The sequence below is a fragment of the Populus trichocarpa genome, chromosome 5 (assembly GCF_000002775.5).
Source record: "Populus trichocarpa isolate Nisqually-1 chromosome 5, P.trichocarpa_v4.1, whole genome shotgun sequence".
Taxonomy (NCBI): Eukaryota; Viridiplantae; Streptophyta; class Magnoliopsida; order Malpighiales; family Salicaceae; genus Populus; species Populus trichocarpa.
In genome coordinates this window covers 17839157-17907458 of record NC_037289.2, presented here as the reverse complement: position 1 = coordinate 17907458, position 68302 = coordinate 17839157, and the positions used below count along the sequence as shown (strand labels likewise).

Here is a 68302-nt window from a genome sequence, read left to right as displayed (position 1 = left end):
AAAATTAATCAAATATGATATATATTAAATGATATTTTTTAAAATTATTAATATAATGATATATTAGATGATAGCACATTAGATGATATTTTTTTTCAAATATTAAGGTTGTAATATATTGAATCGATTCGGATTAATATATCAAATCTATAATCCAGGTCATAAGGCCATGATGATCTTATAGAAAACAAATCAAAATAAATTATAAAAGCTAATTTATAATTAATTTAATATTGAAAAAAGAAATTAAAAAAAGGACAAACACTACCCGAGTCAACCAGGTTAACCTTCTAAATTCACAACTCGGGTCATGAGATCGGGATAACCTCATTGAAAGTAAATCGAAAAAAATTATGAAGCTCAATTTCTAACTAACTCTAAAGGATGAAATAAAAAAATCAATTAAAAAAAGAAAAAAAAACCCAACTCAACCCCAACTAACTTGTTAAACCTGTAACCTGGGTCATGAAACCGGGATAACTTCATAAAAAGAATGAAACTTCATTTCCAACAGATTCAATGTTTGATGTTGGTGGATCACGAAACGAAACATCAATTTGTCAATCATGAATTGATGTCGATGACGAGACAGAGTCTTAGTAAACATGTTAACCATCTGAAACTTAATGGAAATATAAGGGAGAGTAATCACATGTTGATCAAATGCTTTACAAATAGAATGAAAATCTACTTTAATGTGTTTTGATCTCTCATGAAAAATTAGATTAACATAAATTTGAATAACACTAGTGTTATCAGCATGAAAGAGAGTAGGATTTAGATAAAAAAACATCAACTTCACCAAACATATCCCTAACCCAAACAATCTCAGAGCAAACAAATGATATAGTATAATATTCAAAATTGATTAAGGACTTAGAGACTCGATCCTACTTCTTACTCTTTCAAGAAATAAAAGCTTACCAAGAAATATATATCAACTAGCAACTAAACGATGAGTATAAGGACAACCAACCCAATCTTCATCACTAAAACCCATCAACTAGTAGCAAAAACTCATGACTAGGAGTATCACTGAGATAATAAAGAATACATTATACAAACGACCACTTGAGAATGACAATAAGCATCCATAAACTAGCTAACCTTACTATATAGCAAAAGAAATATCAAGCAAAGTAATTGTCATATAATTTAAACTCTTTATTGGCTGTATATATTAGAAAGGATCGTATAATAGCATGCCATCATTTTTTTATAGCTTCAAGTTAACTTCTTTTGGTATAAGAATCGAGTTGCTGGAATGAAGATCAATTAAGGTGAAAAGCTTTTGAGTATACTTATGTTGATGCTGGAGGGTGCTAATTAGACAACGATGCTTAAGACCAAAAACATATTGCATGAGACTAAGATATTTCATATGAATTGAATTGTTAAGATGTGCTTATATTTGCTCAATCAACTAAAAGTTAGATTCTATAATAACAATATCATCCACATATACAAGAAGCATAACAAGACCATTAGTATTCATTTAAAGTAAGAAATAAGAATTAAATTAATTCTGAATAAAGTTAAAATCAAGAAGGGTAGAACAAAACTTTTCAAACCAAGTGTATTGTTCATACTTCAATCCATAATCCATATGGAGACTACTTCAAGTGATAAATCTTAAAATAAGAACGAGTGAACAAGCTACGTGGAGGAGTCATATATTTATTCTTTGAGATTTCCATACAGAAATGCATTCTTCACATCCATCTATTTGAGTGACCACCATTTCATGACAGTAAAAGCTATAATAGTGTGAACAATAATCATCTTATCCACAAATGTAAATGTCTCCTTATAATCAAGTCTATATTCATATCAATTCTCAAGAGCCATCAAACGGGCTTTATACCTTACGATATAACCATCATGACATAACTTTTTGGTATAAAACTATTTGTAGATAAAAAGTTTGATGCCATCAATGCAAGAAACAATATTTTAGGTGTGATTATCCTAAAGATTTTGAAGCTCTTCTTGCATAGCTTGCTACCAACATGCTTGAGTAAAAGCCTAATAGTAAGATTAAGGTACACTAGTAGTATCAAGAGTGGCTTGAATATTTATGAGTGAATCCATACCTATTTGAAGGACATGAAATCCAAGATGACTAATAAGGTTCAACCAAGAAAGGACCAGCCATCGAGATAGGGTAAAGTTATAGAAATGGTGAAAGGTGTCTTTGATTCACAACGCTATCTTAAAACATCCAATATATTAAGACATATCATCGAAAATAGAAAGAAAAATTAAAAAGGAATAATGAGAAGCAAAAGATTGAAAGAAATGTTGATTATTAAAAAAAGATCATCATTTAAGAAATAAGAAGTTTATTAGCAACCAAATTATAACACACAAACCTTTTATGGACAATACTATATCCAAGAAAAGCACTTCGAATAGAATAAGCAACAAGTTTGTGCCATTTAATGGATAATAAGTGAACAAAACAAACATAACCAAATATACGAAGAGAGTTATACTCAGGAGCAATACCAAATAAATAAGAATATTAAGAATCAAAATTGATAACTTAAAAGGGTAGATGATGAAATAAATAAACAATCATAGATAATGTTTTTACCCAAGATCTAGAAAGTGCAAAAGAGTTAATTAATAAGGTACAAATAATATCTAAAAATTGATGGTTCTTACACTCTGCAACTCTTTTCTATTAAGGAGTTTGAGGGAAAAAATATTGGGAGAGAATAAACTTTATTCTTAGATAAGATTAAGAGTTATTGAATATATATTTCCTTTTAGAATCAGATTGTAGAGTCTTGGTACAAATAGAAAATTAATTTTCAACAAGGACAATAAAAGTATGAAAGATAGAAAACACATCATCTTTAGAACAAAGAAAACAACTATAATCATTAATAAATATCATAAAATACTGGTACTAAGCATGTGAAATAACAAGAATAAAACCTCATACATCAGTATGAATAATCTCAAAACAAGTAGAAGACTGACTGTTATGCAAAAAAAAGATAATGATTTGGTTTTACCAAGTTTGCATGATCCACAATCAGAAGACACGGTAGAACATGAAAATATTTTTTATGCCATACATGACTATTATTAACAATAGCAATGAAAATTAAAGAAACATAACTGAGAATGAATAACTGAAGAGGAAAGAGACATCCCATTTTATACCTCTTTATTATCATTTTTCCTAATGTTTGATCCTATACATGATAACCATCATGATCAAAGTGAATTTTATAATTATGATATGCCAACTAACCAAAATAAATTAAATTAATAAATAAATATGGGACCCACAAATATTATTAAAAAAAGACCCTAAAGTTTCAATATCAATAATAGGAAAAACACTGTCATTAGCTATATAAATATGCTACTTACCCTCATACTTACAAATACTATGTCAAACATCTATACTGCTTATTGAAGCTGTAGAGTCAATCAACCAAGAAAAAGTAAATAGATTCCCCTAACCTCATATGAAAAAGGTAAAGAAGGGAAAAAAAATCATATTTTGTACCATCTCGAGTGTGAAGGGAGAGAAAGAACTGCTTATAAAGTGCTTATCCAGAGAATAAACAAAAAAGGTAGCTGTGAAATTAGACAGGATAACATTAAAGAGGGCTAAAGTGTGTTGATTTTAAAGTCGCACTCTATAATCTTCAATGATATGCCCTTTTTTTTTTGTAATAATGACAGAGTTTTTTGTGTTAATACTTTGCAATATATCTAAACTCCTTGTAACTTTAATAATGAGTATATGACTTAGATCTTATTTTATCTTGTGCAGTATATGCCCCATTTACCATCTCAAATGTCATGATTTTTAGAGTGAGGCCATGCTGAGTGACTAGACATTGTTATTTACTCTTTTAATTTTATTTCTTTCTTCTTTCTTTTCTCTCAATTTTTTTTTCTCCTTCCTTCTACACTATTGTATCTAGTCAAGGCTTCTGTTTTGGTTGTTGATCTTATTTGTTGTAGGTTAGTCTAACTGTGGTGGAAAAGAAACAAGTGAATGCCATCAATGATAGTGTTGTTATTGAATGGGAAGGGAGAGAGAAGAAATGAAATATGGTTGATGATGTAGTAATTTGGCTAGTGACCTATAGCGAGGATGGTGGGTGGGATTCAACAACGAATGATGAAGATGTCGTGGTGTGGGTTGAGTTTGTATGAGAAATATAGTGTGAGGCTTTTACTTTTCTTGCTTTTTAAAAAAAAAAATTCTTGTTTTTTTCCTTCCTTTTCTCTCTCTTTGAGAACATTTTCTTCTCTCTTTAACATTATCGTTTTCTCCCCAAAAATTGTTTTGGCTCTTTTTTCAAAGTGGCTAGGTTTTTTGCACTCTTCCTTTTTTACTCAAAATTTCTTCTTTATTTATAGTCATTTTTTTTTTTGTTATTTTTACCCAATTACATAGATAGCAAGTAACCAAATTTTACTTTGGTCTCTCTTTTTATTTTTTTTCCATTTCATCCATCAATCTTCTTTTTTACAATTTACTTTTCTCATTTTTTTGTGTTTTTTTTCAAATAGATGTCAAAAAGAGAAAATATAAAAAAATCATGGAATGGGGGTGCAAATGGTTGAAAACATATATGTTTTTTTAATTTGTTTTTGTTTTTTTAAAATATTTTTGAAATAGGGGTCAAAATTGGGTTATGAAAAAATTATTCAATAGAAAGATTATATTGGCGATAATTGTTGATTGCCAACTCCATAACAATAATGAATGAAAAAAGATTATTCACCATATACAGTTTAATAGAACCTAGTAACCAAGAGATAATATGGACATTCTTGCTCTCTTAAAAAACAATCTCTCTAGGATTAGTGAGAGTAGTAGACAGCCTATCTAAGTGACTTTATACTTATTTGCCCTTCACAAACATCTTGAATTGAAACTCTTAAGTGGATTAATTCCTGACATGATAAATTTAAAGAAAAGAACTGAACTAGTGTAAAAAAAAAACTTTAATATAAAAAGACTTCAAATTATCAAGAATAGAAACTTCCAAAATACCCAATAGTATCGTTACAATGTCCAACAAAAAAAAAAAGCTCTCTACACCTAGAAATTGCCAACAATACCATATTAAGAAGGAGTCTAAAGAGAGAAACCCAAAAAAAAAATTCTCAGAACTCGACCTAAAATAAAAAAGAAAAAAGAAACACATATTTAGAGAATTAAGCATATAATTTAGAATTCCAGCTCTCATACCATGTCAAAAGGATCCAAATGCCTCTCAATTGAGGATCTCTTCTCATTAATAATTACAACATATGATCACTCTATATCATAATTTCAATTTCTCTAAATAAGGTAATTATGTACAACTATTTTCTATCAATTAAACTCTCTAAATGAAGCAATTACGTGTACAATAAATAAAATTATAGCAAGATATTACAACTAACATAAATGTCTTATATCATCTAGATTGTAGAAGCTTTTTGATTTTTCGGTTACTTTGCCTTTTCATCCTCAATTATCATATATACAATCTTAATATTTAAATTGTTTTGGCTTTCTCTTAAGAATATGTTGTTGTTTGATATGTCTTTTCATCATATTCAAGATTTCTATTACGTTGTTCAATTATTTATTGATCCTTCTTCTGGAAAAGAGTTTTTTAGAGAGACTATTTTTTATGTGCTTTTGAATTGCAAACATTGTTTTTATCTTTCTCTCACAAACCTTTGATATTTAATGCATAGCATGCACCTTTTTTCGTATTTTTAGTCTTATATTCCCTACACTTTTAACCTCTAGTTTCTTTGGGTTTTCACCCATGTCATGATTGTGCATTGAATGCATCTAACACGCCCTGCATCTTATCTTTTTTATTTTTGGGTTGCGCAACTCCTTCTATCTATTTTGCTTCTCTCATTCATAATTATGATTGATGATTCATATCAGCTTGTTGTTCATTTTAAAATCAAATAAGTCAATTTATTCAGTTTTTTATTCAACTTCCTTTTTTTTACTTTAGTAAATTATTTTCTTTTCTGTTTTTTTTAAATCAAATCAAATTTGAGTCTTTACATACTCTTAATCATCCATTATAACCCTAAGCTCTATGACATTTATATGACAATATACAATATCCCCCCCCCTCCCCCAAATCGGGCTCCAATATAATTTCAAATAATAGTTATATATAAAAATAATATTCTAAAATATAATTGTACGGTGTATTTTCTAAATATTTTTTTAACCTTAAAAAAAAAAATACTAGTCATTATTAAAGCAAAGGGCAATGCTTTGCTTTGCAAGGCATTATTCCAAACTTGTACAGGTTGGCTGTCTTGAAGAGTACTCTTTTTCATGCCATGTTGACGTCTTCAATCATTTCACTCCCTCTCCACAGAATGTACATTATTATGATTGCGCCCGTGTACGCATGTCGGCCTCTCTTTTTAGTGTTTCCGATGACTGTAAGAGTACAGCGACCACGCCTCCTCCGGGCCCATCCATTAAATTGGTGGCGCCAAAACATCAACTAGCAAATCCCGAGCCATTAAATTCTATCACTTGGCCTCACATAGTCACATAGACTGCCAGTACATTCCATGGCTTGGTGCCATGATAAATATCGTCCATTTCCGTTTTCAAGATCTCTGGGTAGTGGGAGCTATTTTTTATTATAGTAATGCAGGTGATTGACAAGCCCATACCAGGGTGCTTTGCCTCTTGTTTTTTTTAGCGGAAATCAAGAAAATCGAAATCATAAGGCAATGAGTACAAAACAAGAGTCAAGAAATATAGTAAATCTAGAATGGAAATGTGGCGAGAATCAAGATCTCATGCAGGCTACAAAACAAGGCCACAGAACAAACGCTAAAGCACGCTGTACCATATAGGACATGGGTGGACTGACCCACTAACCTTTTTGGTTCATACTTCATAGTCAGTCAGGTCTACCATTAGCTCATAGGGGAACCAACCGAGCATATCAGCTCAGTCTTCACTCTGGTGATGTCTGGTGGTGACATGCAAGTCTTTACTCCATAACAATTCCTGCCCACTTAAAAGCACGCCACGCCACAAGAATTCATTGTTGATTTAAAAAAAAAAACAAAATTGGCATTTTTTTATTTAAATTATTCGTGGAATAACACAATTAAAAAATGGCTGAAATAACATACTTTACATGTTGCAACATGCTGCGATTGATAAAACTTGATTTTTATAACTTGTTATTATTAAAAAAAAACAATATTTTTTTAAAAAATATTAAATATGTAGGAGAGAAGAAAAAAAAAGACAAAAAAATCTAAAAAACACATCAAAACTCTAATTACGACACCACTAATACATTTAAAAAGATCTTGATGAGATAAATATCATGACACTAAGAAATGTCATCATCAGTGGGTCACACTTGTTGCCAAGAACAAGTGCGTTTGTCCTTCACTTTTAGGTGACACATGTGGTTCACTCAAGTCACTATTAATGATTTTTTTTTTATGTCGTTGAGTTTGTCTTGTTAAGATATTTTTGATGGTATTGGTGAGATTGAAATCAGAACTTCAGTGTGTCCATAATCTTTTTTTTCTCTCGTCTCTTTTTTCTTCTATCTATTTTATATTTTTTTTTAAGAATGTTGCTATTTTAAATAGCTATAAGTTATAAAAGTCACATTCTTTATTGCGATATATGTTATTTTATTAATATTTTTAACTCTGTTATTTCATCACAATATATATATATATATATATATATATATATAAAGTCATAAAAACCTAGTATTCATTGTTACGCGTAAAGTCAAAAGGTGGAAAATTTGCGATGACATCTAGGGGGTAACAATGTAGCATACATCTCTCCTTCGTCTACCCTCTTTTGGCTGTTTAATGGGTAACAAAGCTTTGGTGAGATCGAATAGGAGTGCAGACTACAGAGGCTATTTTTTCCTTTGTGAACTACTTTTTTGATCCAGTTATGAGAAATATAATATTGTTTTATCAAAAAGGATTTTGAAAAATCTGGGCCTTTGAGCTACAGTAGACATTGAAGTTCATTTTCACGCGGAGCGTTGGACAAGAAAGCAGGTGTTGCAGCTCCATGAGCTAGTGGAACTGGAATCTCAAGTTATATGTTAAGAATTTGTCCTCCAAATTAGTGTTCTGGGTCCATAGATTCGATAATAATGTCACTCGAATGGTTAAACCCTCTGTAAACTATTAGGTTGGTGGGCAAGTTTGACACTGGAACCTCCGTCGTTACATATTCTCGAAACAAGAGTGCATTCTTTCCGAGAATTTGATCGCCCATCACTTGGTATGATTAAACAAAAATAAAAAGGCTACTGTTTTGCTTAGATTACACAACTTCTCGATTGGAGATGAGGAGACACCGAGACAGTGCACAAGTTCAATGTACATTTAATGCCCTGTATGGAGAGCCACGTCCAAGTTCTGCCTTACAAAATTTATTGTTCATAGTTGACCAAAGCCCCAAATTGTGCATTGCAAAATCCCACCGAAACTAAATATGTTTATCAAGAGAATCAAGTGAACAAAACAGGAAACATTACCCTAATTAATTGAATACAAGGTAGTAGCAACGAGTAAGGCCATACTAAAACCCTCTGTAGATAACAACGAAACAAGGCAAAATGGCCCTAGGATTAGATACATACAACTCGTCCAAATTAGAGTAAACCTCCATGCCAGTTGCTACTGAGTCATAATCCTCAGCATTTCCCTCCATGCTCTTCTTAACCCTGCCAGCAATCACCCTGCAAACCAGCATTGCCCTCTTTTCACTATCACCATTGCCGTCCTCTGATATTGTAGCTTTGTCATGTGCCTTTCCACTTGTCGCTGTAGTCAAAATCCCATGCCCATTGTCATCTCGAGTGGTGGATTCTTTGAAGCCATTCTTGATAATGCTACACACATTACAGTGTGGAACTGAATTGCACAAATTAGAAGAGCCATTTAGGCCTAGTGAGCATGCAAAGGTGGTGCAGTGAAACCTGAGGAGCTCATTGCCGTCTGCTATGCAACGTGGCTGTTTCTTGGGAAGCTTGGTGGCCTTGGCTTTGATGGAGTCTCTGTACTCTTCAAACTTGGAAATGGTTCTTTGGGTATTATGGACTTTGAGGATGCGATCTATTTTGCAAATGGAGGCTTGTTTCTTTAGCCAGCTTGATTGGAATATGATTTCTACTATGTTCTTGCTTGTGTCCTCTGAACTCAGTTCAGATACTGAAATTTGATTCCAAAATTAGGGAGTTAAGGATTTGAGATGGTAATGGTGCACATGCATGGATATGTGTGTGGTGGGTATTGAGAATTTTGAAATTAGTTTAAAACAATGCATTGAAATAAACGGAGCAATTAACTCATGAGCCACCAAAATATATTGGAATAATGGATGAAAAATAAGTTCCTTTTCAATAAACAATATTATGAACCACAAATACACTAGCTAATAGATAACTGAAAGTGAAAATAATGATTAAATGGTAGTTGGATGAACATGTATTAAGAGTTGAAGGAGATGGTGAGCTACCTGCATGTCTAACAGCCCGATGAAGCTCCAGATTTTCAGCTTTCATGCAAATCTCACCACATTCAGGGCACGCACAAATGCTACCCCTCAAGGAATGGTCTCTAGCAATTCCAAGAACAGGATTCACTACCATTCTACATTCATAGCAACCAGAGAATCTACTGAATGGCATTCCTCTGAAAGAACTAACATTACTGCTGGAGAAATTAGAAGATGCAGAAAGTGAAGAGTTAGTTGAGGAAACAACCCCATTGATTTCATTTAAAGGACCTTTCATGGATCTGCTTGAAACACTTTTACCAGCTGAGCCCATTGAAGCCCTTTTCCTTTGGACTTCAATGGAAGCTGTTTCAGGCCTGTGCATGACCTTTGAGTTGCTGCATATTGAGCCTGAACAGTACTTCATTTTCTTGCATTTCTTGCTTGTTTCCTCCAGCGACTGGTCTTGATGCTGGTTATGTTTTTTCTCCTTCTTTGATTGCTGCTGCTGATCTTGCTTTCGATGCTGTGGTTGCTTCTGTTGCTTTTGTTCCCGCTGCTGCTGCTGCTGTGTTTGGATATGCTTGCAGCCAAAAAGGCCTCTTACAACAAACCATGAAGGTGGTTTTTCTGTTTTCAGGGGCTGGTGGTTTTGATTCTGGTTGACTTCCATGGTGGGTTTTCTGGATATTTTTGGTTTAGCCATTGGAGGGTGATAGAATACTGAAGCTTGAGCTCTTTTGTCACATGAGGAGAAGCTTCCTTTTGTAGGAGATGTAGTTCTAGATTTTGGTGTTTATGGAGTCTCTGATATGCATGTGCAAACTATGATTTATAGTAAACTAATAGCCCTGGGCATGCCATTGTTCATGATGGGAATCTGACCGTTCATTGCATGAAAGAGATACTTGGATCAGTTGAAGAAGAAAGAAATATGGGCCCCTCATGTTAATTACTACAAGGGTTCTGTCTCTTTGTCCAGTAGGTTAGATCAGTACTTCAGCAGTATGGGAAAAGTGGATGGTCTGCACAAGAAAATCATCAATATTAAATATTGATTAACAGTTCCTGTTAGGTTATTACATCAGCAAAAACTTCCCAGTTCCCAGGTTCAAAAAAAAAAAAAAACATGGATAGAACGCCTTAGTACACTTATTAATTAAAATTTGATACGCACGAGGCACAGAATTTACACAGAGAGACACCACGCGCTCGAATTCAAAGTGAAAGTACTGTGAAGTAGTTTGGAAGGATGGTAATTATTATATTTTAAATTGTTTTTTATTTAAAAATATATTAAAATAATATTTTTTTAATAAAATTATTTTTAATTTCAATACATTAAAATAATTTAAAAACATTAAAAAATTAATTTTTTAAAAAAATTATAATTTTAAAATAAATAAATTCAACTGCATTTCAAACCTATATTTTAATAAAAATTTTGAAGTGTGGCTCAACTGACTAGTTAGCAACTAGTAAGCATTTACCTTAGATTCAATTTAAAGAGTAATATGTAATTTCTTATGAATTTTTCAAGATCAAGATATAAACATATATTTTTTTTATGAATTTTTGAATCTCAGTGTAGAGACGGCCCCATTATATCACCTTAGAATAAATAAAAAATTCATAAATTTGCATAATACTAAAAATCATGAAATTTAAAATTATTTTATTATAATACAGTAGTAGATGGTGCAGTGGCGGTCTGAAATTGTGTTCCAACAGTGTTTCTAAAAAAAATTAGAAATTTTTAATTAAAATTAATTTTTTATATTTTTGAATCGTTCTAATATGCTGATATAAAAAATAATTAAAAAATAAAAAATATATTATTTTAATTTATTTTTAAACAAAAAAACATTTTAAAAACAGCTTTGTAAATAAAATAACCAATAAAGAAACAAACGTTGCCATTCATAAATTATCCTGGTAAAATAATAGTTGTCTACTACGAGCGTGTTTGAAAGTGTGGTTGTGATTGTTTTTTAAAGTGTTTTTCATTCAAAAATATATCAAAATAATAATTTTGATATCAGTGCATCAAAATGATTTAAAAACACCAAAAAATATTAATTTAAAATAAAAAATAATTTTTGTTTAATTTTTTTCAAAAACATCTTTAAAACATAAAAATAAACAATGATAACTAAACAGTACCTTAGAGATTATAAGTAAACAATGATCCGATACAAGTGCAGATAGACGGTGTGGATGGCTCATCGAGAGCCTTAGCTTGCCTTATTGCCATCCCAAGGTGAATTTCTTGGCCTAAGTGCTGCGACGCATCATGAACAGGGCACTCACTAATTACGCCTTAATGGTCCTTCTTACGGGGAAAAGCTGACGGATTCCCTTTGCCTCAAAATCATGCGAACACCCATATGCAATGGAATAAAGTTCTTTACTTTAATAATTCGTGACTATCAAAAATCAAGATTTCACCCCTCTAGTTCTCAAAATTACCAAACTGTCACCTGTAACTTTTCATCTTCTACATGTGTCCAGGACATCTCTTAGCTCTAGCAAGTAGTAACCGTTACTGATACGAGCATGAAATCTGGGAATTACAATTCAGCCTGCTGTGTGCTAACCTTCTTGATTACTAGCCGCTAAAGCTAGGGCAACATCTGCTTTAAGTGTTATGGACTTTTTCTACCACACTTTAGACTGAAATTTACAAGTCCAACAGGTTTTTTAGTGTCAGCAAGGTCTTTAAAATCTGATTTTCAAATGAGTTTTTATAATATCACGTGGATAGTATTAAATTATTAAAAAAAAAGTTGATAAAATAACGCCTGGGGGAGCCATCCAGGGTTTGAATTTCGAATAAGCATACTCATTTGCTGCAATTAGGCTTGTTTTAAATCTATAAAAATAAAAAACAAATAAAAAGTTTAAAGCTAATGCTAACTTATCAGACAGAGATGACGATCCCGTTGTCCCACCTGAAAGCATAATGAGTGCATTCTGAGCTCATAAAACATGGAGCAATGGGCTTTCGTCAAGGTTTTTTTTTTTTTTTTTGAAGCCGTATCATATCATGAAACTATATGCATCATGCATGTTGATATTGGTATATGGATAGGGGTTAATTAAATTCATGTTAATATTTTATTTTACTTAGTCTAGAAAGTATAAAATTAATGGTAAAAATCCTAGTACCTACAAATCAATATTTCTTTCTCTTTAATCCAGGAAGTATATTAAGTCTGACCACTTGTCAAATTCACATTCGATTATATTATCAGCATATTATAGGTGTGGGCTCTTCCAAAGCATAAGTATATTAGGGTGCGTTTGTTTTCCGGAAAGTGGTTTCCGGAAAACCACTTTCCAAACTTTCCTGTGTTTATTTGCCATTACAAAAGTTGGTTAACGGAAAACACTTTTCAGTCAAATGAAAATTTGGCTTGGTTTCAAGGAAAGTGTTTTCCTTTTATTTTGGGCGGAAAACAATTTTCGAAAGTTGTGAAAAATTTAGAAACGTCATATTATTTGCTGATTATATCAAATTTGGTCCTCAAACTTTTAATTGCTATATATATATATATTGTTTTGAATATTTTTTTTTTCAATTTCATCCCTTAAAATTTAATTTTTATATTAACTTTGGTCCTCATTTTTATAATTGTTATTTGCTTTTCCCTTATCATTTTTTAATTGAAATTTTTTATCTATCAAATTTGATCCTCATTCTTTTGATTGTTACTTATTTTATTTGAAATAATTTATAAAATGTTAATTCACTACAACATTCAACAGTTTTACTGACGGAATTTTTCCGTCGGCGTAAGACACATATTCCGTCGGTAATTAATTTACCAACGAAATCACCGACGGAAATGCTCCGTCGGTGAATCTTTCATCGGTAATTTTTTGTCCGTCGGTAAATCTGTTGGTAATAAAAAAAAATTATTACCGACGGATTTACTGACGGAAAAGACGCGTCGGTAATAATATTTTTTTATTACCAACGGATTTACCGACGGAAATTTATTTAAAAACATTTTAAAAAAATTCATTTTATAAAATTATAAAATAATTAAATTAACATAAATCAACACTCTATAATATATACTAAAAATGCTTGGAAAAAAGAATAAGAAAATCAACTCAAACAAATTTGCAACAAATAAATAAAATGAAAAAATAAATTCAACTAAAAAAATTCATATGAAAAAAATGAAGTTGCAATTGCCAAAATTTAAAAATCCTATAAATAAATCAACTAAAAATTGATCTCATATGAAAACAAATCTCACAACAACATTTATACAATTATTAAGAACAAAAACAATTAAAAATAAAATAAAAAACAAATATAGTGAAAAAAATCATGAAAAAAGAAGAAAAAAGAAAAGTCTTACCTTAATGTAGTTGCAAGTGAAGCTAAAGAGAGAAAAAATAAATCATAAAGCATATTAATTAAAAAAAAAACTAAGAGGATAAAAGAAAACAGAAGAAGAAGACATACCCGAGCATGGAGGAAAAGAGAAGGAGACGAGGAGAGAAAAGAAGAGAAAGAAATAGATATTGATGTTTTTTACATATAGTAAAGAAGAAGAAGAAGAATAATAAGAAATAAGTCTGTCTCTTGTGAAATAAGGGGATTCAGGTTTTTTATTGGGGCTCGTTAGCGACGGATTTACCAATGGATAATTGAATATTAAATTTTTTTAATTATTCCATCGGTAATATTTAATTTAAATTTTCAATTTTATAAAAAGTTTTCAGAAACCGCCAACAATTACCGACGATTTTTCAATCCGTCGGTGATTTCGTCTGTAATATTTAAATGAAAATTTTAAATTAATTGAATTTTTTCAGAAAACCGCCAAATAACACCGATGACTTTTCAATCCGTCGGTGATTTTGTCCGTAAAGAACAACAATTAACAGTGCAATTGAAAAGTGAACAGTTCTGGAGCTCTCTGGAAAATACCGACGGAATTTTCCGTCGGTGATTCCCTTTGTAATTGACATGATGAACAGTGTTCACAATTTACCAATGAATTTACCGACGGAATTTATTCCGTCGGTAATTTCGTTGGTAAAAATGACACATCATTATTGTTTTTTGCTTTGTTTTAATTTTTTTTCCCAAGGTAATTCCCTAGGTATATACCGAGAGAATATTTCCGTCGGTAAAATCCCTCGAAAATTTACCGACGAAAATATTCCCTTAGTATTTCCGTTTGTATTTATCGATTTTCTGGTAGTGATTATTATTATTTTAATTTCTTCATCTTTCAATTTTTTTTCATTTTTTTATTTGATCTTTATTATTTTGATTATTATTTATTTTATTTGAGATAATTTATGAAATTATATTTTTTTCAATTTCATTCTCATTCAACTTTTTAATTTGTAAGATTTGTTCCTCATTATTTTAATAAACTTGAAAAAAATAAAACATTAATAAGTTATTTTTCACCTCATTTTCCATGACATAACCAAACACTGGAAAATGTTTTCCAACTTATTTTCCATTACACTACCAAACATAAAAAAAAAAAATTCACTTCTGGAATTCATTTTCCCAAAGAAAACTACTTTCCAGCAAACAAACGGGGCTTTAACTCATAACATATTGCTTGGCTACAATAAGAAATTCTTGCTATAACTCCATTAGGGTGTATTGGTGGTGAGAGAATGAGAGAATGAGGCAAGAATTTATGAGATTAAATTGAAGTTTCAGCTGCCATAAGAATCCCCCTTCAATTTTTAATGAGTCACCAGCTGAGTTCATGAATCTCACATCAAATTTAGATTGAAATTTTAGATTAGATTTGAGCTTTTCACGATTGCACATTGCGATGAGGTGTTTGAACTTGGTTGTTTTATACTCTCCTACAAAAACAAGTTTTCTATCAAGATAATAAACCCTCTGATATTTAAATTAATAAATTACATAAGAGAAATAATATATAACCAAGAAACTCAGAGCTTAATAGAGTATATGTTTAGAAATTGTGTGATTATATTTGGTATTGTGTTATGAACTATCTAGTTACCTTGTGACCCAAGATATTTATACATCTCGGTCACATGAAATCACCTTATGAAATGTGAAATTGCAGACACCTGCATAGGATAATGATGGGGAACAATTATGTAAGAAGGGTTGGTAGACGTAAGTGATTGGCGATAAAAGTTGACATTGTACTAATAAGGTGGGCGCCAAATTTACATAGTTATTGATTAAAAAGCTAGGCATTGCACTCATCTTTTGGAGGCCGTAATACTTTATTGTGGTGTATGTGCCAACATGAGCTTTCTAGAGATTGGCATAGGAATTGAATAGAGGCTCACAACTAAATATATACAAACACACACACACATCTTACATTATTTAATTTTTAACAAAGCAAATATTAATTGTTGAGAATTAAAAAATAAACAGTTCAAGCGTTTGGGCTTGGTGGTCCAATAAGCCTAAGCCTTTTAAAATCAGCATAAGCACGTGGGCCTGTCAGCACATGCTCGCACAGTTAGACCTTTATTTGTTTTTATTTTGAATTGGATGGACAACACAATGTCCGCTTAAATTTGCTTTGAAAAAACAAAGCATATGACACATTATTTGCATGCCCATATTTCAACCACTGTATAGGTGGCTGAAAATTGAGTTATGCAATTTTTTTTTTATCTTAAAACCTAAATTTTAACCTATTTCCACTTAAAAACACATGAAAAACACTTATAACCTCAACAAACTAATTTCTTAACTAAAAACCACCCCTAAATTGGTTTAAAAAATCAAACTAAAAGATCTCTCAACCCCGATTTGTTTTTGTTGGAAGCAAAAAAAAAAAAAAAAACCACTCCAATGATACTTCTCTTGTCAAGAGAAACAATTTGACACCAAATTTGGCTATTTTTATGAATAGAGTCAGGAAAATCAATCTCTTTAATTCTCTATTCTTTGTTATTTTCTAAAGACTCTCTCTCTCCTCTCACAAAATTAGGAATTAAAATATGAATAAAATCAAGTTTTGTACTAAATCATATAATTTTCAAACTAAAGGGATCAAAATAGAAATTGGAAAAAATCTTAAGGCTAGAAGGTGTAGGCATTGTGTTTTTTTAAATGGACTTCTATTTTACCAAACTTCTAATTTTGATCCCCTCATTTGTTTTTTCATAAACAACAAAATTGAATTCTTCTTTGAAAAATCAAGGACTAACCCAATATCATTATTTTTTTTAGACTGCGATAACCCGAGAGAAAACAATATAAAATAAATTAGCAAGCTAAATCACCAATCAACATAATGTAAAATGATGGAATTAGAAGAAAAAAAAAACCTTAATTGTCTGACTAAAAAAAATTACGGACCAAATTAGAAATTTCTTTCTTTTTAAATAAAAGGTTGTTGGTTCACTTTACTTTCAATTTTGATCCTCTCATTTCAAGTTTATCACAAACAACTACACCAAAATCTTCTTTGTAAAATCAAGAACTAAATCAATTCCAAGACTTTTTTTTTAAACTATGAAAACCCAAAAGAAAGCAATATGAAGTAAATCATCAAAGCCTGATCACCAATCAATCCAATTTGAAATGATAAGATTAAAATTAAAGTTCAATCACTAAAATAAATAAGATCTAAGGAAAAAATTAAAAACATTGTACAAATCCACCATGTTGTCATCCAAGCCACAACAAAATATTAAAAACTTTTAGATTTTTTTAATTTAATATATATAGATATTTACATTAATCGAAAAAATAAAGAGATCTTCTCTCTCTCTCTCTCTCTCTCTCTCTCTATATATATATATATATATATATATATATATATATATATATATATATATAAAACTACCTATGGACCTGTGCTATATCATGGGCCCTTTTTTTTTCAAACAAAAAATAATGCTTAAGTGCCGCAAATGCATTTCAAAGAAGGAAAACAAATCCGTGACTTAAGTCATAGATTTGACTGGATCAAATAAGTTGTTTTTATTTTAATTAGATAATAAAAAATCAGCAATGATAACATATGAACTAAATTAAAAAATAATAATCATGATAACCCGAGAAAAAATATTTTTCCAAAATGAAACAATGATGTAGCTCATTTTCTAGCCCATTAAAACTGAAAGGATAAAATTGGGTAAAAAAAGACTTAAAAAATCAACTTGGGTTCGCATGAAAATCTTATAACCCTGATAATTAGGGCTAAGCAAACCAGGGTTTTCCTGCTAAACTCATGGCTTAGGTCATAAGATCAGGATAACCGGATAAAAAAGAAAACAAAAAAAATCACAAAGCCCATTTTTAAAAAATCAGCTTGCGTTAACTTTTCCAGCCTGTAATCCGGGTTATTAGATCGAAAGCACCCTATTTGAAAAAAACAAGAAACCCAATTCTCAATCAATCAATCAAATGTTGATGGATGAAATTGAAAAAAAATTAATTATACAAAAAGATTCATGAAAAATTAGTAATTAAAAGAATAAGGATCAAAATTGAAACATAAAAAAAATTATAGAGCAATTAAAAGAATGAAGACTATAATTGAAATAAAAAGAAAATGGGAGGACACCTTTTAATTTCACCAATGAATGAAATTGAAAAGAAAAATAAAAAAATAATTTAAAACAAACAAAGAGCAATTTAAAAAATGATGATTATAATTCATATACAAAACAAATGGGAGGAAACCTTTTTATTTTGGATGAGGAAGCACGAATCCTGAATCCAAGAGAGAGAAAAAAAGGATGGAGAAAGAAAAAATCTCACCGCTGCCCAATCATGCACGAACAACCATGGACGTGCCACCCCATTGGAAATGCCCTCACTTGACGATGCGAGAGACATGACGGTCGAGCATTTTTGGGAGCCAGAGGAGATCGAACATGCTGCTTGAACACAACCCCCCCCCCCCCCCCCAACACACACACAATGACACGTGTTTTTCAAGTGCTGACTCTTTTTTTTTTAATTATTTCTTGTACCTCTAAAAAGACCAAGCTGATCCTTATTCACATTGATTATTATAGCAAAATCAAGGGTAAAAAGTCTAAAAAGTATGATAGACTCAAAATTATTGTGCTTGAAAATTGAAAATAATGAAAAAAAACCCTTCAATTTAAGGTTTTTTTTTAATGCAATACATTCATTTAATGTTCATTTTTAAATTGCAAAGACCAATCCATCCCATCCAAATCAACATTGACAAATGAATCCTCATGAAAAAACCATCTTATCCCAGTAACAAGTTCAACATTTTTAATAGAAAAGATGAACTGATAAAAATAGAATAATATGTCTACTCACACGCTATAGTGTTCTGGCTTTGGTTAATTTTCACTCCAATTATATTTATGTTCGGTCAAGACTCTTCACTCGAGGTATCCTATCTTCGTACATTCTTGGGCTTACCATGGAAGCAGTGGCTCCCCAATTATAGGATTGCCTGGGTCCTCGGAGAGGAGAAGGGCTACTTCACCAGGCGAAAAGGTTAATGCCCAATCTAAAGGTACTTATCCGGAATGCCCAGCAAAATGATTGGTCTGACAGAAGTAGCCAGGTTTTGTCATGATGATTCTCACTTATATCATTGCCCACTTCCTCGAGAAAATTTGTGCCACCATAGCTGCAGAGAGAATTTTCACATACACGATTAAGTTTCAAAATTATTCGGTAAAATTGAACTGGATAGAGCAGATTTGAACAGGACAAGCTGTTAGAAAAAAAGACAGAACTTTGGACATGAGATGCATCATATTCGAACCAAACTGTACTAAGATTGTTCTGTATAGACTCTTGTTTCTCCTCTATACCGTCTTGTTTCTCCTCTATACCGACAGCGGCAGCAGTAACAAATATGGGGTATATGGTTGGAATTGCTTTTCAAAATACTTTTCGTTTGAAATATATTTTTTATTTTTTTAAAATTATTTTTGACATTAGCACTTCAAAATAATTTGAAAATACCAAAAAAATATTAATTTAAAGCAAATAAAAAATTTTCAATTTTTTTTTAATATTTTTAAAACAAAAAAATAAACAGGAGATAAATACTCTTGTACATTCCAAGGAGCCCGGTTAAAAAGAGGAGAGAATTTCTCAGAGTCTCGAGATAGGATTTCCAAATTCCAGGCGGTCTAAAGTGGTATTGGGCTCAAAAGGGCTAATTGCTACTCCAATGAACTTCACTTTTGGCCCAAGTGTCTGAGAATATGAAGGCTCAACTTGCCCGATTCTATTTCCTCTATGATTTTGAGCCTGTTCAGTCCTGAAATGCAATGGGTTTTGCTTTGCCTATACAAAAACTCCTTTTAAGACAAAATCATGGAATCTGCCCATATTCTTACAAAATATGACGTGGCATTTCATTGTATAAAAAGTTTTCTAAATTATAAAATATGAATATTATGATCACATTATTTAATGAAAAAATCTCTAGAAGAGCAGTACTCTACTGTAAAATTTATACGCAAAAGAAATTAATGGTTATTTTTCTCTTAGCAACTCCAACGGAAATGCTAAATCAACAAGTAAAATAGCATTTTTTCTCGACGAGATACTAAAGCTAAAACATGGAAAATGTATAAATAGATTGTTAAAATAGTTTTTTCTATTGGAGTGTAGATAAAAAGAAATTATATTTACAATATATTTTAAATTCCATATTAACTATTTAGATTTTTTATTTAGCATTTGCCATTAAAATACTCTTAGCGGTTTGGAGAAAGCTTTTGAGTTTTCCACTTACAAATCCACGTGTTAGAAAGCCCAGTATTAATATTAGCCTTAGGTGGTTTTTAGATGAGAAAAAGTAAGGGGCCCAATAAAGGCCCAAATTCAGAATTGAGTCGAGAGCGCCAACAAGTCATTTCGAAACTTAAGACGCTCCTCTCTCCCTCTGTCTGTGTTGGCTTTGGCAGGAGTGGAAGAGCGATTGTGGTTGGTTCCACTCTCTGTTTGACACACAAACACACGCACTCAAAAGTTCTCATGGACATCACACAAACACTAATTTCCACAAATTAAAATCTTCATTTTGCTCTTTTACTTCCGAAATCGTCCCTCTCCTTGACGGAAATGCCGTTCAGATCCGGTCATGGACAGGGAGGCTAACCTTCTGGTCCCATCTGCACCTCCGCAAAGAAATCTCGTTCGTCCCGTCACCAACGCCGCCGACACGACGTCTTCTTCCTCCTCGTCCTCCTCCCCGCCGGACTTTCTCCGGCATGTCCAAGCCGCCTTCAAGCGCCACCGCCCCCTTGGTACCACCGCAACTCTCTATCGATAACTTTTTTTGTGCTTTGTGTCTCTCTAGATTTTTCTTTTACTAAGAAATTCTGAATATTAGCCTTAGGTGCTAGTGCTCAATTTTGGCACATTTATTTATTTGCTGTCATTTACTAAAAAGCTAAATGAAGGCTTAATCCAGGAATCCTGATTACCATGTCTGTTGATGATTCTATTATTAAAATGGAATTAACTTCTTCAATTTGGATTCTTTTTTATTTTTTTTGAAAACTGTGAACTTAATGCGTTAAAAAACGAAATAACCGTTGAAGCTCTAAATAATTGATATGCTCGTTTTAGGTATAATGCAGACGAGTAATAGCACTAAGCCTAGACGTACGTTAATTCCAAAACGTGAAGCGTCAAGAACTGTAGCTTCAAATGCGGGTCCAACTACAGGCACGAAGAATTCTCAAGATGTTGTTCCATTGAGTAAAGACTCAACTTTGCCAAAAAAGAATCCAGTTACTGTTATCAGGGAAAGTCATGAAGATGCGTCAATCTCACCTCCTTCGTTTCCTGGAACAATCACGAAGACGTTTGATGAGAGTTTCAATCCCTTTGATGCACACAGAGAGCAACCAAAATCTGCTATCGATACTAAAGAGAATAATCCGATGCCCCTGACATGCATAGAATCTCAACTTGTTGAGGGTAAGAGAAAAGTCCAGTTTTCGACAGTGAACAACACCATTTCCCAGGGTAATATGCTGTTCCTTGCTGTTTTTAGTTGTGGTTTGATAGTTGGTTTTGCTGGATTAGTTGTTTGTCTGTCATCTAATCCGTGATGCTGTGACAAAAGTTTCTAAATTTTTTGCTCTAGATATATATGCTCTGTTATCTTCTAACTTGCAGGGGCCGATAATGGAATGGCCACTGGATTGGAGAACTTAACTTCTCATATGGGTTCACTTGCATTGACAGAAATGGAATGGGATGTGAGCAATCAAGTAGAGGTGTCAAATGTGATCAATGATGAAACAAAGCAGCAGAACATGGAATCAGATCTCACTTTGAGGTCCGATGGAGCTGTACCATCACTGGCAAAGAGAACAATGGTTATTCAGAATCAGTTGCATCAATTGAGGAACTTTTTAAGCCAACCAGCTACTCAATCTTCTGTTGTTGGACCATCTTGTGCTACCACAACATCTGTTCATTCTACTTCAGCACCCATGCTTAACTCGATGACATATTGCTCTCGTGAGAGTGGTTCTCAAGCTGCAGTTGAGCCTTTGAGGGATGCTAATGCAAATTCTCAGAGCTTTACTCCAGGGAATTTGGAGCAGCTGTCACCTCCTACATTGAAGGACACAAGTGGCATGCTAATTGACCTGAGAGCCGCTGCAACCCGGCCTTCTACCTCTTCTATCCATTCCCAGTTTAAGGACCTGCCTAAGGAGCAACAGAGAGGTGTGCCTGAAGTAAGTGACATTGCAAACAATCCTTCACTTGTTGTTGATAGGTCCACTGAGGATATTGAACCAGCAGATGATGGTGCTGCTGTACAATCTCAGCCTCCAATGTCCAAAAACCCATCTTCAGATGTGAAGTTGGAGCCTCCTAAACATGAAAAACAAGAAAAAGTTTCAAGTAGTAAAGGTGCATCAGTGCCTCGAAAAAGGAATCTTGACCCTGACTTGTTCTTTAAAGTTAATGGGAAGCTCTATCAAAGGCTTGGTAAGATAGGAAGTGGAGGAAGCAGTGAGGTTCACAAAGTCATTTCATCAGACTGCACAATTTATGCACTTAAGAAAATCAAGCTCAAGGGTCGTGATTATGGAACTGCATATGGTTTTTGTCAGGAAATTCTTTATCTAAACAAACTAAAGGGGAAGAACAACATTATACAGTTAATAGATTATGAGGTATTCACTTACAGCCTTAAAAGAATCATGCACTAATCTCCGATTTAATCTGGGGCAATATGTTTGCAATAGAATATTATCATGTTCTCTCTGTTTGTCCAATTTACACGAACTCGATACTTTGTGGTTGCAACATAGGTGCTTTGAGATCTCATTACAGAAGATGATAAATCTTGTCTCGGAATAATATATCTTTTATACTTGAGCTTGGTGTTCCTTTTTCTTCTCATCAGAATCCATATTTCCAAGGCTTGGCATCTATTCTTGCTTTATTTTTATCTAGTAGATCTCTAATAGTCTCTTTTGGATTTAGGTGACAGATAAAACTTTGCTCCACGAAGTCATGAGTGGCTCTGTAAATAATAAAGATGGAAGAGTCAAAGATGATGGGTGTATATACATGGTCCTTGAATACGGGGAAATTGATTTGGCTCACATGCTGTCCCAGAAATGGAAGGAGATGGATAGCCCCAACCAGACGATAGATGAGAATTGGCTGAGATTTTATTGGCAGGTCCTTGGGCTACACCTTATTTTGCTTCATAGTTGCAGTTTTGGTTATAGCAACACTCTATAGCTTTTTCTCATAGTAATCTAGATATTAGTGTTTATTGCTAAAAGAAAGTCATTGTAGACAGTGGGGACAATGTTTCTTTGTTTCAATGAAGCATTGTAATGGTGCCCCTGCTCTCATTCTTGAGACTTGGTCTGCATCATGGGGTGGATACTGGATAGGTTTCTAATGTTGGCATGATGTTGATTATATGGCATTGTTTGGTTTTCCATCTTTCTCTCATATTTTGTATCGAAGGGTATTTGGCACGGATGAAGAAACACATTTGTTTTATATCACTGATGCAACATTGTCTTCATAGTATACCTATCAAGTAGCAAATTTACATCGTCTTCAAAGCACACATTACTTGTTGGTCTTGTTCATAGTTAATTAAATGGCAACGGGGATTGACATTATTTTGTTCAAATATTTTGCAGCAAATACTTCAAGCTGTCAATACCATACATGAGGAACGTATCGTGCACTCTGACCTGAAGCCAGCTAATTTTCTTCTTGTCAAAGGTTCTCTGAAGTTGATTGATTTTGGTATCGCCAAAGCCATAATGAGCGATACTACTAACATTCAAAGGGATTCACAGGTAGATTTTACTTATTCCTCACATTTGGTTTTCCAAACTATTATTAGATTTATAACCTGTTTCTTCGCTTAAAATTAGTTTTTATTTGTTTGCTTAAAAGTAGTTTTTAGAATTATTTTTTGATGTTTGGTAATGTCATGAAAAATAAGTTGAAAAATACTTTCTAGTGTTTGACTATGTCATGGAAAATAAGATAAAAAATATTTTTTTAATTTTTTTCAAGTTTATTAAAAGAATGATGGTCAAATTTAACAGATAAAAAGGTTAAAAGGAAAATGAAATTGAAAAAAAAAAATTTCATAAATAATTTTTAAAAAATAAATAATATTTAAAATAATAGAAACTAAATTTAACAGATAAAAAAGTTGAAAAATGATGAAATTAAAAAAATATATTTTATAAATTATTTCAAATAAAATAAATAACAATTAAAAGAATGAAGATCAAATTTGATAGATAAAAAATTTCAATTAAAAAAAGGATAAGAGAAAAAAATAACAATAAAAAGAATGATAATCAAAGTTGATATAAAAATCAAATTAAATCAAATTCTAAAGGATGAGTAACCAGGAAACTCCGTTCTATTGAGAATATCTCCTGGAGTTTTAGCTCTGGTGGTCAAGTAGTCCTTTAGCTGCCTGCCTTGATTCCCGCGTCATAGTAGCTAAGCGTAATAAGACATTAAAAAAAAAAAGATTGAAAACAAAATATATAACAATAAAAAATTAAAAACTAAGTTTAATATGATTAATAAATAATAATTTTTATAAAGTGTTTACAGTCCAAAATAAAAAAAAAATATTTTTTAAAAACCAAATTATATTTTTCTAAAAGTATTTTTTGTTGATTAATTTTTTTAATAGTAAACATAGAAAGTGATTTTATTAGAATGCTTATTTCACCTTGTTGCCCATCTGTGACTGACCACATGTTGCCACTTTAGAATCTCTTTTGTTCTGAATATTTTTGAATAACGAGAAATCTGTGAAATACGATTGCCTGCCAGTGGAAGGCTTTCTGCGTTCAGTCAATCTACGCAGGGTGAATCGGTACCCAATGAACCCCTGAAAGGGCTGCTGTCCGAATGGTACACAAAAGCGACGAAGTTGCTTTGACTACAGAAATGAGGGGATTGCTTATTTGTCAATTTAGCTTATTTCAAAGGTTTTTTAGTTCGTGCTATTTTGCTTAGTGGTTCATATTCTGTTTCGGCAGGTAGGTACCCTAAGCTACATGTCTCCAGAGGCATTCATGTGCAATGAGAGTGATGCTAATGGAAACACCATAAAGTGTGGTCGGCCATCAGATATTTGGTCCCTCGGCTGCATCCTCTACCAAATGGTGTATGGAAGAACCCCTTTTTCTGCGTACAAAACATTTTGGGCCAAGTTCAAAGTTATAACGGATCCAAACCATGAGATAACTTATGAGCCAGTTTCCAATCCATGGCTTCTTGATCTCATGAAAAGATGCCTGGCTTGGGAGAGGAACGAGAGATGGAGGATCCCTCAATTTCTCCAACATCCTTTTCTTGTTCCACCAGTACCGACTCAACAATCTGAATCTCAGAATCAAGGTTGTGAACTGCTTCAACTTGTTGCAGAAACTTGTGGCAGTGACCAAGAAGCTTCTATGCTGTGCCATGAGCTCCAACAATTGCTTAACCCAGGCACTCTCATATCCGAGTCATTAACATCACGAGACCAACAATATAAGTTGCTCTCTCAGATGTCTAAGCTTTGTTTTCAGCTCCGGGAATGTTTAGCAAAGTCAGAGGGATTTTAGGAATAGTTTCAGGTGTATAAATCCATGTTTGAGGTAGGCAGTCAACTCCGGGAAGCTCTTCTCTTCGGGGAATATGAGAAATCATGGCCGTCGTACCCTTTATAAGGTGTAATCATCCCTGTTGTTTTATTTTGACTTCGAACAGAAGTATTGAACTCCAATTCTTTACTTGTATGTATCTCCTTTACGGACCCGATGAATGCGCGCAGTGTGACATTGGATGTAATCTTTCACATATACTTTGAGCAGCATACATGACTTGATTCTCGGCTTAACTGGAATAGTCATTTCTCATGGATCTTCTAAGACATTTTGCAACACATTGGCTAGGTCAACAACGAGCAAGTAACGATAATAAATATATATATATATATATATATATATATATATATATATATATATATATATATATATATATATTATCGTTATATATGGTGGCGTGAGCACCTTTAAGTAGTTTGCCTGCGGTTCCCTTGTCGCAGAGAATTTTTGCATCCTACAATTGATTGATTGTGGAAGGCCCTAGAAAAAAACGAGAGCCAGTTGTGAGCTCCATGATCACCATGTAGCCAGAGGTGAAATACGAACTATGGAGTATTAACTGAATGCTTCCGTGAAGTCTGCTAATAAGGGCGTACCCTATCTTTCTGGAGAATCTTGGTATCTCTAGCATTATCCTTGGTCAATAACAACATGGTTCTAGATGTTCAATGTTGGAAGGGAAACAGGAATGCTAAAAATTCCAGTTTGAGAAAAAAGTGGGGAAAAACACCCTGTAGCTTGGAGCACATACTCCCAGTTTTCAGCTTGTGAACCGGGCAGGGAACTTCGAGACGGATTGCAGAATCTAGGCATAGTGTGATTGATCGGCAGAATCTTTTTTTTTTCCCTGAAAGGAGTTCTAGCGGTAGGATCCAGTTCGCAGACTGGAATAAACCGACATTTCTTTTCATCCATTCAAGGCATGTTACTCATCAGCTATTTATTTATGATCCCCACTGAGAAAACAATAATAGAAGAGAAGGGATAAAGGAGAGGAGACAATGAGATGCCTCGTGTAAGAGAATTGCAAGCTTTAAACGACAAATAACAACTTTCATTTTCATATTTGTATAGGCGACAGTGAGGCATCTGTGTCAAGATTCATCTCTGCCAATCACAGCAGCATATAAAGATGCAAAATTCATCACCACAGCCCCAACTCTCAAAATTGGACAACTTTGCCGTGGTAATATTTCCCACGTGCCCATTTCTTTCCTTTATAACACAATGATAGAAGACTTGATCCATTAAAAGATTGCTGGAATTTTCGAATTATGTCTTCTCTGCATCATGCTAATTACCTTCCAGCATTCCTTGCCTACGGAGACATGATACAGTTCTGATCTGTCTGAGCTGCCTCTACCCATCATTTTACAAAGTCTAAGCTGTAGCATGCTCTCTTCTACTTGAATAGTTAGAAAGCTTCTGTCTACCGAACAACCCCCACAGATAATACTTTCCCCGATATCCTGCAAAAAGATCATTCAAGCATTCATTCAGTTCAATGAGAACAGAGACAGACAAAGATAACACGTAATGGCAGCAAAGCTTACTCCAGTTCTGCAAAGGTAATTGAAGAGATGTAAAAACCAATAATTCTGCATGCTCAAGAACAGCTTTCAAGGCAAGGTCTTGTTCAATTATATTATCTACTAACTCATCAAAGGCTCGTTCATCTCTGCAGTAATTGAAGAGAGGGAAAAATGGTTCAAGGAATTAAAACAGGATATAACTCATCAAAGGTCTAGTTCAATTATATTGTCAGAAATGGAACCTCTCTTTTTCCGGGAAGAAATAAAGGCCAATATCTTCAGCTGTTACATCTGAAGTACCAAACTTTTTCGGAAACACTTCATGCCTAGGAAGCATTTCTATAGAAACAGATCCTGGCAACAAACTAGCTGTCTCACGAACTTTTGGGGATGCTTGGTTAGATGTATAGGCCACCAGTCCTTTCATAACATCAAAATTTCCATCGTTGATAGTAAAATTTCCCCTGCCAAATTTGCAAAGAGAATAGGTTAAATGCTCTGTACAAGTTAAAGAATACACCTTCCCCACCCAAAAAACAAAAAGGAAAACACCCAAAGTAAGGAAAGGAACATGACAAAATAAAAAGAGAACCCGATATTCTTACCTCCATATGGGATCAAGAATTGGCTGTGCATTGGTGTTGAAATCCCGATCTAAAATTTTTGGCAGATCATCAGTGCTATTTTGAGAGGCCTCTTTTTCAATACAATTTACCGCTTCATTTGAGCCACCCCCAACATCCGGAATCAATCTATTCTGATCACTTAAGTTCTGATCCTGTGCACAACTCTCACTGCCAGACAGTGTATTCATGTTCTCCTCAAAAGGTTGCTGTACATTAACATTGGAATCACGGTCTGAAATTTTGGGCAGATCACTCTTGCCATTTTGAAATGATTCTCTTTCAACAGTTAATACCTCTTCATTCGAGCCACCCCTATCTTCTACAATCATTATACCATGTTCTCTCGTTTTTTGATGCTCATCAGAACTCTCACCCCGGGCCAGTGTTCTCCTTTTGTCCTTATGAAGGTGAGAACAGTCTGATTCTTGATCAGTTGAGTTAGTCAAGCAAACCCTTTTAGCTGCCTCTGCCTCACCAGATTGCAAAGAGGGACCCCTTTTTAGTCTCTCTACCTTTCTCAGAGCTTTCAAGTATGCATCTGATGCCTCCCATTTCTGTTTCCTTACAACTTTAACTGCTTGATCACTCGTTAATAATTGGGTATAACTAGAACTGTCCAACGTATTATTATGTCCGCCATCATTCCCAGATAAACAAAACCAACACGTCCAAACCACATCCTCATCAAAATCCTTGGGAACAACATCTAAGCAGTAGCTGAATAATATAAAAAAGGAAGCACAGAAGTTACTAAAAATACACAGATGATTTCGTGTACAGTCACAACATAAGTAATAAGCAGCAGCAGTGATGATAATCAATTTATGCCGATTCTTTCCTTCTATTTTGGTTGCTTCATTTCTGGGTCTCAATTTGGCATCAAGTTTAGACAGTAAGACATTTAGAGCTACCAAAAATCAATCTAATCATACAATCAAATAAAGGCAGACAGGAGGAAGCTTACGTGTGTTCAGCAACAACTTTACACTTTACACAGTAATTTAGAGCCTCCGGATAGCCACGATCACCGCACTTTTGACAAACTGTATTCTGCAGCAAGTCAACAAACATATCAAACACCTGCGCCGCCACATTGGCTTTACACAACAACAAAAAATGCTGAGATAATCATTGCTTAACGTTGCACTCTTTAAAGGCAGGCAGGTCGGCGAGACTATCTTGCCCTAAAATGTCCATAGAGCAGGTCTGTTAAGGTTAGCTTGCCCTAAAATGACTCCAGGAAGCCAGAATCCCGCATCGTATTAAGGTGAAGTAGTTGTGTGTCATGATACGACATGGGCATGGTATCTCGTACGATCTAAAAAAGAGAAAACTCAGTTTGATAATTACTGGGGTGGGAAGGGCTTGCAATTCATTTATTTACAATACAGAGATGATGGTTTTGTAAAATTTAGAAACACAAGGGAAGCCAGATCCAGTCCAAAGAGAAAGAAAGAGTATGATTTGCTATATATAATCAAATCCATATGAAATAATAATAATAATAATTGAAAGAGTGGGATTAGGATGTAACCAAAAGGTAAAGCAAGGAAAGACGAGAAGAATGATGACTCAAAATGGTAAAACTAAGAAAATTACCATCGAATGTTTCTCCACAAGAACCATTTGCATTTGCCTTGTTGTTTAAGAGATTGAAAGAGAGGATTTGGGTAGTCAGGCCATCTGATCCGAGTCTTATTAAGTGATGCTCATCCATTCTCTTGAAAATCCTAAGCTCACAGGAAAAAAAACCACCATAAAATCCACTCTCTTTTTGCCATCTCTCTCCAACATGTTTGTATTTTAAAAAAATTAATTTTTATTTTATTTTTTTACTTTAAATTTTTTTAAATTTATTTAAATTAATTTAAAATATCAAAAATAATTTTTAAAATAAAATATTATTTTAATATATTTTTAAATAAAAAATATTTAAAAAATAATTATAATTATAAGCTATAAACATCCAAATCATTTACAATGTATTTGTAGTTATTTTTTAAAATATTTTTTATCTAAAACTATATTAAAATGATATTTTTTTATTTTTTAAAAATTATTTTTAATATTATTATTAAAATATTAAAAGAATATTAATTTAAAATATAAAAAACTTTTAAAATATAAAAATAAATAGGAATTAAACAGCCCGTTGCTCTTTAATCACCCAGCCGCTGAGATAAAGAGCGTATTTCACGCGCTCGGCAGGAGGCGCTCACGTCCCAGATAATGAAGCAAGTGGCGCATGGAGAAGTAAAATCATAATGATGTCTCTATGGAATATGAAAATGACTTGTAGATTCGGATGATCTTGCAACTTTAATTAATAGATAATCAGACATAAACTCATCTTCCTTTGATTGGATTCTAGTTCTAGTATAGATTTTCAAACATTAAATTTGAGTTTGGATTTCATTAGAAACTCAAGTGGTAGTAAAGTAATGCAGGCGTGCAATCAAAGATTTTAGCATTCACGGAGTAATTTAAAGCAATAATAACCTGTTTAATATTGTGATAAATATTATTTTTAAAAATATTCTTTACATCGAAATCTCCAGTGAGTCAAACATTGATGAGAGCTGGCTAGCAAAGACGAGAGTTAAATCAAATTGAGTGCTGCAGCTGCTGTTGTTGGCAGAAAAATGGAGAAATGGCTCTCAGATGCAAGTTGATGTAAGAGATTACGTATAAAGTAGTGCTGTGAGATCTAGGTAAATCCGCTTCTCAAATGATGGCCGGACAGAGCTCAACAGAATCACTCAGAACAAGCTCATCGAGCAAAGATAGCAGCACGCTACTCATCTTTCGATGAAAGATTGTAGGAAGCCTCAGCATGTGCTTCGTCCAACTTCATCATGAGTTCCTTCATGAAGGGACTGTTTGTCCCATGAGTAATTCGAAGTATATCCACAGCCCTAGTCAGTGACTTGATAGCATCTTCTGTGTAACCAAGCAACCTGTAACACAAATAACAGTGGTTCAGTGCATAACTACTAGTCTAAACTCCACAAGTGTGGCGCCAATGAAGATATTTCTCAAAAAAGTATGAGAATATTCTTTGAAGTTCTTCTCTTTTGTTTGTACATGGGCATGGGGTGCAGCACTTAAATAATGCACAATAAGATGTCCTCACTATATCTTGAATACTCCAAACACAGTCCATTCAGTTCTTGGTTTCTAGCATAAAAAAAGCGAAGAGATTCCATGAATCATTGCTTATCACAGGATCAGAAGTCAGGCAGCAAGAAAATTTAAAAAAGAAATGAGAAGCATGTGCCAATCTTAATCGGCCCCATTTCTTATGCCAAATTACAACATCTGTCTCCTACATTATTGAATTGTTAAACTGGTATAGTTAATTGATTTTGGTCATCCTTTACTAAAAGGGTTAAGCTAAAGAAGATTGTGATATGATTCACAATCTGCCGGATGTAGACAGTGTTCCAGTCACTGTAACTGTAAGTTCTACACGCCCAAAAACGACTTTGAACCTCAAAGCCATATTTCTGACAAGATAGGCTTTCAAAGGGATTGTCAAAGCATGTCAAAAATGAATCAAGAAAAGGGAGGGGGGAAGGGGTTGGAATTAAAATAATAGAATCTAAGAGGTAAAAGGGAAAAAACTAACCACTCGATTTTGCCACAGGTATAATACTGCAACCCAAGCAAAGGATGAGGCTCTGGATACACTCCTGCAATAGGACAGGGAACAAAGTTTTGGATGTCAGCAGCAATCCAATTTCAGCTCTGCAATTCGAAAATGGAAAAAGATGAATTACATGGACAAAAGGACCCAGTGTAAAAGAAATAAATCTGATATTAAAGCACTACAATATAATTGTTAAGAAACTAGTCAACCAACAATGAGTAACTCAGAGTATCCAGGCCCAAGTACAGAATATAAGAGCTATGTTTGCTGAATTAAGCTTAATTTTTTTTCCTAGCCTTCAAGGCTGGAGTAGATAGTTTTACAAAATCTTGAAGCTTGAGTTTCCAAGGCTTTTGAAGGAATAAGCCTTCATGTTACCATATTAGACAAAAGTATCCCATTTCCATTATTAAAAACCAGAGAATAATTAAAATAAGCTTTAATATATTTCCTATCCAGAACTCCAGTCAACGCGTGGCATACTTTGATATCCAGTAATGGTCAATCTGCAATATGCCAGAGCTTCTCTCCAATCTCCTAGCTCCATCAAAATCTGAAAAGCCAAATAACACATTTCAGCACAAGCATTTATTTAACATTTACACATACTGCTTCAAACACAAAGCTCAATGTTGGTAAGAGAACAATCATTAAAAAGAAAACACACCTAAGGAAATACCTTCAGAAGTTCTTCTTGAGTTCGCATCAAACTAATTGAAAAAGGATGGCACAGCTCCATTTGAAGTTTCTCAATCATCTTATATAGAGAAATAACTTCCTCGTGATCTAAACTTAGTTAAATATCAAACTCTTGTTTAATTTTGTCAAATGTAAATGGAAGTATCGTTTCAACAAAGAAAAAAAACAAAACATAGCAATGGAAAGGCGAGAAGCAAACCTATGTAACCAAATGGAAATAAAGAATTACAGGAAAAGGATACTTCCAGGGGAAGTAGACTTGAGTTTCTTGTCTGAAATTGCTGTTATTTCACATACAATCCTTTTTACCTCTTCCTTGCTCCTACGAAGGCCACAAGTTTGGCATATAAATCCTTTGTCTTCTGCCATACCCAAAAAGAAAAGAATTAAAAAACAGCGAAGCTTGTATGATTGAAATGACTACAACATAATCATATACCAGAATCACGGAGCAAAAAACCATTGCATCTATCATCTTTGCATCTGTAGCCTTCCAGAATCGCACTTTCTTGGATATCATCGTACTGACCCATCAACAGTATGCAAAAAAATTTAGCTGGCAACAAATGTACGTGTCTGTGTGTTCATGCATATGGTGGAACCTCTTATTTTCAGATCATCACAAGTCCACTTTAAAAACAGGTTTCATTACAGAAATCACTTAGATTTATCAAAGAGCAGTCAAAAATCAAAAGAATTTGATACACCATTTCCTCATAATATTTTTTTCCATGCAAAATATTTTATGAGGGAAAGATGAAGACAAGCCTAGCATACTTTACACATGCATGTGTCTGCTGCATTCTTATAAATTTAGGCCAGGAGGGTACCACTTTGATGCAGCGGGGACATGTGCAAGTGAAAAAGTACTGTTCTTTGAGAGCCTTTTGCCGAGTCATAGTGCTTCCAGCAGTGTCTATGTAAGCTATCGACACCTTAAAAGAAGAACATAACAAATAACATTAGAATTACATCAATAAAAGTACTTAAGAATTTAGAGACAATTTGCATTCTAATGCCAATTTACACCATAGCTAAATGTCCCAAACATGATGTTTTCCAGAAAACAGCAGAAGCAGATAAAAGGAGGGTTTAAAGATACAATAAAGTTCATTGAAGCTTCAAAAAAGCTAATCCAAACCAGCAGGCCACAGCTCCTAGAATCCTGTGTCAAGGAATCATCATTTTTTTTCCATGTAGACATTGTAATAGGCATGACTCAAACAACCTGACAAAAGTTGTCACTGCCACTGCTTTAGATATCGGTAAAGAAAAATGTGAAGTCACTTTCTGGAAGTCTATATGGTTTCAAACCTCAAATGGTTTATGTGCCTTGTGAGCAGTCCAATACAAATCCAGAGGAACTAACAAACATGCAACTAATATCTAGGTTTATCCTATTCATAATTTTATCAAAGGTAATGAACAGACTATAACGATGTAGTGTTTGCTCAAGAGAGGAAAAAAAGTGAAATTTAGATCTTCAACAAATACCTTCCAGCAATTCCCAACAAAATTGCATGGATTCATTTCCCTCGTCCCTATAACTAGATATTTGTGTATCCTTTGCAGACCAAATTATTCCTATTTGTGCAAGAAAGAACTATGAATTCCCATATTTTTAATACCTTCATAATCAGAAGTATTTTTCCTCTCAAACATGCTTTCCCTCCTAACCACACAATTTCAGTCTTGATATGTCCTTTAACATGACTAATATATTGCTGCTGCCTGTTGTCTAAGGTCTCACAACTTCTTCAGCATGGTTCTGTATTCAGAATTAAGTCCCAATCCAAATCTTGAATCCTGAATTTTGCATCAGAAGTATTTTCAATATCCAATCATATTCATCTACGTTACTGACAATAACAGTCCCTTTGATGCAAATGGTCACTAGCAAATGCTTATTGTTTTTGAACATATAAACTGGTGCAGAACAGGATTTGTTTTTAATAAAACAGGATTAAAATCCCTGAGACTACACTGTGATGAACAATTAAAACAAATATATATTAGAATAACCCGTTCACAGCTCTAGCATTTTCTGAGCCTTGGGTTTCCCAATAAATTTTTACATAATCATCAAGGAAGTAGGCCTGGGCAAACCCAACTAATCAGTTACCTCTTACAGTTCTTCAACTAATGTACAAAGTACAATGATTAGTAGAAAGCACACCTTACCTCTGCTCCTTCTGGTATATGCTCTACAGCTCGAACAACAGATGACTTTCCCTCAAATGTCAACACAGCATTGGGCATGCAGCTGCAAGCACCAGAATGAATTGGCAAACCAACGACCAGGAAAGATGACAAGCTCACAGTATTCCACTAATAATTACCTGTGGTTGATAATGGAAACAACAGGATAGAGTCCTGTGCCTAGAGGTCTGAGTTCACAGTCACAAATGGTATGGGCATTGCATGCCAGCTGCATTTCATTGTGGAGGAACAGATGCCAAAACTAAGTATCAGAAAAGGATTCAGATGGAGGTTTGTCTCAGTGCATTACATAGAATCAGTTTCCATTGCAATTGCAACTGCAATCCGCACGAAAATAAAACATAGGATCACTTTTTTATGGATCCTGTGCACTTCTACATAAGATTTTGTTGAGCACTTATGAATTAAAAGCTTAACTTAAAACAACCCTTAAATTCTTAAATAATGCATGAAATGCTGTGCAAAAGTTCCCAAAACAACATTGCACTGTCCCTGCTGTTTCGCACAAGGGAAGCTTATGATAGGGACTATGAAACTACAGACCAAACACATTTAAGAAAGCTTGCAACTACTCCTAGCATATAAATCAGCTGAACTGTGGGAGTGCTTGCTGAAACAGCTTTAGGTGATAGTGGTTAACATCTACAAATTACTAATGTACAGCATAAAATAAGTTGGGGACCTTGGAGAAGTTCTCGGCAATCTCTTTTAAGTTGATCTCAGGCCATTGAAGAATGAAGTGGACAAGGTTGGCCATCTGTGCATATAGCACCAGTTGCTTCTCATCAAGGTCCTTCAAGTCTTCACCAAATATAAGGTTAAACAAAACAAGCATTTTAAGCAACCACGACATTGAGGAAATGAACTACACACTATGAGTGGATACGCGACACCAATGCCTCCACGAAATTGTAACTGTCTGTAACACTAGTAGGGATGAACTGGCAGTCAAAACAATTAAATTTGTAAGTGCACAGGCCAAAGACAAGAGCCCATTGAGCAAGTATGTGATGAACAATGAACCAGAGATTGATAAAGTAATTACCATCTCATTTTGCAATTTTCTACGAAGGTAAAGTCTAACCATCAAACGAATAGAAGGCGTAACCGCCTTTCGCTTCTCCTTCTCAAGCCGAGAGAGAGCATTGCATTCAAGTCGATGCAACTTCCACTCTGATTTCTGAGAATTATACACAAACACCCTTGTTCAACACACAGTTTTCCCATTTTAAAGGAAGAAAAAAGAAATTGCGTGCTTAGATTTTTGTAACACCTGGCATGTGCTTCCACAGTACCACACAACTTGACAAGCCGAGCATTTCTTGAGGCTCTCTGATGCAAAACATCCATCACATCTCGAGACAGTAGAGGAGTTGTTTGGTACACAGACATAGGGCTCTTGCCTTAAAATCACTTCTCCTGCGAATACAAATGGCCAATTTAATTTACAGATGGAAAGATATTGAGCGTTGAATTGGCTTCGCTTTCAAGAAACTAAAGCAATTTCCTATCAGATAGCTATTGAGTTCTTGGACTTGTCAAGTGTATGATAAATAAATGAGGAAGAGAGACCTGGATTGAAATTCTTGGTGGTGAGCAGACATCGTCCTTTCTCCGGAAGATTAGACACAGCTAATCCACCATCTCTAACAACATTTTGCAATTCCTCCATGGATAGATAGATAGATTACTCAGGCTGGACTAGCCTCTCCCCTCCCCTCCACTCGCATCTAGTAGAGTACAACACTACAACTCTAGGGCAGACATATTTTGAATATAACTTGACCTTCCCTTCCTCCAATTTTCGCATTCCCAAACATGCCCTAAAATTTGGGTTAAAGTCACGCGCTCTTACGGCGAATGACGTGTCCCTTGGATAATCCAACGGCTTCAAAACTTCAGTGACAACAAACTTTAACTCCTCCTGTGCCAGTAGCATGTGTTGTTTTCTCCGCTGACTACCCTCCCTTTGAACACAGTTCAGTAGAGAGGTTTTTTTTTTTTTTAATGAGTTGAATTATTTATTTTTTAATGAGTTGAAAGTGAAACTAGCCAAAAAAATAAAATAAAAAACACGCATTCACTCTCTTTCTCTCCCTCTCTATCGATCAGTTGCAGCCTCTACAGATAGGTGTCAAATATTTTTACCTTGCTTGACAACCGGAAACGCTTAAAATATGATTTCTTTGTTGTTGCTGTTGTTTTGGTTCAGCAATGGATAGCAGTAGTACGCCTTGTAAGCTGTTACTATGTGGAAAATCATCTGCAGAGAATGAAATTGCTAAATCATTGATGAACAATAACACTCTTAAACTGCCGGATAATGTGGAAATCTCTACTCTTTCGCACTCGGAGATTCTTGATGAGCCGCAGCAAAATGAAGAATCTTTCTCTCTTTCACGGTTTATGAATTCTCTCTCAACTAATTTATTCGGTAGATTACTCATTTGGTCTCCGCTATTGCCTTCAACTCATGATCTTGTTTCCAAGTAAGCATCTCCAAATTTAATCTTGCGATTTTCGTGTGCTGTTTAATTATTATTGTTATGTTTTAATTTTATTTTTTTCTGGCAGCAATTTTGGCGAGCTTCCAATTGGTACTGTTTGCATTGCTGATGTTCAATATAAAGGGCGAGGTTTGTGATAAGAATGTCATGCTGTGAGTTTAGAAAAGTCGAATATATCTGTATGTATGTTATTTTGTTTGACTGTGCAGGCCGATCGAAGAATGTGTGGGAATCCCCAGCAGGTTGCTTGATGTTTTCATTTACCATTCAAATGGAGGATGGGCAAGTTGTGCCTTTGTTGCAATACGTAGTGTCTCTTGCTGTTACAGAGGCAATTAAGGATCTTTGTGACAAAAATGTTAGTTTTTGTTTTTTAATTGAAGTGCGTTGCCAGCCATTACCTAGTTATAACCTTTTCATTTCTTATTTGATATCTGAATATCGCTTCCTTGGTGATTTTTTCTTTAACCAGATAACATAAGATGGTGTGTGAAAAACACAAGTTTTTAAGGAATGACACCTGACAGTGTCTGATTGAACGATGACTCTAGGCTGCTTTACCCATTAATTCTATACATGATTTTCTTATTGCAAATTTTCAGTCAGCAAGTATGTGAGTTTGAGGTTTAGACGTCGATTCACGCATTTTGGGGGTACATGATTTATTTCAGGGCTTACCACATATTGACGTTAGAATAAAATGGCCAAATGATCTTTATTTAAATGGTGTTAAAGTTGGAGGCATTCTCTGCACCTCAACATACAGATCAAAGAAGTTCAATATCAGTGCCGGTAAAAATGATTCTTCTTCTGTGATTTGCGAATGGTTTCTGATTTTCACACTTACACATAGCTAACTGGCTACTTTGTTTATTCTTTAGCACCCATTCTCTGTAATCCAAATTATACAGAAGGTTGGTTCTAAATTTGTATTTATGATACGAGCAAACTAGCATTCCAATATTGCAGGTATAGGCTTGAATGTCGATAATGAGAAACCAACAACATGCTTGAATGCGGTCTTGAGAGAGTTGGCTGGGGCTGCATGCGCATTAAGAAGAGAAGATATTGTTGCGGCCTTTCTAAATAAGTTTGAAAAACTTTATGATCTTTTCATAAATGGAGGTGAGTAAATTCTTTAAATTATTAAAAAGGCATTTCCAGCATCAAATATGCCATTTCACTTATCAATCATCCTGTAGAATTTCCATCCAAACATGCTAGCCTTCTTTGGTTTTATTACGTCGAAAGTCAAAAATATCATCATCATGGCAATTAACTGAGTTTATTTCCAAAAAAGGGTAAAAGGCATATATGGCTATGGATGGTTATTCTTATTATTTGCTTGCCACTTGACATCATAAAAGGAAGAGAAATAACACCGAGGTGGCTGAAACTTAAAGGTTATTCAATATAGGATGAAATAAAAAGTGGCTATCATGGAAATTTCAATACCTGTTGGTCCAACTTTTGAGGAGAATGAACTTCATTACTGAAGCTCATATAATTGTTTGAGATTTATTTATAGCTAGGCTTCATCCCTTTCCTTCTTCCATTGCATTTGTGGAATACTTTACAATATTAGCTCGTTGTTAAACTTTTTGGGGTTCTTCCTCTTGGATGCTAGCAGGCTAGTGTGCATGGTTTGTGCCATTTTGAGTTCTTGTTGACATACATATTGTGGCGTTTAGGAGTTTGCTTCATATTTCTTCCAGGTATTGGTTTGCTATCTCCTAGTCTAGTAAAGCAACAGCTGGAATTGACTTCATTCAGAATCCATGAAGCATTTCAATAAGCGAGCTCTTATTAAGTTATCTAAGATAGACTGAAAGATGCTGATTTGATACTTTCCAATCAGTTAAGGAAGGCATATTTTAACTCTCAACCAAATACTTCTTGTAGTTCTGCCTGAATCAACTCTTAGGAAATTTTAGAATGGTAAGACAATGGATTGAGATTTTATGGTTTTATTGATGTGAATTGTGAAGTTTGCAAGCAAAAAAGTGAAGATTTGATTGGATTTTTATTTTAATCTTCTACTCATTTATCTCTTGCTAGGGCAAGATACCCTATGAGGTTAAGGTTTTTGTTGGGATGGTTCTCAATAACATAAAGTGCAATGACTTGTTACAAGTTAGGATTGCTTTAATTGTGATGTGGAACGTCTAACAGCTACATTCATGATCAGATTACCAAGTCCAGACCTAAAAAGAAGTCCGGACAAGTTAAAGGAGCTTGTTGGCGGAAATAACATAATTTTTAATTCAACCATTAAATCAAGCTGAAATTTTGCGAGCGCGTTCTTCATACAACCAATTGATATCGTTTACATGTCCAAAATAGGTCCAAAAATTGTTGTTTTAGAATATTTTTTTTCCTTGTTATTTTACTTTTCTTATTTAGTTTAGGAATTCTAATAGTAGTTAGATTCTATATTAGGCATATAACTTTCAATAAGGATTCGTTTTCCTACAAGGAATAGGATATGGTCTAGAACTAGTATAAATAAGGTTGTCTAGTTATTTTTCATAACAATTAAGAATTATTAACATTCAAAGTTATTAAATCAGATGTTTATTTGCAATTTTAGGGTTTGTGAAACCTTAGTTTCTTCATTTTAAATAAACATGTTGCGTCAATTAGCTTGTTTAATGGATGGAGACATTAGCAACATCACCCTACCCTGCAATGAAGATCAAGGAGTTGAAGCCATCTGAAGCGTTGTGAGGACTCAAGAGGCACCTTATAGAATCTTATTACAAAGATTTGATTGGTTGGAATGTTCAGTAGCAGACATAGTTGAGCAGTTAGATTAGCTACTAGGGCAAGGTATAAACAGGATCGTGGTGAAAGGAGGAACGTGCCTAGAGACTTAGCTCAAGTAGACCAAACCCCGAAGTTGTTCTTACAATCTTTTGTAGATAACCTATCTATTTGGAAGAATTTGAAGTGGACGAGATTGATGGAGGTTACAAGGGTTTTGCCTATTACAATAGGCAAAGGCCCGCTAAACGTTAGCATGAGATGAATGGATTCTATTTGAGGGTCCTATACATGGTTTGTGCTGTTTTGAGCTCTTCTTAACTTACGTATTGTGGTGTTTAGGGGCTTGCTTCAAATTTCTTCCAGATATTTGTTTGTCGTCTCCTAGTCTAGTAAAGCGCCAACTAGAATTGACTTCATTCAGAATCAATAAAGCATTTCAATGACTAGCTCTTATTAGTTATCTAAAATAGACTGAAAGGTGTTGATTTGATACTTTCCGATCACTTAAGGAAGGCATATTTTAACTCTTAACTAAATACTTCATGTAGTTATGCTTGAATCGCACTCTTAGGGAATTTTAGAATGGTAAAACAATGGATGAAGATTTATATGGTTTTATTGATGTGAATTGTGAAGTTTGAAAGCCAAAAAAATGAAGATTTGATTGGATTTTTTTTTAATCTCCAAACTCTACTCATTTGTCTCTTGCTAGGGTAAGATACCTTATGAGGTTAAGGTTTTTGTTCGGTTGGTTCTCAATAACATAAAGTCCAATGACTTGTTACAAGTTAGGATTGCCCTAATTGTGATGTTGAACATCCAACAAGTACAATCATGACCATATCAACAAGTCCAGACCTAAGAAAAAGTCCGGACAAGTTAAAGGAGCTTGTTAGCAAAAACAATATGATTTTCAATTTGATCATTGGATCAAGCTGAAATTTTGCAAGCACGTTCTTCTTACAATCAATTGAGATCGTTTACATGTCCAAATTAGATCTGGAATTGTTTCATATTTTTTTTAATTGTCCTTGTTATTTTACTTTTCTTATTTAGTTTAGGAATTCTAATGCCAATTAGATTCTATAGTGGGCATAAGGGTTCATTTTCCTATAAGGAATAGGATATGGTCTAGGAGTAGTATAAATAGAGTTGTCTAGTTATTTTTCATAACAATTAAGAATTATTAACATTTAGAGTCATTAAATTAGATGTTTAGCTACAATTTTAGGGTTTGTAAAACCCTGGTTTCTTCCTTTTTGCTAAACATGTTGTGTCAATTAATATCAGAGCAGGTTAGCTTGCTGGATGGATAGAGACATTGACAACATCATCCTACCTTGCAATGTAAATAAAGGAGTTGAAGCCATAGAAGCGTTGTGAGGACTCAAGAGGCACCATATAGAATCTTATTGCAAAGATTTGATTGATTAGAACGTTTAGTAGTAGACATAGCTGAGCAGTTAGATCAACTGAAAGGGGAAGGCATAAACAAGGATGGTGTTGAAAGAAGGGGCGTGCCCAAAGACTGATCTAAGAGTGGATCAAATCCCAAAGTTGTTCCTCCAATCTTACATGGACAACCTATCTATTTGGAGGAATTTGAAGAGGACAAGATTGATTGAGGTTGCATGGGTTTTGCCTATTACGATAGGCATAGGCCTGCTAAACATTAGCATGAGACGAATGAACCCTCCCTAGCTTCAATGTAGATATGGACATAGAAAAATTCTTTGACTAGATTGCTAAATGCGACAGGCTTAAGGAATGCATGAATACCTCAGAGGAGATGATAGTGAAATTGACCACATACAAGTTGAAATGTGGAGCTTTTTTTTTATGGAAACTACAAATGGATATAAGCAAAAGAGAGGGCAGGGCATTTGTTAGATCATGGATGCAAGACAAGTTCCTTCCTATGGATTATAATCATTATTTATTTCAATGATATCAGTACTGTTTGCAATGAAATAAATGTATCCATAAATATAATGCTGAATTTCGAAGGCTGACTCAATGTAATCACCTACAAGAGTTAGAAAGTCAACAAGTTATAACTAGTTGAGATCGTTTTCATGCTCAAATTAGGTCCGGAAGTTGCTTTTTTATAAATTTTTTTATTTTTCTTGTTATTTTTCTTTTTTTATTTAGTTTAGAAATCCCAATGCTAGTTGGATTCTATATTAACCATATAACTATCAATAAGGATTCCTTTTCCTATGAGGATTTAAGTCTAGAACTAATATAAATGGTTATCTAATTTATTTTTCAAAATAGTTAAAGAATTATTGATATTCAATGTTATTAAATCATATTTTTCTCAATAGTTTAGCTGGTTTCTTCCTTTTCACCAAAGGCTGTGTTAAATTGTAATAATGTCATTTCCTTTTCTTGTATGATAGCTGCATCAGAAATTTCTTTACAAATAGCAATTTGTTTCTATTGATAATATCATTTTTATTTCCAAACTAACTGAAGAATTTTGAGAGAAGTCTTTCTCTTTTCTTGATCTTACTAGCAGTATGTTTGTACAATAAATAGGGAAGAGAAGCTAACCTACTAACCCTCAAAACAAGAAATAAATACTAGATAGGAAAGTATCCTACACTAAACTAGAAAGCAATAATCTAGAGAATCTGGATAGTTAATACCAGATTCTCTTTCCTAAACCATATATACTAAGATTTCTCTAAGATCCTAACTGATTTTGAGACTGATTTCCACACTAACCATATTACATGTAGTAGTAATAATAATGATGATGAATGATGCCACATTCGGCTCTCTCTCTCTCTCTCTCTCTGATTTTTTTTTTTTTGCATGGCATCCAGGATTTCAAACTCTTGAGGAGCTTTACTATAAAACATGGCTGCACAGGTGAGATGTACTTTTCAATACTCTCCAGTATTTCACATGATTTCCTCTTTGCAACTCTGTTGTTGTGTTATTGCTTTCCTTTTCTGTGTGTGCTTGTTTACTTTTCTAATGTAAAGGGCACTGGTAATGTTTATAATTGGTTAAGGTTGATGTCCATTCAAATCAAAGATGGTTTATTGGTTTATCATTTCATCACTCCTTTTGAAAGTTTATGTCCAAACAATTTATGAAGTAGATAATCTTCAAGATGCATAACAAAGGAGATCGATCATGTTCATGTTCTGTAGCCATGAAAAGTATCGAGGTCCGTTGAAATTTTAAATTGCTGTCGTTATGAATTTCTCACAACCGAGCATGGTGCTTGGCAAACCTAAAAAAAATTTGATTGAAATTAAAAACCAAAGAAAAACATAAACCTTCTAGTTCCATACATGAAAGAATATTGTTTCACACACTTTGCTTCATCTAGGATGATATGTTGTTCAAATCAATGGGTCATTAGCTAGCTTCTCAGGCATATCCTTGTTTCAGCTGCTCATATTATCAATTCCCTTTGGATGCCTTCAGCTTATGAGTGTAACTTGATTTCCACAAATCATTTCAGTCAATTGTTTTCTAATGTCCAACTCAATATTCTGACAAGCATGTCAATTCCCAATTCTTTTATATATATATATACAAGGGTGGAGCCTTGTACAAGGCTCAGGTGTGCTGTAGCCTAGGTAATAAATTAATAATGTTTTGCCCAATAAAAAAAAAAAGGAGCACACGTTTGAACAATTGAACCTTTATGATTTGTGAGGCTTTCTAAACACAAAATTATACAAAGGAGAGGAGTACAGACAAAAGTAAAGACACAGTAATATAATTGCAACCGGTGGAAAATAATTGTTTTTGTAAGTAATTAATTGTAAAATATGTTTTGTTTTATTAGGGGTATTTGTGTTTGTGGTAGCGGTTGTTTTTTAAAGTATTTTTTACTTGGAAATTTATCAAAATAATATTTTTTTTATTTTTAAAAATCAGTTTTGATATCAGCACATCAAAACGATCTGAAAAAACCAAAAAAAATTAATTTGAAGAAAAAAACAAATTTATTTTTTTAAAAAAATATTTTTGAAACCCAAAAATAAACTAACTATATATCACTAAAGAGTGTCGAAACATGAACAATTTGGGTTAAAAAAAATAATAATTGCGATCAATTGTGTTTTGTAGGGCATACACACTTATATTAATTAATCATCCCAGGTTATTTTTTCTCAAAATTAACAACCATTATCAATCTTATTAGTGTTTCTCTGAAATGTCATACCAAGTTACATTATACTCAGGCTATAGAAATTGCACATATAGTTTCTACCGGAGAATGTGAGACTGGTAGAGTGGCTAATCAAATCGGTAATTTACATCGAAATGGAACTACTCACTAGAGCTCTCATTTTGATTCTATTTGCAGCTTAATAGATATGTATGGTGCAACTATTACTGTGGTTGAAAATATGGTTCAAGAAGGATCTTCTAACTCTATACGTGGAGAAGCTGGTGGTTGTTTGATTGTGATGAAATCTTTTGAATTTATATTCATCTTATATTTGATGCATAAAATAATGGGGATTACTGATTTACTTTGTCGAGTTTTGCAGCAAAAATCTCTTAACATCTTAAATGCAATGCATCTTGTATCAACTACTAAAGCATTGCTTCGAACTTTGAGAGATGTCGGATTTGATCTTCTTCTTGCAAATGTGCAATCTGTTTGCACAAAATATGAGATTGACATACCACATATGAATGCTTCGTATAAAAAACCTACAGGTCATTCATATCAACAACAAGGTTCAGTGACAGTTTACCAGCGTTATCATTATAATATATTTAACTCAACAATAGATTTTCAGTTGGAAGAATTAAATTCTAGATACAATAATAAGACAGTGGAACATGTTAAAATTGTGTTTCGCAATAAAATGAAAGAGGAGTTCTTAGCAGATTCTTTGATGATTTACATTGAACGAGAGCTTGTTGAAGATATTGATTCGGATTCGATCATAGATGAATTATATTCTACAAAACATCGAAGGGTGCAACTTTGATAGTATAATTTATTTTTATTTTGAATTTTATGTACTTTAAATTTTATTTTTTATATATTTTGTGTTATGTATTTGAATTAAAACTTTATTGTTAACCTAGTAAATTTATATATTTAAATGATTGATCTTAAAAAATAATTTATATGTACTTATATCATAGCTCAGAATAGAAAAAATTCTTGGCTTCGCCCATGTATATATATATATATATAGACACTGCTTGCACATGCTTTTCACTTGTTGAATACTGATTCTTGTTTTGTTTATATTACTGCTTATGGATCACCAAATTGATGTTCGCTTCGCTTTAAAAAGTCCTCATAACTAGACAACTGCTCAACTTTCTATGCTATTGCCTATAAGACAGCTGATCGGACTTGTTTATATCATTCAGACAAGCATGTTTTAGATATTGTTTTCTGGGCACACCTTTCCCTAGTATTGAATTACAAATTTTCAAATATTTATCCATATGCTTTTATTATTGGAACTTCGGAGGCTATATGTGGTATCTTGGAACCTTGGTTATGTTCTTTATCCAGTACTGAACTCTTGGATTCACTTATCATGATCTGCGATGCATTTGTCATCTTTTGCGTGTATAGCTATGATTTATTTTTAGATGTTCATGCAGTGGGCAGAGAGTTATCATCCAGGAGAAGAATGAGAACCAAGTAGTGGAGAACGTGGTCACCATTCAGGTATGACCTTGCTAAGGTTGATTTCCTAGATAACGAGCTACCTTCTGATTTGAATTCACATTTTGCTCCTAGTAAACCTGTGGAGAGTTTTATCCCGCTACATATTGCTAACTGAAAATTCCACAATCTGATTTTATAATTTCAGTTTCATTGATGATGCAAATTTTAGTTCCTTAAGCCCCTTGATATGATAGACCTTTAGCAACAGGTGCTAAATAAGAGGAAGTGCCATGCTGCTTGTGCTAGAACCTGAAGTGACGTGTTCTAAAGTGTTTAGCTAATTCTTTTATTTGCAGGGCTTGACACCTTCTGGTTATTTGCTAGCTATTGGTGAAGACAATCAAATGTGTGAACTTCATCCTGATGGCAATAGGTAGATTGGTGTTACCTTCCAAAATATATATTCTTGTTTATTAAAATCTACACTTTTTTGAAGTTGAATTCGAAGAGAATGAATGGGTTTGTGTGGTGCTCAGTTGTGCATGAGTAGTACTTATTCAACAAAAGCATAGTGCATCATTAATGTATTGATCTATCCTATTCTCTTGGAGTACAAGTTTTCCATGGATCCATGTGCGTCAGAGTGGCCATTATGTTTTTCTCGACCCAGATGTCTTGAGTCCTTGACTTGGTTGCAAATTTGAATGGGCCAGCGACAACTTTCCATGTTTCTGAATCTTTCTGGTCATCAAATAAAAAACAGTTGGAAACGATCTGCTTCTGATTGTTGCTATCTGCTATCATCTTCCCTGCTTTGACTAAAATATGCTAGGTTTGGTATCATGTAGTTTTACATTTCAGATGATTTGGTTCCATACAGAGAACTTGCCTCATTATCCTCGTAATGTAAGTAATCGCAATATTTTTTTTATATTTTTCTCATTGGCTACAGTTTTGACTTCTTCAAAGGACTAGTTAGAAGAAAAATTGAATAAAGAAGATTCCCTGGCACCTTCCACCAGAGGCAAAAGTCATGTTGGAACGGCAGCGTAGCTGAAGATGTTTTATGAACTGTATTTCGTACTTTCATGTAATTAAAGTACTCTGCCCATATTTATCTTGAAGTTGCTTTGTTTAATTGAGATTTTGGTAAAACTTATACAGGTCTTTCTTTAGTTCTTTTTTCCCCTGGAGATGCAATTCCTTACTTATTGATTAGGTCATATTCCTTCACCAAATATTTAATTTTAAATCGTTTTTGTTGCTTTGCGGAGAGCAGGTCGAGATGTATAGCAATAATCAATCATTTCTTAGAAACCTGGACACTTCTGTGCCATCTGTGGAATGATACGAATGAACAACTCCATAATTGATTTGGTCTGTGGCTCATCACTGGAGAATAGATACCTCGACTGTTAATGCAGTCTGAGACTCAGACACTGGTACGACCTATGATCGAGGTGAATTTCTCTCTTCCTCTCCCCTTTTCTCTCTATGCATTTTGTTTTAGAAGGAAAAGAAAACGACCCTTCACCCTCATAAACACTAGCTTCTGCATGGAACAAGATGGTCTAACCTGATATATATATTATTGGGGTGGCCGTAACCCTTTATGGGGACCATTTGGCAGACATTGTCTTCATTACAATGGAATTATATTGAGGTTTAGTCTTGTTCAAAAGGCTGCAAAAGAGCTAGTAAAGATAAAGTTCTTTCAAATCTTAAGGGTAAATGAATTAATATTTTTATATAATTCAAGGTCAAGAATCTAGGTCCTAGTAACTCAAGGCTAGTTATTTATAATTCCAAGAGCAGGATTCGCCAATCATCTACAAAATCCCTTGGCTCAGAATTGATATCCTGAGTTCCATATTCCATTGTTTAGATTTCACTCACACTCTCTCTTGCATAAAGAAGTGTGAAGGGGGCATTTGTGAAAATGTACAGGGAGGTCATTGTGTTTCGAGTGGAAAAAAAAGGAATAGGATCGGTCAAATGCACAATCACATGACCAGCAGGCATGGTGGACCTGGTGAGTGAGAGATAGAATCAAATAAAAAGAGGTTAGCACGTGGAATAAGGAAAAAAGATGCTGCAAGTTGGAGTGGTATAGAAATTGCTCGAGTTCCCTTCTCATCCGCAAGTAGAGTTCTTCAAAACAGCAGCAGCTCGGCGTTTAGTAGTGCGTTGTAGCTTTTATGTTTTGCTAGCGTGTCGTGCTTCTGCCCTCCTTTGGTGCAATTAAGATTTTCTTGTCTACAGGCCATCAACGTGAAAGTGATAGATCCTGCACGAGTTTTCATTCTCTTTTGGCACGTTCATTTTTATCTAAATTATATTAATAATATTCGTGTGGTAAGAAGAAGCAATATAATTGCCTCTCGTAATTTTTTTAGTAAATTTCAGCGATAGGTTGAGCTATTATAGAATTACAAAAGCCATAAGAGTTTAAAAATCTGACCAAGACAATGAATATTGTAAAACTCCCTCTTGAGTTTAATCTAGCAATTTTACCCTCAAAGACATAGCTTTAGATCCCTTTATCTATGTGATTTATTTAAAGAGTATTTATATCTTTTAATTCTTTTGTTTTAGGGTGCGAGATTAGAGAGTAATTGGATTTGTTTGAGATTGTAATAGCGATTATATTTTTTACTTAAAAATACATTAAAATAATTTTTTTTATTTTAAAATTTTTTAAAAAAAATTAACATTCAACATCATTTCTAAAATAACTGCAGCAACACAACTGTCTTATATTAAAATCATCGAACTCATTTATGGGATGGAGAAATAACAGGCAGATGAAGATTTTCGTACACCTTCCTCGAGTGTCAAGTCCCCGCCCAAAAATGAGGTCCGGGGGCTGACAGCGTGCTCTAGCCCAGCACACGTGCCCAAAAATTAGGCTGGTGAGCGTAGTGCGCTCACGGGCACCGGGGGCTCTGGTCCATGCTTTCTTTGATTCCACAATTTTTTAAAAAAAACATTGTGAAGAATTCCGATAAAATTTTAGTGCTTGCCGGCATCCAAAGATATGCTTGACTCTGGTGACGAATAATTAATCTCTAGCGAATAACGAAGAAGATCGGTCAAAACTCAAAAGAGATGGCACCAGCTGCTCAAAAGTAGATGCGGTCGAATATAAATCTACTCAAATCCGGGTTATAATACGCTGTTGTATTGGGTGATACCGTCTTTCTTGTAGTAGTTGAATGGGGAGTATTCTCCGTTTCTCTAATAAAAAATTAAATTGAAGGGTGGTAATGGTATATTCTTGGACGCGTTATGCTTTATTCACATTCCTTGTACATTTGCATTTTCCCGTTTGCTTTTTTTTTTTAGTTGTTGTTATGATTATAGGATAGTGAGTTTCTATCTCTCAGATATTTGTGAATATGATAATAATTGTTTTTTAAAGTATTTTTACTTGGAAAAATATCAAAATAATATTTTTTTTATTTTTAAAAATTATTTTTAATAACAGTACATTAAAACAATTTAAAAACATAAAAAAATTTCAAATTTTATCTAACCTTCGTTCGGAACACAATATTAAACATGGGCTAAAACTAAACCATGTTTTTGACTACCGTGTGAGCCAAATCTTCTTCTTTTTTATGTGTGTTTCTTCTTCTTTTCTGTGTTAACAAAAATCATCATGTGAGTTTGCATATTCTCATAATATGTTTAACTAATTTTTCATTGAAGCTATAGCCATTGAGAACAAGATAAATATATTATAAAGTTTTGTATGGCGTAGAATTAGAAATTTGGATGATATATTTTAGTGTGAAGGGTTAAAAATGTTTTTTAAAGCAATAATAGGAACAAGTCAAAGCCTTGGTTGCTAGGTTTAGGTTGTTTTTTCTGAGTTCTAGTTTTGTTTCTGGGTTGAGGTCATTTCTGGGTTTTTTCTAAGGCTTCTATATTTTTTGGGGCAATGTTCTTGCCTACATGATTTGGATCAATTTTGGTTCATTTCTTTGTATTAGTCACTTCGCATGACACCCTTAGCCAATAATCTATATTTCTTTTGCCTTAATAACATGTATTTCATGGTTTTAATCTTAAGGTTTTGGTTTCAAATTGAAACCTTTCCTGGTCAATTTGTAATGATTTAGTAATAATCAAAGTGAATAGGTGTCATATTATTGATCCTTGCATGATTTATAATCTCTTTATGCCCTTAGTTTTGTTATATTTGGTATGTGATGAGAGTTAAGTTTTCTAGGTTCGCGAAGAACATTCATCGTATTTATTTTTTTGTGTTTGATATGTTTTTGTCAAGGAATTTTATGTTTTTCATGTTTTTTGTAGTTGAGTCTGTTTTTGCATATTCACTTTGTTTTGGTTTTGTTTTTAAGTTAAACCAAAGTTTTAGGGTTAGTTCATGGTCAAACCAATAACTTCAGGTCAACTCGATTAGTTTGGTTTTGGATCAAAGAGGAATTAAGTGTGAATGTGTTGTCTAAACCAAATGTATCTATGTTGGATCAATATTCTAAAATCATCAATTCAACTGGTGGTCAAGAATTTGTTGTTGGGGATAATCAAACACGTCAACTAAAGTTCTCATCATCTCAAAAAATGATTTCATGTGATGTGATCTTGATTTTTTAGGTCTCAAGGAGTTTTGTATAGATTCAAAAAGTTTACATAAATATATATTTGTTAAAATTAGATTTAAAATATTTGAAGCACGCTACCTTATGCATAAATTTATGACAATGTTACATTTGAATTATCTATTTTTTTTGGCATAGTCGAGTTCAATTTATGACAATTAACCTAAGGGCGAGTTTTTTGCAAGTAGAGGGGACCAACGTAGGGCACTTTCTTCATTATTTTTTTATAATTATTTTTATTGTATTATTTCCTTAATTTAAATAAATTAGGTTTTGAAGAGTTTTAGAATCTAGTCGAATAAAAATAACTTTTAAACTGACCATTATATTAGGATGAAATTTTGATAGAAGATTTTGAAAGTTATACTTTTTATATAGTGTTAAAGTTTTATTATCATAAGAGGTCAGGAAGGTTTTCAAATAAAGACCATAATTATTGTTCATGATTTTCTTTATTTTATTTGTTGTATTGGGATTCTATTTTCTATTTGGATTAGAACTTGTTTATTATTTTTCTAGTTTTGTTTAAGATTGTTTACTAGTATATAAGCAATATAATAGAGATGTAATAGGAACCTATTTTTTATCCACTGCACAATAATTATAATGCCTTCAAATAAATAACCACAACAAGCACAAATCAAGTTCTTAATTAGTGGCAACACCAACAAAAAAATAATTGAAGAAAAAAAATATCATTATAAATTAATAATCGACTTAAACCAAAATGTTCAAAGGATGTAATTGTTGGCCAAGGTTTTTTTCATGGAAGATTTAAGATTTTTAGCTACACTTCAATTTTTGTTGTTAATTAGCATATGTATACCATGGATGTTCTTTATAGCCTTACTTTAGGAACTTAGATGTTGCATTGGAATGTATGATCTTCTGTGATTTTCCTTCATTTTTTATTTTTTTTCTATACCAAGTAAGAATAAAAAGAAAAAATATATTGAGATCAAATTATAAAGTTACTGATTTGATTGGTTTTTCTTTATACATATTGTTTTATGCTTCTTCTTCTTTTTTTTTGCTATGAATATGTCATGTACAAAGTGAAAAAGAAACGTATAAAGATCATCAATGAAGTCACTAATTAGGATGATTTTTTGGATCGAAGTTGATCATAATTCTAAATAAAATAAAATAAAATTATTTAATTTATTATCAATTCAATAATTGATTGATTTATATTTGAAGATCAAGTACAATATCTAGCAACTTATCATGATCCCACAAATATTAAAAAAGTCATAAGTTGTTTGACTTAACCTTTCAATGACTAGTTACTTAGTGTAATTATTATAATTTCATCAAAAATATCTTGATTTAGATATTATAGCATGAAATTTGTATGTTTTGTTCTCAACATTATAGTCATTAATTCTTAGAATAATGTTTGAAATTCTTTTTAAATCTCATTTCACATTAGCTAATGATTTCATAATCAATACTATTTAAGAACAAATGAGATATTTTTCCTTATTCACCTAGGGTTATGAATCCTCTTTTGATTACTCAAATACATTCATATAGTTTATATTATACTCAATATATGTTCATTTGTTACCCTTGATTAAGACAGTGTATAGTCAGATCAAAGCATAACACTCCCTGTATAAGATAACTTAGTGATGTCTAGTATAAGAATCACTTACACAACTATCACGTGAGCCTTTTCATAGACATAAATGATCTCTCCATATGAAATCCTCTTGCTGGCCAGTTTAGTGTAAATGTCATCTAACAAGCACATGCATATTAGTTTCAAGTATCCCTAATATCTCGGCTCACAAGAGCAATTGCTTTCTTTTATAAAGAAATAAACATAATATTTATCGGTTTTAATAACTCTAATTAATGTCTAGTCTTAATAGAATATTGACTAAGAACATTTAAAAAACAATATTTTAATGCAATAAGAATCTCATAATTATAACAATTTTATAATTTTCTTTGCAAAGTATTTTTGTCCAATAAACTTTATCATTACTCTATATTCATTAATCAAATATAAATAAATATTAAAAATAATAAATATTAAAAATAATAAATATTTATTAATAATAAAATATTTTACGTGATTATAAATCACGTAAGTAATCCATAGACTATAAAGCATACTCACTAATAATTAATTCATCCTTGATCATCCAATGTGTTATTCACGGAAAAGACAAAAAGGAAGAAGGAAAGGGAAGAAGAAAAGGAAGAAAAAGGTGTCGAATGGACTGTCTTCAACCCAGCAACCATGCTAGAAGAAAGAATATACGAAGAAGCTGAGCATCCGCTTGAAAAAATCTATGCAAAGATTCCTTGCCGCAGCGCATGCATGCATCCACTACACAAAATATCTGACAAAAACATTCATTATATAGAGAAAACCATTTTGTTTGTTTTAATTGTTTTGCTACCAGTAATCTGTCCTCGAACGTACAAAACATGAAAATAGTGCTGAGGACGTGGAATTTCCTAAAATGGAAGTATACATGACGCCGCAAATGTCAACTCCGAAAACAAAAACGCGGTTTCTAACCCTAGTTTCCGACAGGTCATCAATCGACAAACACTACTTCCACCCAGCCGTATAATTTACATCTCGGAACTTGTTGATGACCACTGTGCTGTCAATCATGAGTAATCTTTTTTTCTTGTCGGCGCCGAGGGAAGCTCAGCTAAAATTGTAAGAGTTTCGCCCTGCCGAGTTTGAGTTTGGGTTTGGACGGTGACAGTAATTGTTTTATAAAATATTTTTTATTTAAAAATATATTAAAATAATATTTTTTTAAAAAAATTATTTTTAATATTAGTATATTAAAATAATATGAAAACATCAAATAAATATTAATTTAAAAAAAATAAAAATTTTTAATTTTTTTAAAATACTTTTAAAACACAAAAATAATATATTTTTAGTTTTTAGTGTAATAGAATTTATGTAATTAGCGTGATTTTCATAATTCCGAACACAATTATTTCTATTGTAATCATTCTTTAATTATTGATTTTTTTTTTAGAATTAGTTGTTTCTTATTTTATTAGAAAATCATTACTTTAATGTTCTGTTTTTATTTTATTTTCTCTGCTCAACATTATTATAGTTTCTTAGTTCTTGTTTTATCTAAAGAACAATAAATACTGTTTAGCAAGTGTTGTACACATCCCGTGATTAATTAAGGCAGCCGACACTTATTATGAATACTAAAACGCTGATTAATGAAAGATTTAGCAAGTGTTGTTCACATCCCATGATTAATTAAGGAATATAAAGATAGTTTTGGTGGCTAATTGGCAGTTGGCACTACAAGTAGAAGGACTAGCTGCAAACATGGGTTCCAAAGAAGAGCAAGAGCAGCCGGATAAAATTGACAGAAATCGATAATACGATTAATAATTTTTATTTGAAAATATATTAAAATAATATTTTATTATTTTTAAAATTAGCATTTCAAAACTATTAAAAAAATTATTTTGAAACAAAATAAAATTTAGAATTAAAAAAATACAATTGGACCACGCACCTAAACTATTGTCTTTACCAAGTCAGCAAAATATTCAGTTTACATAATTAGACATTTTCCAACTTATGTCGTCTCAAATGGCCTGGCTCTGATTATTCAACAAACCAGGAGGAAAGGTTCTGCTACGGTGCTACCGCATGGAGATGTTCACTTGACCGTTGACTATTAACATGGCGTGCCCTTGTCCCGAGAGATTGCTGGGAACGGTACTCCCCATCCGTCGCTCCTACACATACCCAACGAAAATTCATCAAATCTCTTCCACCCAATTATTAAATTCTTAAGCCGGATAACTGGACTGGAGCCAAGCATGCTGACCACGCCATTTCTTACAGAGTTATAAAGCCAGTTTTGTGCTTTCAATGCCTGAGATGATATTAATTGTTCGAACTGTGATTGCAGTTTGTAGTTTAAAATATTTTTTATTTAAAAATATATTAAAATAATATTTTTTTAATTTTTAAAAATTATTTTTTAAATTAAAAAATTATCCAAAAATATAAAAAAATAACTATTTTTTTTTAAAAAAATAATTTTTTTAGAAATATAGATTGAGCTGGTTTCCAAACGGGTTATTATTATCTTTTATGGCTGTAATTAACAGGCGTATACACGACTGTTTCATTGATTTCTTTTTCTTTTCTTAATATATATATATATATATATATATATATATATATATATATATATATATATATATATATATAGTCTTAATTTGCCTTTGCAGCTATATTTCTTGTATATTAGCTCTTATTCTTTTTCTTCTTCTTCGTAAGCCTTCTGATAAGCATGCAATTAGTGAGCTAATGCGGGAGATTTAAAAAAATATACATAATATTTTTAGTTTATTTTATTTTATTTTTCTATTTAATATTATTAGATATTTCTAGTTTTTCTATTTGAAGATAATAATTTTTTTATCTTCTTTTTCGGTTATGTTGTAATGGTTTTTTAACAAGTGAAATTTGAATAAATAAAATTTAGATATTCTAAATATCTCTCAATAGTTATGATATTCTTTGTTTTTGAAAATTTTGATTTATAATAAACTTGTTGTCCTTTGCGTTAGTTAATACTAGAACTTATTGATTTCTAATAATTTTGGTTAGAGGTTCAGGGAATCCTTAAGAAAAAACATTTTGAAAATAGTGTGTTGTTCGTATTTGCATTAATAGCTATTATTGAAAGTTCTAATGGCGGGATCCACGATAGGACAATCTGTATAAAAATGTTAAGAATCTACAATGAGAGGGACTACACATAAAATGATGTATGTAGTGAATTATAGTTTATGATTAAGGTCTGAATTCGAAGGCAAGTTCCTTCAAACTCAGGGAGATAGATTAGGAGCTTTTTTGAAAAAATAAATAATTTTTGTAGTTAATTTTTTTTTTTCTATTCAATATTATTAATCTTTTCTAGTTTTCTTATTTGAATGAAATAATTTTTTTGTTTTTCTTTTCTTATTTGGTATTAATAAAGTTTTTTAATTTTCTATATAAAAAGTTATAATAATCATATGAAAAATGAGACTTACATGAATAAACATTGAATATTTTAAGTGTCTCCTCAGAGATCTTATAGTTATAATATTATTAATCTTTAAAATTTTTAAATTAAAATAAATTTTGTTATTATTTGGTCTGGATTACGTCATAAATCTTTGACATAAGCACATGATATATTAGAGTACAAGGATCATGTCTTCCCTGTATGGTTCAAAATAAGAACAAGAACAAGAACAAGAAAAGGAAAGAGGAGGAGGAGGAGGAAAGACCATTTCTTTTCATTTATCTTTGACAAGTCCGTCTATTTTCGTTTTTTAGCGACGAGGGGAGAGGAGGAAATTTCATTAACTCGAGTCCATTCACGATTAAGTTAAAAAGTTGTCGACTCAAGATGCTAGCTTAAAAAACAAAGGCTTACGAACCGTCCAAGTGAGTATTTGAAGACGCGAGCTAATTTATATTTTCTTAAAATTTATTTTTTGTTATATGTTTTGGATCGTCAATAATTTTAAAAATAATTTAAAAAAAATAAAAAAATATGTTTTTGATGTATTTTAAAATAAAAAACACTTTAAAAAATAATCACAATCACATTCCCAAACAGACATTTAAATATCAAATTGGGACTATTCTATGCCCATTGTTTATTTTAGGAATAGAGTTAATGTCTAGAAGATTGCTCATGATTTTAATTTTGTTTTTCATTCAATCGCAATTCTGAATTACCATATGATTATTTTGAAGCCTTAAAATGTTCATCTAAACTTACTATGTACAAATAAAAAATGAAGGCATCGTTTGTTCCACAAAAATTGATTTATTTTTTTTGCTAAAAATTATATTTTTTTAGTGTGTTTTGAATTTTTGATGCGCTGATCTTAAAAATAAATTTTAAAAAATAAAAAAAATATTATTTTAATCCATTTTAATACAAAAAATATTTTAAAAAATAACCACATTTCCTAACAACCACAAAAACCAACCCATTTCAATTTTGCAGGAGATGTAGCCAAATTATGCTAAGCGTCCATGAACAATTTCTGCACTGAATTGGGCAAAACACAGGCAAGGAAGGTTCCATGGTTCACAACTAGTACGACTTTCAACTTTGGGCTCACACAGATTTTCTTTCCTCGATTCAGGAGCTATCCATACGTACGAGCTCACATAATGCCTTGCAGGTGCAGATGACACTCGCAATCTCTCCTCCAATTCCCAAGACTTCTGTGCTGTTCACACTCGGAAGCTCCTATGACATGGTTGTTTATTGTCTAGTTGAAAAAAACAGAATGATGCAACTATATTAATTATAATTTACAATAATCATATTAATATTTTATATTTGTGATAATCTAATAGTAAAATATTATTTTTATTTCATTCGAGCTAAAAATATCATGAAAAAGTGATATTATTTACTTAAAAATATTCATGTCATATTTATAATAAAAATTAAATTTACAACACTACCTAAATATGAAAATATAAAAAACAATTTTTAATATATTACATCGGTAAAAAATGCTTGTATATAAAAGGAAAAAAATTGTATTGTTTATTTTTTTTCATTTGAAAAACAATAAAAAACTTGAATGGGAAAACTATGAAAAACCTCTAAAATATTTGTTTTCAATTCAGTATAAATTTAATAATTTTCAATTTTTTGGATGGAATAATATGATTTTTGAACATTAAATTTCAGTTTTGTTTTTTACTTTATTTTTTTTTACAAAAACTTGAAGTATTATCTGTAACTCTAAAAGAATTAAAATTTCTTATAATACTTTAATAATTATATAAAAGTAAAGAAAGTTAATATATTTATTTAATCATGTGATAAAAAATTTGTGTCGTTAATAATCTTATATACCTAGGTTTGAAATTTGTGGTTGATTTAATTTTAGTGTTTTTTAATTATTCTATATGATTATATTAAAAATAAAATTTAAAAAATAATAAAATATTTTAATATAATTTTTAAATAAAAAATATTTTATAAAATAAAATTTAAAACATGCTATCTCATAACCAAGTATTAAACCCGTTCTCCTTCTAGAAGTCCCGTCAAACAACCCCACCACACGTGTGACAGTGCATTTACTCCACTTGTCAACATAAAATACTTCACAACACCACCTGTACAGCCCGGCGGCGACCTTTACTTGTTCCCCCTGCATCTTACCGCATAGAAACGAGACCATTCTAAAAGAAGAGTCGGAGAGTCATAATTCACTAACCAACCGCTTTATATTTAAATTTCTTTTGCCTGTGCACAAATCTGATTTTTGTTGCTTCTTCAAGGCAAATTATTTTTATAGGCGGACGCTTTCTCTCTCCAAAATTTATCGCATTTGATTTCAAATCCTTACTGCCTGCGAAATTGATAACCGTCCTCTTATCGACATTCTCTGCAACCGTTTTGGTAACAAAATCTCCGGTTTTCTCTGGTTAAAAATAACCGTCATGAATAATAATAGCCTTCTTCTCACTTCAACCACCATCCGCCGCCGCCAAGTCACCATTTCTCCCATAATCGCCGGGGTGTCCGTTGTTTTGTGTTGAGAAGTTTCCCCATGCACCCACTTTGCTGCATCTCCACCGTGTCCGATCACTCACCGGCGAATCTATCCATGGCAGTCACCGTCAGATCCAACCCGGATCCCGGATCAACCACCGTTCAACCACAAAACCAAAACCAAAACCACAACAACACTAGTCATTTCTCAAATCACCACCACCATAATCACAGCACCGCCAGCTACTGCAGCAGCAATAACGGAACGGATTGTAACAAAAATAACAGGATGAGTCACCAGAGAGTTTCGTCTGCAAGGGAGCAACCACTTATACAGGTGGATGTGAAGATAAATGATATAGTAGGGAATGGAATTTCGGGGATTTTATATAAGTGGGTGAATTATGGGAAAGGCTGGCGGCCGAGATGGTTTGTTTTGCAAGATGGAGTGTTGTCGTATTATAAAATTCACGGACCTGACAAGATTCTTGTTAATCAAGAGACTGAGAAAGGATCCAAAATTATCGGTGAAGAATCCATGAGACGGATTTCTAGGCCTAAGAATGGGAATTCGCAGAATAGGCGTAAGCCTGTTGGTGAAATTCACCTTAAGGTTTTTCATTGGTTATCCAATCAACTTTCAATATATGACTTTTTTCTTAATCATCATCATCATCATTTGCCTTTTGGATTTGAATTGTCAATTATTCTTACTGGGAAAATCCTACTTTCAATGAAAATTGAGTGGAATTTTGGGTGTTTAGTATTAGATTACTGGATTTTACTTTCAATAGAAATTGCGACTATGATTGTCTTTTTTTTTTTATGGTTTCTTCCTTTAAGGAATCATTTTTGATTGATGTTGTTAGGTATCTTCGATCCGGGAGAGCAGATCAGATGACAAGAGGTTCTCAATATTTACCGGCACAAAGAGGCTGCACCTGAGAGCAGAGACACGTGAGGATCGCTTGGCATGGATGGAAGCATTGCAGGCTGTGAAGGATATGTTCCCTCGTATGTCTAACAGTGAACTAATGGGTCCTTTGGACAGTGTGGCAGTCTCAACTGAGAAGCTCAGGCAGCGGCTTCAAGAAGAGGGAGTGAGGGAGGAGTTGATACTGGACAGTGAGCAGATCATGAGGAGTGAGTTTGCCGCGCTGCAGAACCAGATAGTGCTGCTCAAGCAGAAGCAATGGCTTCTCATTGACACACTTCGCCACTTAGAGGTACATGTATTGAAAAGTGGAAAAAGAAAATGGCATTCAAATTCGTAATTCAACTTCTGCTTTTACAGTTTCTTCTACCATGCAGAGTTGTGCAAATTCCATTTGATTTCTCTACATTATAGAAGTAAATTATCTATAGAAGGTGGGGGTGTTTTTGTGATTTCTTTTGCGTCTGTGTTGGTATGTAGAGATTTACTTTGTCGATTCTTTTACATGATTATTCTGTATAGAAGTTCATTTGTAGAGGTTTTATTTCTCAACCTTTGTGCATTGTTTCAAGCAATAATCAATTATTTTTTATTCCTTCTGGAAAAAAGATTTGATTAGGATTTAATGTGAAAATGCTAGATTGGAAATTACATACGCAATTCTTGTTTTTATAGTTCAGGTTTTCCATTATAATCTACCAGTTAGTATAGAAGTCTCCTCATCATGTGTCTTTTTGGTCACAGCCTGTGAACTTACCGTAATGGTTAAAATGAAACGAGGCACACCATTAATTACTTAGTAGCAGAGTCCTTTCCAGAGAAATTATTTTACTGAGTACAAAGTCATGTATGCTAACCATTTATATTGAGTTTGATTTGTTTTTAACATGATTTATACATCCAGTGTATTGTCTTTTTGAATGTGCATTTTATAGTTCAAGTTGTTTTTTAGTTTTTATTGTATATATGTAATTTGGGTCTCTTAATGATTGCAAACTTTTATAGATGCCCATAGTTACATTTTAAAATAAATTTTATATTTTTAAGTTAATTTCTATTTGTTTTTCACAAATGTAACGAGGTACCTTTGTCAATATGTTGTTTTAGAGACCACCATCTTATTTTTACCTGACTGTAATTAATGTCTCAAAAAAAAAAAAAAAATACTAGTAGATTAGATTTTCAGTTTAGCAGCAGAAGTTTTTAGGAAGTTATTTCAATATGGTTGCTTTGACAACATTAAAAATGGTAAAAGAAACAGTGATGTTTGGGGATCAGGTGATTGTCTCAGGGCAGATTGTGTTTGTAATCTTGTCATTTTTACTGGTTGTTTAGGAAGTCCAAGAAGCAAATACATGTGATGAGAATGTCTTCACCAAGTGCTATGGTATTTGACCCGAGTCAGTTTGTCCAGTCTAGAGATTTTTCTTTCCACTGAGCTGAGTTTTTAAGCAATTTATTTAGTTCTGACAATATACATGCACAATATAGGCTGGAGACTTGTTTATCCATGCAGTCTTTGTGCACAGGGTAGGCATTTTGTATTGCTACACAGATACATGCCAATCATTACGTAACTTTTTCTTCAGGAAAATATTATTGAAGTTTTGGGTTTGGCAGTGAGGTCTGCAGGAGTGGCTCCTGCAAATTAACTATTGTCATCATCGCTCAGCCTATAGAAAAATTATCCTTAAGTTCACTTCCTCAATGAGCTGTCCAACTTTTATGCTACCTTTTTTTTTCTAAGCTCGGCATTGTATGACAGATGCTATTGAAGCTGGTGAGTGTTGCAAGCAAACAGATCTTGGTTTTCCTATGGTGGAACTTGTAGTCCCACCAGCAAACTTCACTCACAATGACTGCTAGGAAGATTTTTACGACTTCAAAATCTATATTTAAGGTTACATTTTTGAAGGATTGCTTTCATTTTCCACTCAGTGAGGATCGTAGTGCAACTTTCCAGTATTTCTGAAGTCTTATAATTGGATTTGCGATGTTTCTTGCTAAATTATATATCTGCAGTGACGGGATTTTTAATTTTTGTTAAGTCTAACCTTGTCGTATTTTGAAAAGGCTTTTTATTGCATTAGATTCTGTCAGGCCTTGTTGTGTTCTATTACAGATTTCCTTGAATTTGAACAACTTAAATGCTACATCCCCCTTGAAAAAGCAAGTCTGCTTCATCTTTTTGTATCTTTTCTAAATAATTTTACTGGTTACAAAAAAGAGCAGATTTTCATGTTAAGGACTGCTCTGATTATAGGAGAAAAATAAAAATAAAAGCTGGATCACACATTCTGTTATTTACTGGGAGGTATGGGGCAGAGAATTTCTCAACTTATTGCAGTAGGAAGGAGAGATCAAAGTTCTATATTTGTTGTTTTCTCTCCCATCATGAGATTATCATCCTAAATCCCACATTTTCTCTGTTGTTTACTGGGAGGTATGGGGTAGAGAATTGCTCAACCTATTGCGGTAGGAAGGAGAGATCAAATTTCAATATTTGTTGTTTTCTCTCCCATCATGAGATTATTATCCTAAATGTAAGACTGCAAAGTGCTTAGAACTTGATATGAGGGTTTTTTAACATTTTATGCATCTGACAGATTTGATGTTATATCTGAAGCTAAGGACTGATTGCTTAATATGGGCAATATCATCGTATCCCTTTTTATTTTAATATCATACCACTGTTTCCGTAAGGATCCATGCTTACTATGTAAACAGCTGTGAGGTGCATACACCTCTCTGATGCTTGAAATGCTGATTTGCTTTCTGTTCCCTTGCATGCAATATGAATATTTGTTTCTATTTGATGAATTGGATGATGATTTTAAATTCTAGTGTTCTATTACACAATGATTTTTTTTCAGTTAATGATTATGTGAGTATTTTGAATGCATGTTAACTTTCAATTAAAGTTTTTAGACTAAATATGTATGTCTGATTCTGTTACACAGTTATCCATCTTATACATTTCCATGTTTAACCAGGGAACTGCTTTTGTATTGTGTTATGCAGACAGAAAAGGTTGACTTGGAGAATACAGTAGTTGATGAGAGCCGAAGGCAGTTGAACGATCAAGGCACAACATCTTCTTCTATTCTGAGACAATACAAGTTTAGTGGTAAGTTCTGCAATAAAAAAAAATTAACAGAAAGAGTTGATTTTGTAAGCCACTATGATTTATACCAAGCGCCCATGCCTGATTGGTTTTTAGAATCAACCATTAAGTTCCAGTTGTTGTCCAGTATATTCTTTTATTACCACATAAATGAGCTCAGCATTTCTTGATTACCTGAATATGAACGAGGTTGTCATGAGAATATCATGCTACTAAAGATCTGAAGACTGGTTTGGTATCTGTTTCTTATCAAGTTACTCTATGGCATGTATCTGACTGAAAAGTAATATTTGCTTAACAATAAAACCTGTAAGACACAACAGCCTCTGTCAGAAGGTCATGATATTATGACTTGGAATCTGGGATTATTTCTACCTCCTAAACTGAACAACATAAGCTGTAATTGGTAGCATTTAGCATTTAGCATCTAGCCTCCTGGTCTGGCTGTCATGTTCTTCTTATGAACATAATGATTGCTTGTATCATGGTATTATGCCAAGTCAACTTGTAACAATGGGTTCTCTCTTTTTTCATTTTTGTGCAACACATTGTAAATGCTGGTACTGTATGAAATCTGAAAGCAGAAATGCTTGTTTTTTCCTTTCATTTTCCTCTTTCATCATTATGGTGGTTCAATTCTAGTGTTAATCATGTTTGAAATTGGTTTGTGTATTTTTTTTTTAATTTATCATCTTCCCTAGCCCTGTGGATGCTTTGGAATTTTATTCTCATTTTTTTCTTTTTTCAGAAGCAAGTGTCAGTGAATCCGATGATGATAATAATGAAAGAGTTGATGGTGCAGAAGAAGAAACAGATGATGATGAGAATGCGTTCTTTGATACTCGTGATTTTCTATCATCAGGTTCTTTCAAAAGTAATGAGTCTGATTTTCGGCCATCATCATTCTCTTCAGATGATGAAGGGTTTTTTGCTCTTGAATCAGAAGATGGCATTGATCCTTTGATTAGGTCTGTTGGATCAAACCATCCTTACATTAAGCGCCGTAAGAAGTTACCTGATCCAATTGAAAAAGAAAAGGGTGTGAGTCTATGGTCGATGATTAAGGATAACATTGGGAAGGACCTAACCAAAGTTTGTCTTCCTGTTTACTTCAATGAGCCTCTCTCTTCACTACAAAAATGCTTTGAAGATTTGGAATATTCATATCTTCTTGATCGGGCATATGAATGGGGAAAACAGGTAAGTTTAAGTATTGGAGTTCTGTGCTATTCTTTTTCTCCACAAAAAGGTAGGCAGTCTTATTCTTGGTTATGCATGTCACTTTAACAAAGCTATGGGACTTGACACCTGGTTTTTTCTATATCACTTTGATGCAAATCTATCTTTTGCTTATTTTAAGTTGCTACTGTTTCTTCTGCAAATTTAGGTTACATTTCTCAGATGATTTGCTGTTTCCTCCAGCAATTAATTTTTCAGTTACCTGACACAAGGAAAATTCAAGTAATGTAGTTTGAATTCTGAGAGGATTATTGGATCATGTGCATTTTGGCATATGATAGAATTTCCTTTCATCTAATTTTTAGATATAAATCGCATGACTCATTAAGATTTACAGTAGTTGGTACTTTTTTTTACCTACTTTCCATCTCACAAACCCATTGATTTTGCATAAAACTCTGATTCAGCATCTTAGAGTGGATATAATTTTCCTGGAAAATAGGTTAAACCCAGGGGCAGCGGTTAAGCTTCTTTGAGGGGGCCGTGCCCCCAAAAAAATTGAAAACATCAATATAGTCCCTTGATTTTATGTATGTTTTCATGTTAATCCCCTAGAAATTATTAATAGGTCCCCAAAAAATTTTCAGAATATCTCTAAGTACTTATAAAATCTCATGATAACTCTAATTTGGCTCCCCCAACTATTTACTTTACCCTCCGCCGCTGGTTAAAAACCATGGAGGGTGTGTTTGGGATTGTGGTAGCAGTTGCAGTTCAAAGTGCTTTTTCACTTAGAAATGCATCAAAATAATATTTTCTTTATTTTTAAAAAATTATTTTTGATATCACCATATCAAAACGATCTAAAAACATAAAAAAAAAAAAAAATTAGCAAATTTTTTTTAAAAAAATTAGAGGGAACTCAGTTTGCCCTGCATTCCCAAACATACCAATCCTAGATTGTGGCAATCTGATTTTGTCAGCATAAGAGTTTGCCTTTCAAATTTACAATTGACTCTTCAATGGAGCAGGGTCAAGAAGATTCTCATGCTCGTTTTTTTAGTTTGTGGTGAGACTATGCACGTTGCTTGATGTCTTTTTGTAGGATAGGTTACAAACCATCATTTCATTACACGTATGAACTTCCCTTTGACCTGTACATCCAAGAATGCATCCTGTGGAGTGCTTCTCTTAGATGTTAGATATTCAATGCCCCCACCCCCAACAAAAAAAAGGTTGGCACAGATGGGCCTCCTGATTTGTTTTTCTCACTGTGAACCCGCTGCATTCAGTTTCATGTTCACACTTGGTCTCCAATTGTTGTCTCATATTTTTTATGAGATAATCCTGTGCGGCTCTTACCTTTTTGATCCATTGTGTGCTTAGTGTTCACACTTATTCCATAGTAGCCTCCAATGGTTGCATCTTATGAGATAAACCTCTTCAGCATTTACCTTTTTAACCCACGGTCATTGAATTTCTTTGTCTTCAGGGTAATAGTCTTATGAGGATTCTTAACGTGGCTGCTTTTGCTGTTTCTGGATATGCTTCAACTGAAGGAAGAATTTGCAAACCATTTAATCCATTATTAGGGGAAACATATGAGGCCGACTATCCGGATAAGGGCCTCCGGTTTTTCTCAGAGAAGGTTTGTTATCAACTTCTGAAGGTTCAAAATTAACTGCTTGACATGATCTATATTCTCTTCTAATCTTTGTGCATATATACATGATAATAGCATGAGCACAACGAATCCTAAATTTTGATTCGAAGATGGTCTCATAAAAAAAAACAGAAAGAAGAAGAAGAAGAAAAGGTTAACCTGCTATTTGGTGCATGTTGAGCAAGTTACTGTATAATGACTTCATATTGCAGCACCAATAAGACTATAGGGATTATTACCAAGGGGAAGGTGGGGTTCCGGGGGTTCAAATCTCCCTAATGGGGAACACTTTGAACTTGATAGTATGATACCATGTCCAGAGTGCAGGGGGTGCTGGTTTTATTATTTTTGTGCAATGGAGAAAATGTTGGGCAGTGATGAGGAACCTTATTAGAGCAAAGAAACAAAATAAATATGTAGACTTCATGATGGTTAATTAACCATGAGGACTGTATCATAATATAATCGGGGGAGTTTCAAAGGAAAATGGTAGATGTTGTCTTAACTTTTGATGGATAAATTAGCACAGATCTGTTATGATGCAAGAGCCAGAACTAGATCTTGTGGTTTTCCACTCTATCTTCTCACTCTCCCCTAGAAGATTCTTATTTATCACCGCTTTCACACAAGTGGGAAAATTTTATTGTTTTGGCTGTGATTCTTTTCCTTCTTTCATTGTCAAGTATCCAGTAGCTTATTGTTATGTAACTTTTATGTCAGGTCAGCCATCACCCCATGATTGTTGCATGCCATTGTGAGGGTACAGGATGGAAATTTTGGGGCGATAGCAATCTCAAAAGCAAATTTTGGGGTCGCTCAATTCAGCTTGATCCCGTTGGAGTTTTGACTTTGGAATTTGATGATGGAGAAGTCTTTCAGTGGAGTAAGGTATAAGGCAAGATTTTTTTTCCCCTGTTATGTTCCTGTTTGAAAATAGTCATTTTATTTCAGGTTACAACATCAATATACAATCTTATACTTGGAAAACTGTATTGTGATCACTATGGTACAATGCGCATAGAAGGAAATCGTGAGTATTCATGCAAGCTGAAATTTAAGGAGCAGTCTATTATAGACCGAAATCCTCACCAGGTTCGTGCTCTCTTAATGATTGTTCCAGATATTCTGTTATGTATATGTATATGACTTTGCCACAATTTTTCCTAGTTGGCTCCATAAACCTGAAGCAAAATAATCTGCCTGATGCTATTGGGAAATTGAACTTATAGCTTCACATACTTTGCTTTATGAATTTTCTTTTGGTTTTATGAAATCATCTATTAGTGGTAGCCAATGTTTGTTGGTATTAGTTAAAACATGGAATATCATCAGTAACAAACTTGATTTTCAGGTGCAAGGAATGGTTCAAGATAGGCATGGTAGAACAGTGGCAACTCTTTTTGGAAAATGGGATGAGAGCATGTATTACATGAATGATGATTTCTCTGGGAAGGGAAAGGGGTTTGAGTCTATGAAAGAAGCCCATATGCTGTGGAGGCGAAGTAAACCCCCCAGATTTCCCACCAGATACAATTTAACACGCTTTGCCATGACATTGAATGAGCTCACCCATGGACTTAAGGTAGTTTTTATGTTAATAGCAATTCTGTGCTTGGTTTTCTTGTTCGTTTGGCAACACAACAGTGGGAAAAATCTAGCTTCCAGTGCTCTTGAACATACATGCTCATTAAATCATGATTCAACCCCTCTTTATTAAATTTTCCAATTCATTGGTTTTGATTCATGATCTCATCTTATGTGCAGGAAAAGCTGCCTCCTACAGATTCAAGGCTTAGACCTGACCAAAGATACTTGGAAAATGGTGAATTTGATATGGCAAATTCAGAGAAACTGCGATTAGAGCAACGTCAGCGCCAGGTAACTTGCATGCTGTTTTTTTCAATTCCAGGATTCTGTCTAAGAACTTGGATGATTAGGCATTATTCCTAAAGTTGGACTGTTTGACATCTAGACAGTTCTAGGCTTTGATCTTACAGGGATTGGTTTTGATTTTTTTTCCCTTCCAGGGAATTTTTCTTCTCTGAGAGGGTTTACCAAATACAGGGTGGTCTTTCTACATTTATCTGTTGATGTGCTTTGTCAGCTTTTTCTTGATGTGGTTTTGATGGTAATTTGATGAAATACTGTTTTATATGGATTCCAGGCCCGAAATATGCAGGAGAGGGGCTGGAAACCACGGTGGTTTGCAAAGGATAAAGGAAGTGATACATACCGTTATGTTGGCGGGTATTGGGAGGCCAGAGGCTGGGGAAATTGGGATTCATGCCCTGATATATTTGGCCAGATTCCTACCGATCAGCTCTTTGATTAAATCACTATTGCCTCTTCTCGATTCATTTTTTTTGGTGTAGCTAGTGAACGAATGCTGGTGTGAGCAGTCCAGCTGCCCCCAAGATTTCCATTGCAAATAAAAATTAAAACCAGTCAATAAAAGGATTTTTTTTTGTCACTTCCCCCGTCCATCATACACTAATCGAAATCCTGCCACCGGTGGTCCGGGCGGAACCTGGCCCCCTAAAAATGGGAATGCATGTCTGTGCTATACATTTAGTTCCCAGTATTTTATGATCGCATTTCACATATTTGGTCTACACACGCGTCTAATAGAGTTGTGCCACCAGCTAAATTTCTCACTATTCGCTTCTTAATGTACCTGTATTCCTCTCGTTTCTGTATAATAAATCCATGGCACAGAATTCTCCCAATGTCCACTCGTGTTGATTTTAGGGTGGTTGCTGGAAACTCGACGTTTTTTTTCTGTTGAAAGGTTTGAGATATTCAATTGCTTTAAATAACAGGGAGATAGATACAGTCCAACAGGTTTAATGTGTTTGTTTTTGGGGTTTAATCATGTTTTTGAAAACTTTGAATTTTTTTTTGTTTTAAATTAATTTTTTAGGTATTTTTAGATCATATATATAATGATATTTAAGGTTTTCAAATAAAAAATTATTTTAAAAAATAATATCTAAGATATTTGCATTTGCATTTGGTTATTCTACCGAACTAATAGTTATTCAAAGTCTACTTGATATAGATAGTGTTTGGAAATATAGTAGCAGTTATTTTTTAAAGTATTTTTTATTTTAAAATATATTAAAATAATATTTATTTATTTTTTAAAAATTATTTTTAATATTAGGATATAATCTTTTGACCCGTCAACACTTTGATATCTTGCATGGGTCTCATCTGGCTGCCAACCCAACCCAGGAGGATAAAACCTGAAATCTCTTCCTCTTTTCTCCAGGAAAAGCTGCCTCCTACAGATTCAAAGCTTATGAGATGACGCAACTAGGGTTGTGTTCCGATGCTATAAGAGGGTGTTTGGGAGTGTGGTAGTGGTTGCTTTTCAAATAGCTTTTCGTGCCGAAATATATGTCAATGATGTTTTTTTATTTTTTAAAAATCATTTTTGATATCAGCACATCAAAACGATCCAAAAGGTACAAACCGCACTCAATTTTAGCAAAAAAAAAAAAAATTTGAAATTAGCTGAAAAGCAGGTTGAACAGCAGAGCCAAACGCTCCCTAAGACAGCAGCCACAAACCGAAGTTCTCTGCTCCGCTTTCCTTGCGTGATAGATTGATTAGATGGGTGGATAAGTGACCCAACATCTCCCATATTCCTGCTGCATGATCGAACCGTCCAATCAATCGTGATCGTTCAATCTCTCGTTTTAGACAGGACTCGTCTTCTGAACCTATCCAATCCAACCAATCAGCCGGCCTAAGAACAAAAAAGACGACATTTTTGGGGGTTTATGCAAGCCTGCCTAACATCAGAATATCAGATTCTTGTTATTTTGGATTGTCGGCGATGGTTCTTTCTAAAATCGGATATTTTGGGATATACTGGAACAAAAAAAAAAAAAAAAATCTTTGATAAATAACATAACCGTAATTTTGTTTTTGACCGAATAGCATAAATAGTGTTTTTCGTGATTTCAAAACATAATATAT

The 68302-nt window shown here is 33.4% G+C and overlaps 6 protein-coding genes across 19 annotated transcripts; 3 read left to right on the top strand and 3 right to left on the bottom strand.

Annotated features, from left to right (window-relative positions):
• Positions 1 to 8474: 8474 nt before the first annotated feature.
• On the bottom strand, positions 8475 to 10387 carry LOC7460936 (uncharacterized). The gene is made up of 2 exons (XM_024601300.2): positions 9533 to 10387; positions 8475 to 9225 (listed from the first exon to the last, which is right to left on the bottom strand). The coding sequence occupies exons 1-2, from the start codon at positions 10215 to 10217 to the stop codon at positions 8594 to 8596; spliced, it is 1317 nt and encodes a 438-aa protein (XP_024457068.2). The 5' UTR covers positions 10218 to 10387; the 3' UTR covers positions 8475 to 8593.
• A 9998-nt stretch (positions 10388 to 20385) lies between these two features.
• LOC7469131 (serine/threonine-protein kinase MPS1) lies at positions 20386 to 25885 on the top strand. Of its 2 annotated transcripts, none has more exons than XM_024602068.2 (6): positions 20386 to 20758; positions 21084 to 21485; positions 21708 to 22651; positions 22965 to 23165; positions 23645 to 23806; positions 25022 to 25885. In XM_024602068.2, the coding sequence occupies exons 1-6, from the start codon at positions 20593 to 20595 to the stop codon at positions 25589 to 25591; spliced, it is 2445 nt and encodes an 814-aa protein (XP_024457836.2). In that variant the 5' UTR covers positions 20386 to 20592; the 3' UTR covers positions 25592 to 25885. The 2 variants fall into 2 exon arrangements, with proteins under 2 accessions (XP_024457836.2, XP_024457835.2); XM_024602067.2 differs by having other exon boundaries at positions 21639 to 22651.
• Positions 25886 to 26665: 780 nt separating this feature from the next.
• LOC7469130 (uncharacterized) lies at positions 26666 to 29567 on the bottom strand. 3 transcript variants are annotated; one of them, XM_024602070.2, is made up of 7 exons: positions 29391 to 29567; positions 28932 to 29109; positions 28756 to 28841; positions 27771 to 28508; positions 27408 to 27629; positions 27187 to 27311; positions 26666 to 27102 (listed from the first exon to the last, which is right to left on the bottom strand). In XM_024602070.2, the coding sequence occupies exons 2-7, from the start codon at positions 28986 to 28988 to the stop codon at positions 27014 to 27016; spliced, it is 1317 nt and encodes a 438-aa protein (XP_024457838.2). In that variant the 5' UTR covers positions 28989 to 29109; positions 29391 to 29567; the 3' UTR covers positions 26666 to 27013. The 3 variants fall into 3 exon arrangements, with proteins under 3 accessions (XP_024457838.2, XP_024457840.2, XP_024457839.2); XM_024602072.2 differs by lacking the exon at positions 28932 to 29109; XM_024602071.2 differs by lacking the exon at positions 29391 to 29567 and having other exon boundaries at positions 28932 to 29361.
• A 706-nt stretch (positions 29568 to 30273) lies between these two features.
• LOC7460935 (histone-lysine N-methyltransferase ASHR1) lies at positions 30274 to 36173 on the bottom strand. Of its 4 annotated transcripts, none has more exons than XM_024601916.2 (14): positions 35932 to 36084; positions 35633 to 35778; positions 35405 to 35539; positions 35246 to 35300; positions 35042 to 35160; positions 34479 to 34567; positions 34321 to 34402; positions 32970 to 33074; positions 32579 to 32663; positions 32382 to 32501; positions 32120 to 32226; positions 31924 to 31993; positions 31420 to 31483; positions 30274 to 30748 (listed from the first exon to the last, which is right to left on the bottom strand). In XM_024601916.2, exons 1-14 carry the CDS (start codon positions 36029 to 36031, stop codon positions 30586 to 30588), a joined length of 1440 nt encoding a protein of 479 aa, XP_024457684.2. In that variant the 5' UTR covers positions 36032 to 36084; the 3' UTR covers positions 30274 to 30585. The 4 variants fall into 4 exon arrangements, 3 of the variants coding, with proteins under 3 accessions (XP_024457684.2, XP_052309150.1, XP_052309151.1); XM_052453190.1 differs by lacking the exon at positions 30274 to 30748 and adding an exon at positions 30788 to 30968; XR_008059304.1 differs by lacking the exon at positions 30274 to 30748 and having other exon boundaries at positions 31417 to 31483; positions 32108 to 32226; positions 35932 to 36173.
• A 46-nt stretch (positions 36174 to 36219) lies between these two features.
• LOC7460934 (biotin--protein ligase 1, chloroplastic) lies at positions 36220 to 47633 on the top strand. Of its 6 annotated transcripts, XR_008059306.1 has the most exons (11): positions 36358 to 36848; positions 36934 to 36995; positions 37076 to 37224; positions 37538 to 37658; positions 37836 to 37991; positions 42464 to 42509; positions 45240 to 45306; positions 45603 to 45679; positions 46199 to 46336; positions 46526 to 46706; positions 47194 to 47633. XR_008059306.1 is itself a non-coding variant. In XM_052453193.1 (10 exons), exons 2-10 carry the CDS (start codon positions 36574 to 36576, stop codon positions 45931 to 45933), a joined length of 1029 nt encoding a protein of 342 aa, XP_052309153.1. In that variant the 5' UTR covers positions 36220 to 36337; positions 36572 to 36573; the 3' UTR covers positions 45934 to 46185. The 6 variants fall into 6 exon arrangements, 4 of the variants coding, with proteins under 4 accessions (XP_052309153.1, XP_052309152.1, XP_002307419.1 ...); XM_052453193.1 differs by lacking the exons at positions 46199 to 46336; positions 46526 to 46706; positions 47194 to 47633 and adding exons at positions 36220 to 36337; positions 45858 to 46185 and having other exon boundaries at positions 36572 to 36848; XM_052453192.1 differs by lacking the exons at positions 46199 to 46336; positions 46526 to 46706; positions 47194 to 47633 and adding exons at positions 36231 to 36350; positions 45858 to 46184 and having other exon boundaries at positions 36572 to 36848.
• A 9432-nt stretch (positions 47634 to 57065) lies between these two features.
• LOC7460932 (oxysterol-binding protein-related protein 1C) lies at positions 57066 to 67675 on the top strand. 3 transcript variants are annotated; one of them, XM_024601517.2, is made up of 10 exons: positions 57071 to 58031; positions 58288 to 58644; positions 61374 to 61479; positions 62225 to 62676; positions 64148 to 64303; positions 65039 to 65206; positions 65270 to 65410; positions 65670 to 65900; positions 66083 to 66196; positions 66346 to 66495. In XM_024601517.2, exons 1-10 carry the CDS (start codon positions 57477 to 57479, stop codon positions 66361 to 66363), a joined length of 2298 nt encoding a protein of 765 aa, XP_024457285.2. In that variant the 5' UTR covers positions 57071 to 57476; the 3' UTR covers positions 66364 to 66495. The 3 variants fall into 3 exon arrangements, with proteins under 3 accessions (XP_052308996.1, XP_024457285.2, XP_002307417.3); XM_002307381.4 differs by having other exon boundaries at positions 57075 to 58031; positions 66483 to 66788; XM_052453036.1 differs by lacking the exons at positions 66083 to 66196; positions 66346 to 66495 and adding an exon at positions 67590 to 67675 and having other exon boundaries at positions 57066 to 58031.
• The last annotated feature ends 627 nt before the right edge of the window (positions 67676 to 68302 follow it).

What these genes read in the sequence shown, in the direction of transcription:
- LOC7460936 (XM_024601300.2), bottom strand. Translation starts at nt 10,217, where the DNA reads ATGGCTAAACCAAAAATATCCAGAAAACCCACCATGGAAGTCAACCAG. An exon ending in TCGGGCTGTTAGACATGCAG is followed by an intron (nt 9,226 to 9,532) that starts GTAGCTCACCAT and finishes ATCAAATTTCAG; the next exon opens with TATCTGAACTGAGTTCAGAG.
- LOC7469131 (XM_024602067.2), top strand. Translation starts at nt 20,593, where the DNA reads ATGGACAGGGAGGCTAACCTTCTGGTCCCATCTGCACCTCCGCAAAGA. An exon ending in TACAGTTAATAGATTATGAG is followed by an intron (nt 22,652 to 22,964) that starts GTATTCACTTAC and finishes TTTTGGATTTAG; the next exon opens with GTGACAGATAAAACTTTGCT. An exon ending in GGCTGAGATTTTATTGGCAG is followed by an intron (nt 23,166 to 23,644) that starts GTCCTTGGGCTA and finishes AATATTTTGCAG; the next exon opens with CAAATACTTCAAGCTGTCAA.
- LOC7469130 (XM_024602070.2), bottom strand. Translation starts at nt 28,988, where the DNA reads ATGGACATTTTAGGGCAAGATAGTCTCGCCGACCTGCCTGCCTTTAAA. An exon ending in CTGCCTTTAAAGAGTGCAAC is followed by an intron (nt 28,842 to 28,931) that starts GTTAAGCAATGA and finishes GACTTGCTGCAG; the next exon opens with AATACAGTTTGTCAAAAGTG. An exon ending in ATTCTTGATCCCATATGGAG is followed by an intron (nt 27,630 to 27,770) that starts GTAAGAATATCG and finishes CAAATTTGGCAG; the next exon opens with GGGAAATTTTACTATCAACG.
- LOC7460935 (XM_024601916.2), bottom strand. Translation starts at nt 36,031, where the DNA reads ATGGAGGAATTGCAAAATGTTGTTAGAGATGGTGGATTAGCTGTGTCT. An exon ending in TTTTTTGCTCCGTGATTCTG is followed by an intron (nt 32,502 to 32,578) that starts GTATATGATTAT and finishes TGGGTATGGCAG; the next exon opens with AAGACAAAGGATTTATATGC. An exon ending in CTCAAGAAGAACTTCTGAAG is followed by an intron (nt 31,994 to 32,119) that starts GTATTTCCTTAG and finishes TTGGCTTTTCAG; the next exon opens with ATTTTGATGGAGCTAGGAGA.
- LOC7460934 (XM_052453193.1), top strand. Translation starts at nt 36,574, where the DNA reads ATGGATAGCAGTAGTACGCCTTGTAAGCTGTTACTATGTGGAAAATCA. An exon ending in TGTTCAATATAAAGGGCGAG is followed by an intron (nt 36,996 to 37,075) that starts GTTTGTGATAAG and finishes TTGACTGTGCAG; the next exon opens with GCCGATCGAAGAATGTGTGG. An exon ending in TGATCTTTTCATAAATGGAG is followed by an intron (nt 37,992 to 42,463) that starts GTGAGTAAATTC and finishes CATGGCATCCAG; the next exon opens with GATTTCAAACTCTTGAGGAG.
- LOC7460932 (XM_002307381.4), top strand. Translation starts at nt 57,477, where the DNA reads ATGCACCCACTTTGCTGCATCTCCACCGTGTCCGATCACTCACCGGCG. An exon ending in ACACACTTCGCCACTTAGAG is followed by an intron (nt 58,645 to 61,373) that starts GTACATGTATTG and finishes TGTGTTATGCAG; the next exon opens with ACAGAAAAGGTTGACTTGGA. An exon ending in TCCGGTTTTTCTCAGAGAAG is followed by an intron (nt 64,304 to 65,038) that starts GTTTGTTATCAA and finishes CTTTTATGTCAG; the next exon opens with GTCAGCCATCACCCCATGAT.